At 45.5% G+C, this 70,162-nt stretch overlaps 7 protein-coding genes across 8 annotated transcripts in view; 5 read left to right on the top strand and 2 right to left on the bottom strand.

The window, feature by feature from the left end:
• The window catches only part of stradb (STE20 related adaptor beta), a 9,430-nt gene extending 1,413 nt beyond the window's left edge, over positions 1 to 8,017 (bottom strand). The window contains exons 1-12 of the mRNA XM_084487841.1: positions 7,813 to 8,017; positions 6,913 to 6,980; positions 5,920 to 6,000; positions 4,271 to 4,370; positions 3,800 to 3,921; positions 3,359 to 3,467; positions 2,754 to 2,877; positions 2,111 to 2,282; positions 1,527 to 1,631; positions 829 to 1,139; positions 522 to 564; positions 1 to 44 (exon numbers count right to left, since the gene is read on the bottom strand). The exon at positions 1 to 44 is cut by the window's left edge and continues 1,413 nt beyond it. Of these exons, the coding sequence (XP_084343967.1) occupies positions 1 to 44; positions 522 to 564; positions 829 to 1,139; positions 1,527 to 1,631; positions 2,111 to 2,282; positions 2,754 to 2,877; positions 3,359 to 3,467; positions 3,800 to 3,921; positions 4,271 to 4,370; positions 5,920 to 6,000; positions 6,913 to 6,924 (1,223 nt within the window). The 5' untranslated portion in view covers positions 6,925 to 6,980; positions 7,813 to 8,017. The remainder of the gene's footprint in view (positions 45 to 521; positions 565 to 828; positions 1,140 to 1,526; positions 1,632 to 2,110; positions 2,283 to 2,753; positions 2,878 to 3,358; positions 3,468 to 3,799; positions 3,922 to 4,270; positions 4,371 to 5,919; positions 6,001 to 6,912; positions 6,981 to 7,812) is intronic.
• Positions 8,018 to 12,228: 4,211 nt separating this feature from the next.
• Positions 12,229 to 32,938, top strand: trak2 (trafficking protein, kinesin binding 2). Of its 2 annotated transcripts, XM_084487812.1 has the most exons (16): positions 12,229 to 12,410; positions 12,820 to 12,996; positions 17,108 to 17,167; positions 18,240 to 18,316; positions 18,521 to 18,637; positions 19,547 to 19,783; positions 20,093 to 20,171; positions 20,428 to 20,558; positions 21,190 to 21,264; positions 21,696 to 21,833; positions 22,323 to 22,402; positions 22,901 to 23,035; positions 26,219 to 26,535; positions 27,202 to 27,846; positions 28,736 to 28,832; positions 29,626 to 32,938. In XM_084487812.1, the coding sequence occupies exons 1-16, from the start codon at positions 12,356 to 12,358 to the stop codon at positions 30,470 to 30,472; spliced, it is 3,267 nt and encodes a 1,088-aa protein (XP_084343938.1). In that variant the 5' UTR covers positions 12,229 to 12,355; the 3' UTR covers positions 30,473 to 32,938. The 2 variants fall into 2 exon arrangements, with proteins under 2 accessions (XP_084343938.1, XP_084343939.1); XM_084487813.1 differs by lacking the exons at positions 12,229 to 12,410; positions 12,820 to 12,996 and adding an exon at positions 14,177 to 14,268.
• An 823-nt stretch (positions 32,939 to 33,761) lies between these two features.
• Positions 33,762 to 44,315, bottom strand: trim25l (tripartite motif containing 25, like; the record flags this gene model as incomplete). Its single annotated transcript, XM_084488001.1, has 16 exons — positions 33,762 to 34,342; positions 34,790 to 34,855; positions 35,395 to 35,466; positions 35,720 to 35,755; positions 36,215 to 36,349; positions 36,964 to 37,170; positions 37,565 to 37,621; positions 37,851 to 37,883; positions 38,034 to 38,087; positions 38,230 to 38,274; positions 39,023 to 39,055; positions 39,184 to 39,222; positions 39,620 to 39,779; positions 40,887 to 41,120; positions 41,655 to 41,750; positions 43,641 to 44,315. The coding sequence occupies 16 exons, from the start codon at positions 44,313 to 44,315 to the stop codon at positions 33,762 to 33,764; spliced, it is 2,523 nt and encodes an 840-aa protein (XP_084344127.1).
• Positions 44,316 to 47,141: 2,826 nt separating this feature from the next.
• LOC311369714 (uncharacterized protein) lies at positions 47,142 to 49,167 on the top strand (the record flags this gene model as incomplete). The annotated part of the gene is made up of 5 exons (XM_084487931.1): positions 47,142 to 47,172; positions 47,439 to 47,735; positions 48,193 to 48,534; positions 48,735 to 48,814; positions 49,039 to 49,167. The coding sequence occupies 5 exons, from the start codon at positions 47,142 to 47,144 to the stop codon at positions 49,165 to 49,167; spliced, it is 879 nt and encodes a 292-aa protein (XP_084344057.1).
• Positions 49,168 to 55,340: 6,173 nt separating this feature from the next.
• On the top strand, positions 55,341 to 59,934 carry LOC311369713 (putative C-type lectin domain family 20 member A; the record flags this gene model as incomplete). Its single annotated transcript, XM_084487930.1, has 5 exons — positions 55,341 to 55,371; positions 55,574 to 55,942; positions 56,316 to 56,651; positions 58,314 to 58,405; positions 59,800 to 59,934. 5 exons carry the CDS (start codon positions 55,341 to 55,343, stop codon positions 59,932 to 59,934), a joined length of 963 nt encoding a protein of 320 aa, XP_084344056.1.
• A 4,610-nt stretch (positions 59,935 to 64,544) lies between these two features.
• LOC311369712 (putative C-type lectin domain family 20 member A) lies at positions 64,545 to 66,828 on the top strand (the record flags this gene model as incomplete). Its single annotated transcript, XM_084487929.1, has 5 exons — positions 64,545 to 64,575; positions 64,685 to 65,059; positions 65,615 to 65,953; positions 66,118 to 66,209; positions 66,718 to 66,828. The coding sequence occupies 5 exons, from the start codon at positions 64,545 to 64,547 to the stop codon at positions 66,826 to 66,828; spliced, it is 948 nt and encodes a 315-aa protein (XP_084344055.1).
• Positions 66,829 to 67,713: 885 nt separating this feature from the next.
• Positions 67,714 to 70,162, top strand: part of LOC311369635 (vesicle transport protein SFT2B-like) — a 5,961-nt gene continuing 3,512 nt past the window's right edge. The window contains exons 1-3 of the mRNA XM_084487859.1: positions 67,714 to 67,892; positions 69,421 to 69,510; positions 69,707 to 69,792. Of these exons, the coding sequence (XP_084343985.1) occupies positions 67,827 to 67,892; positions 69,421 to 69,510; positions 69,707 to 69,792 (242 nt within the window). The 5' untranslated portion in view covers positions 67,714 to 67,826. The remainder of the gene's footprint in view (positions 67,893 to 69,420; positions 69,511 to 69,706; positions 69,793 to 70,162) is intronic.

The raw sequence follows: 70,162 nt of genomic DNA, 5'->3' as shown, positions 1-70,162 counted from the left end.
GGGTACATGAGGTTGAGGAAGGTGTCCCTGGTGTGTCTCTTCACCTGTTGTCGCCCCCCGCCCGCAAACGACACACAAGAAACACACGGCCGAGTCAACGCACAGATAAAAACCTTGAGCTTTGTCAGTCTTTCCACTGGTGCAACCGTAGTTACCCTTGTAATCTTTGGCTTCGTGACCTGGGTTCTCCACAGCTGGTATTCTATTGTCAATACTAAAATCAATACTTTAATCAAGAAACTAATCAGCTTCTTTTTCTCTCTTTCTCTTTCTGTGGTGTGCACATTAGTTATCTTTTAAGTACTGGCCCTTGGATTTGTGTCATTGGGATAAAGGGTTGTGTGTGTGAATTAGTGAACAGCTAGCATTTAGTACTGCAGTATCTGTGATCCATGAAGAACTAGGTTGTAGAATTCAAATAAATGGCACGTGAATAAACAAAAACAAAGCCTCTGGTAAATACATTCTAGCAAACAGGCAACACTAGTTAGTTTGATATTTGGTGTCATGGAGCAACCCACCTGCTTGAAGAAGGCATGGGTCAGCAACGTGGATGCAGACGGTCTGTAAAACACACAAGGGGCAAACAGAGGTTTATAGACACCATGGTGAAATATTGTTCTGCTCATAATAGTTGAATCCAGTGGGGCCCAATGAGGAGAATCATTTCATACAGCGCCGAGCAATTGTTTATAAATCACATTTGAAATCCCGGTTCTTTAACCACAGGTCTGTGTTTTTAAAAGTGCTGTTACTGTCAGAAGGTCCGTGATTGGTCGTGCTCATGTGTCAATCAAGTTCTTGAACCATGTCAGCTCAGCTCCCTACCTCTGTTCGGGCTGCTGCTGCAGACACTGCTGCACCAGGCTGTGCAGGGTGGCCGAGTGGTTCTTTGGGCCGGGGCTCTGGGGCCGGTCGGTGGTTGGCGTGGTGACGGTGAGGGGGGTGTGGCCAGTGGCAGGGGCGGTGCCGGGGCCCGGGGCGGAGGCGCTGTGCTTGAGGCTTCCCGTGGCCACGCTCTCGCCGATGCCCGAGTCCATCCCGGAGCGGGACACCGTCAGCCCGCCCAGCTTGCCCAGGGGGAAGGGGGCCACGTCCAGCAGGCAGCAGTGGGAGCCATGCAGCTTCTGGAGCAGCATCTGGAGCAAGGGCAACACCACTGGATCATACCACCATCACCACTGGATCATACCATCACCACCACCACCACTGGATCACAACACCACCACCACTGGATCATACCACCACCACCACTGGATCATACCACCACCACCACTGGATCATACCACCAACGGCTCAGAACAATAACAAATAAACCAGGCCAGCTCCTCCACTCCATTTTAACTTGCGACCGACTCTTTCAAAATTGAAAAGTTGCAGGATAGCATGATGGTGTTCAAAAGGTACTGGGTTTGACTCCAAATGTCCAAAGCCCACCTGTAGGCAACTTTGAGCAAGAGGCCCCCCAAACCCTCCCTGGTCCCATCCCTGATTAGTTGGGTGGACGGACGGGTATAGTGGGGTACCTGTGTGGGAGGCATGTCCTGGAAGGGCACCCTGCCACTGACCAGCTCACAGGCCACGATGCCCAGGCTGTAGATGTCTGACTTCACCCCGTAGCCGTGGAGGTCCTGGCAGAACCATGGAGGTATGGAGGGGGGGGGGGGGGGGACAGAGAGAGTGAGTGAGTGAGAGTGTGATTTCTGTAATTTTATTTGAGCACTTAATTACATTTCATACAAGCAACAATCTTGTTATGTGCAATGTAGCACTGTGGAGGTTTCTTAACCTTCTGTTGTTGCCATGTTTGACACGCAACATATACACTTGACTAGCGTCCAGCCAAGCGTTGGACGCTAGGCCGGGCGTTCAGAATATAGCCCGCCAACAGCACATTATTTAACTCATTCAACATGTATCATGCATTTTAAATGTCCTTATGTTCTGTATTATTCACGTAACAAGCAATACATCATTCTATACTGTAGTATGACCAACACAACATTGGAAGCAGTCAACATATAAACTGCTCTGTCCTGTAGGCCGGGCCTATGTGTTGAGATGAATTGATATTATAACGGAGGGAGGAGGCCGCTGAAGCGGCTCTGACCTGTCGCAGGAGCTCGGGGCTCAGCCAGGGCAGCAGGGCGGGGCTGTGGTGCGGCATGTCGAAGACGGCCCGGGCCCTCCGGCCGTCCCGCATCATGCTGTACACGCTGTGCAGCCCCGACAGGTAGACGCGGCCGTCCCCCGACAGGAGGATGTGGCTGGCCTTCAGCCCCCTGGGGGTGAGGAGAGAGAGAGAGAGAGAGAGAGAGAGAGAGAGAGGTGGGGAGAGGTGTAGAGAGAGAAAGAGAGGAAGAGAGAGAGAGAGAGAGAGAGAGAGAGAGAGAGAGAGAGAGAGCGAGAGAGAGAGAGATGTAGAGAGAGAGAGAGAGATGTAGAGAGAGAGAAAGAGAGAGAGAGAGAGATGTAGAGAGAGAGAGAGAGATCGAAAAGAGAGGAGTGTTCAAGGTAAGGAGATTGAAAACAGAAGAGAGGATTGACAGCTAACATGTTCTCACTTTAAAGTTTATACCAAGATATAGGTATAAAGTATATGGTAGATATAAACAAACCATCGCGTAATCCCTCAAAAATGTAAAATCAGATGTTTGGTGATCAGATTATTGACACTAGAAAGGTCCAACTGTCGGCCAGTTGTGCAGCGCCGCACTTCCTCCATCTCCACCCAGCCCCTCCGGCCCGCCCACCTGTGGACGTATCCCATCTGGTGGAGGTACTCCAGGGCCTTCAGCACGCCGTGCAGCAGGTACGCCATCAGGGACTCGCTCATGCCGTCCGGGAAGTAGGACCTCAGCAAGGCGTCCGCCGAGCCTAGGAGAGAGAGAGAGAGGGAGGGACAGAGAGAAACAGGCGGAGAATGGTGACCATGGTCACACAGCGCACACAGAGCATTCTCCCAGATGGGGAAAATATAACATGAATAATTAAATGAATCAACTAATCAATTAATTAATTAATAAATGATGGAACAACGTCAAACTAACAAAGACTTCAAGAACATCAAGAACATTGATAGGTACCAATGTTCAAGGGAAACTTCACCGTTTATAAACACTAATTTGAGCTACAACAAAATATCTTCGCCACAATGGGGCAGTAAAGATAATTCTAGGAGATGAAAACATGGAAAATTGGGTGACTACCTCTGACCCTGAAGGGTGTTAGTGTGTAAGGCAGAACGCGGATGCTCATTGCTGTGGTTTTATTTGGTGGTGGTGGTGATGGAGGGGTGGGCCTGAGAGAGGGGGAGAGGGGGTGAATGTGAGAGAGGGGGGGGGGGGGGGTGTCTGACCGTAGGACATGAGCGGTGTTAGGATCCAGAGCTGGCAGCAGGAGCTGAAGACCAGGCGCGAGGTGAGCAGGTTGGGGTGACGGAACAGCCGGGACAGCAGCACCTCATTCTGACGACACAAAGACGTTACGGAGACGGTACTGAGTGGCAGTGGAGCGTCCTCGCACATGCTGCTGCTAAACACGCTGACGAGGACAATCGTTGCCATTGACGATGAAAATCGCAGGTCTGGAATTCAGGGTTTCAAAGTTATTTTAACCACAATCTTTGTGGCCAAGAATGGTATGTTTTATGCCACGTTAAAGTGGCATTCATTTATTTCGCACCACTAGGGGGCAGAACAAAATTAATCCAACCCAAACCCATAGCGCTTCTCTTGTGAATGGAGTAACAGAGGTCGGCAAAGCAGCGCCAATGAGGAAGGAATGACATCGCACTCACTGACAGCTGCAGGAGCTCCTCCTCGGTACACTCGTCTAGGTTGGTGTGCTTGATCGCCACCAGCTGGCCGGAGGGCGTATGGCGCGCCATGTTCACCTGGCTCATGTTATTGAAGCCTCTGCCTTGGGGGACAAAAAATACCAGGAAATCTATGAATCCATATTATTCAGAATATTATATATTCAATATATTTTTTATATATATTCAAATATATTGACACATACTGTATCTAATGATTAAAACAAAGTACAGCCCATTAATGTGATTATTATTTGTATTATAGTTTATTTGATATAGTTTATTGTGTGTTTAGTCTGACAAGATATACTTGTGCGTCCAAAAAATCACGCAATATTTACAGTATATATAAAAATATATCAAGAAATATATATACATATAAAAATAAAAAGAATAATAATAATTCTTGGCTAGCAACAAGCGTTGATACTTTAATTCCAGGTTGACGCTCACCCAGCTCTGCCAGTAGCTGGTAGTGGCCCGGTTCTGGCGACAGCCCTGTGATGTCATCACCAAGCGTCCCTGGCAGAGTGCAGTCGGAGACGGCAGAGCTCTGGCGTGGCCGTAAGGAACAGCGACACAGAAAAAATGTCAGTTGAGGTTTCCAACTTTACATGTGATCAACCGTGTGAAACGTGCACATTTTGTACACTGCAGGCACAGTGACCACACGAGTAAGAGACGCAATAAGACTGGAGTAGTTGATATATGTAGTAGATGATTTATGACATGGTTAATAATTGATTACATGATTGATTGTGTATGCACGTGTACACAAACACATTGACACACATAAACACGCACACAGAAGTCTTGTCAACTCCCATCAAAATCGGTAAAACATTTTTCTTCCTGTATATCTACTTGCTCTAGAAGTGCTATGGGAACTCCCAGCTGAAAGGAACCGGGTTCAATCACCCCCCCCCCACGTACGCAGCCGCACCAGTAGACATCCACGAGCAAGAGGCCCTGACCCCTAACCTGCTGCTTAATAGCCTGTATCTGAATCCACTGGAAGTCGCTTTTGAAGCGTCTGCTGCTACAACCTCATAGCATCGCCATTGTTGTGAGGAGCAGCAGGCATGAATGGAAAGAGTCGAAGCGGGTGACAAGGACAGTGACTGCCACCGGGTGGCACTGTGACTCTGAGCTGAGGTAGAGGTGGTGGAGGGATGAATGTTTTCAGGCGGAGTATAGTAGAAAGGGGGGTGTGATGGGTGATGATCATAGATATATATATTGACAGTCTATATATCTATGGGTCATGATGAGAAGTTCTCATTGAAAGCTTTTTTATTTTTTTAAACCGGTCTATGCTTGATTGATTGGCATGGCCTGGCATGCTGATAATGTATGCACTCACACAGCATCCACCAATGATATTTAATGTATTTATTTATGTATTGTATTTATAAACATGTAGGCTATAGATGTATTTATAATTATAAGTCATATAATGAATTATGAATATAACTTATGTGTTGGTATGTAACTTATATAACGTAGGCCTATATATAACTCTTCTTTTTTCATCTTATCATTTCATGGATAGGTAACACTTTAAAATAAGGATACATTAATTAGCTATGAATTAGCTAATTTAGCTAATGACAAGTAACTAACAGTTACTTAACAGTAAAAATGTAATAATGTATTTCATGTTAACTATAGTGTTCATGCTAGCTATGGTATCAATTAATATATTATTTAATATTCATCCAACACCAATCCCAACCTTAAGCCTTACCCCTATGCTAATGTGATTAAAAAAATGCCTATTACATAGGCATACATTTACAAATTTGAATTAATTGCTGATTAATGTAAACCTTTTTGTAAAGTGTTCCCATTAAATTTAAATAAAATCCACCTATTCTTCCCCTGAAAGGTTTCTGCTCCACTTAGCAATATTTAATTATAGAAAATATCTCTGCTTCAAATGACTGGAAGCTGAATTAAAAAGGCTAGAGAAGCAGAAGAAAGCACATGGGAGAAAAAAATAAAACATAAAATAAAAGCCCCCCCGGCTTTTATTTTATGTAGCCATAAAAAACAAAAGCCCCCGTTAAGTACCAACACAGGACGCCGGTGGCTTTACTGACCAGGAACTGGTGGCTGGAGTCCTCATAGCGTTCCTCTATGGATACAGACTGGACCGCAGTGTGGGAGATACAGGAACAGTCCTGAGGGAGGGGTGAGGGAGGAGGGAGGAGGGAAGGAGGAAGGAGATGTCAGACATGCTCCCAAGGTAGAGGGACATGAGATGGGGCTGAGCTGGATAGGGTGAGGGGGGGGTGGTGAGGTGAAAGGAGGAGGAAGGGAGACCACTGGTTGGGCGATACAACCATCAGCCAAGTCCAATATAAAAAGGGTTGTTTTAGAGATTAAGTGTGTCTGTTGATATTGTGACGATATTGCTGTTGCAGTGTGATGATCTTTCAGAAAAAAAGGTTTGTCAATGAATGAAATGCCTAGGCTTTTATGAATGGATTGGTTGATGACTTTTGAAGTACATTTATGAATGAATGAATGAATGAATGAATGCAGCCGCTAAAGAAAGACACAATTTGAGCTAAACCCTGTGATGCAAATACAAGATTGTTTCTTGTTTAATATTATAGATAGTAGATAGTAACAACAAATATGACCCAACAACAAAACAAAAAATTTGATCTGATTTTTTTTTAAGGAATTGGAAAACATGGACCATGAGCACAGAGACTGGACCCCTCCTAAGTACACAGCGTGTTATAGCTGACAGAGTGGACACTAAAAAGGCGCAATTATGACACACATAAACAAAACATGGTCCTACTGGGTGTCCTCTTATCGACTATAGCCCCATGCAGAGACGGGCTCATGATCGACCATCGATCCTTTATGAATATATTAAAATAAAAATACAACATAGACTAGAATAGGAATGGAGACATAATATTATGCAACAGCAGGCATATCGTGACATTGATGATCCGCCGCTGGCTACACCACCCATACTACGTATTATTGTTGATATCAGCTTTTAAGGCAACGGACCACAACAACACACGCACACACACATACACACTAAACACGTGCGGATTATTTGTCCTTACCAAGAAAGACATGGAGTCCCTTCGGCGATGGAAATACGGGACGAGGTGGGCATATATTCGCTCATCGGCTGCAAGAGGATGGAGACAGAGAGAGTGAGCAGTGTGTACGGTCGATGTAATATGAGACCTCGCGGGTGTGGGTGTGTGTGTGTGTGTGTGTGTGTGTGTGTGTGTGTGTGTGTGTGTGTGTGTGTGCATCCCCCCACCACAGCATCAGCACCACCTCACGAGGAGCTGCGTCCCACCCAGCCTGTTATACCCTGGAGCGGGCTTTGCCCTCTGCCCGTCTCGCAGCGCGCCAACAGCAGCCCACCTGCCTGCAGCGCCGTCCCACGTCATCGGCACCCAAAAGCGCCTTATTTCAGTGACGACATGACAACGTCATAGGTCTTATACCAAAGTGTCCCTTCTTCCATGTTTGAATACATATGTGAGTTGATGGCGGTCCACAATTAAATAATTTGTATATATATAATTTGTATATATATATATATGTTGTTGTTTTTGTATAGCATCTAGTGTTATACATTGATGTCCAACGTCCAATGTCCAGCTGTTCAGTATTTTTTCAGCCAACATGTCTTTGAAATCATTAGATTCAGAAAAAGGACACAGTGTTACGTTCAGTGGACAGAGACCACATCTGCCCTTCTAAACGATCCAATCTGTATCCATGTATGTCTCTTTAATGAGACGTAGCGAGTGCACGTTAATGTTTACCTGGACCCGAAAGTGATAGAATAGACTTCAAGAGCCCATCAAACAGGTTAATCGTCCATGTGTTTATTAATAGATTACCCAATGGTAATTCCCCAAGTTCATGCGACGCCACAGACCAGCAAAACATATGTGTTAGTGTTTCAAAACTCATGTTCCTAATATCGCCCACTACATTCGTACCTTGCTCTGCTCGGTGACGCCTCAAACGCAACCAGAAAAGCCCTCAGTACAACGTCGTCTCGTTTAAATCCCACATTCTACCTCATCTGAGCGAATAACAAAGTGTCATGTTCAACTCATACATTTGTTTAGCAAGACACCCCGAGAAAGTCAAGAGGGCAAAGCGCAAAAGGCTAGCGAGACTTTTAATTTGATAGACTACAGGCGCACCATACGCACGTCACGGGGTTTTGTGTGCTACGTCGATGACTGGCGTTGCCAGATTGGGTCGTATTTCCCGCCCATTCCGGCAACAATGGCTGCAGCGAAATCTGGCCCTATCTGGCAACACTGTCGACGACGCGGAGACCTCATTAGCATAGCCCTCACTGTGTGAGAGTACGGTCCCGCCGCGGTCCTCTATTGTTTGAGCTACGGAATGGGCAGGAGCCGCATGCACCGTTAACATTGGGTGTTTAATCAGAAAGGGTAAGCGTCTTAATCCATGTCTCCCCCGGGGTTATGAACCATTCTCGAGTCTGGGAATAAGGGTGGATACCACCAGCCATGTAACGTGTTGATGCGAGCTAGCGATGCTCGTCCGTAGCTAACTGGACAGGGCAGAGCTGTCACCACCCTAGACGTATAGTCATAGATATATAGACGTAGAGCAGTGGGGTCACTGGTACGATACGTCATCGTCAAGAATGGCCTGTCAACAAATACAAGGCAGAAGTGGGAGCTGCGTTTTTATATAAAAACACTAACGTTTACATTTCTCGTCGGAGTCGTTTCTATATTCATATGAAACAATTTTGTATATATATATATATTGTGTCATTTATTTTACTTTTTTATACAGCGTAGATCCTAGACCCTTAGATATAAATGACTCCTTGATTTTTTTTTTAGAGAAGGGATCTTTATAGTGCACTGGAGAAAAACCGCAGCTGCGATTTGTATTTATTTACAGCCCTTGGCCTCTCCAATATGGCGGCGAGGTTGACGTATGACTTAAAGGCCAATGCGGTGTCTATGTATATATGTCTATGGTCAGGACTGCTCCGTTACATCCCCAGCAGAGATATCCTTATGAAACATATATCTCATACTGACAATTCATTGGACGTTTTTGAGGCCAGTTAAATCGCATTACATCTCCAATAATTTTTGACAGCTACCCCAACAATAATCGATACATGAATGTCATATTTTTATTTTAATGCATGGTTGTAAAGCAAGTAAATCGGATATAGGGAAGTTGTTATTATTAAAATGTTTCCGACAAATTACACGCACTTTGCGTTGCTGCCTTCCTCCCTAAGATTCCTATGCTGCAACCCGTGACCTTTTGTTATTGACCCACATCCTGATGCGGTAGGACTGTGTCATGGTCAGATTATGAAGAATACTATCAATTATTCATCATCAATAAAGCATACAAGAGATCGCTTCTCTTCTCTGGACTGCTTCCGCAAGCATTTGTCTTTTCTATAACGTTAGGTCTCTAACATGACATACTGTAGCTTTGGTCTATTTATAGTCTATGTTCTTTGCTTGTGTGCATGTCCTTCACTGGCATTGTGCTTTTCCCTCTATGACCTCTTGACCTCTCTAATAAGCCGGCGGTGTGCTGCGATGTTATCAGCCAGAGAGAGTCAGAGAGATGATGAAGCAGTCTGTTAGACTCGATAAGGATGGTGGTCCCCACCTTCCGTATCCTCCTGTTTCTCCTGTCGTGTAGGCGTTTGAAGTGTCTGTCTTTGTCTGTGTCTGTGTCTGTGACTGTTGAGCTGGTATCTGTTGTCTCCACGTACATTATATATAGGCTTAGGCTTGAGTGATATGACCTCTGGAAATATAAAGCCCAGTCTTGAGAGATCAGTTCATAGACCTGCTTCACCATGCACCGTGTAAAATGATGTGTGCAAGGTTAGACTATGGGAAACCGGAGGCCTGATTTGGGACATGATTAGTCATCAGGTGATAAGGCGATTGAGCCTGACAGACATTAACAATCAAGCGGAACTCCAGTATTGGATCTGAAACCAGAGCTAGATGCATAAGTCAATCCACAGTGTGGTCGATAAGTGCTGTAGATATCCACATATTCTGTACAGAATAATGTGCATATGGTTCACGTTTTCTGACCTTCAGCTTTAAGTTGAGGGCACTGGCATTGTTATCAGTGCAGCAAAGATAATTTTGCTGGCCCTCTATCAATCAGTACCTCTCTCTTTGTGATGGTTTATCCGAGGTAGCACATGGATGCTGGCACTTGGCATCGATCTGATGTGTAATGGAATGGAATGGAACACAACATGACTCTGATGTCAAACCCAAGGCATCATGGCCTTGTCTCGGGGAAAAACATGACGACGGATCAAATCACAGACAAACCACAGTTCATTAGACCCTAAACCTTTACTCAAAGACGCCATTAAAGACAATTATTACCTGCCGGAATGCTCATGTCCTTCAAGAGATTATTCTATCATTAGCACAATTCCACCATTTGAACTATACTGATTTACACACTTGAGTTGTATTCTGACTCTCAGCACTGGCATATTAACATCTTCTTCAAGGGTCGTGCTGCCCAAGTCTGCTGTTTTACTTTGAAACATGGTGTCTTCTCATCCTAAGCCAGTCGCACTTGCTGTCCATTGGGTCTTGGGGTATACATGTTGTAACCGCATGTGAATGCACACAATTGTGTTTCACAGTACTATCATGGATGTAGGTCTGTCGTGTTAAAGGTAATGGATTGGACGGGGTAATAAGTGTATCCACACAGGCAGAGGTTGGACTGAATGAGTACCCGATATCTACAAAGTAATCGTTGGCGAAGGCAAGATTTGTGTTCTTTCCAAATCCATTAACATCACGTTCAGCGATTTCCAAAGTGGATTGTTTCTGATAGCTGCTCCACCAGGTCTGTGTCTCCCTTGCACCTCCTTGATTAGACCGATTTGGGTGGTGTGGCATGTCATATTCCCTAATCTGCTTCCCAAGCCAAATTGAACCACATTCATCTTAATCAAGTCTGATCCCTGTCAAAGGGTGATCATGATAAATACACAATACAAGTTAGTAGGCCTATAGTATAAAAATGAACAGGTGAAACAATATATATATATAAAATAAACAGAGCAAACAAAATGAAACAAAATTGGAATGACAGACCATAGTTAACGTGCACAGATGTTGCTATACAAAAAACAGTATTGAATGTACAGTGCAGTACGTAGCAGGCAGCAAATGGTTAAAGAGACAGTGTGCAGTGTTCCACTGAGTTAGAGTCTGCCGTGATAGTCTATTGGTCATGTGAGCATTACCCTCTGTCAACAGGGCCCAGCTGTCCGAATGGTTGACCCAGATGTGCGAGATCTCAACTGTCTCTCCCTTTCTCAATCTCACTCTACCCCTTCGATTAAATGGCGCTCTGTCTCTTTAAGAAGACACATCCTGTTGTCACCATCCTTAGAGACGATGCTGAAGAAAACAGGAAACGTGTTTATCCTCATCATTCTGAACACTCATATAGAGACTATTTGAAAATGAAATGCAAGTATAGATTGTAAATTTTTTGGGGGGAGTTTAACATGGCAATGTTAAAAAAACTAATATTCTATTAGCATCTGCTAATATTGAAGGTATTTCAAATTTGAAAAATAATTTAATGATTATTGTTGTGTAACCCATTCAGCCCCATTACCGTTGTTCCATCTTTGCTGGGGCTAGATGAGGCAGTGGATCAGTGAAGAAGGCTGAATATAATATGTCTGGTCTCACCAAAGCCAGCACCGAACCAGTTGCTCGGCAGGCAGGGAGGATGAATCATCCCAGTGGAACAGTGCCGTGGGCGGGCAGTGTTTACGTGAATCTGGCTCATCAGATGTCACAGGGAGCAGGGGAGGAGAGGGGGAAAGAGAGGAGAGGAGAGAGGGGGAAAGAGAGGAGAGGAGAGAGGGGGGAGAGAGAGAGGAGAGGAGAGAGGGGAGAAAGGGCAACCGAGAGGAAGAGGATGGTATTTGACGGCAGCCCGGAGGAAAGATGTTCAGATTCTCGCTGTATGCCGATCACAGCTAGAAAAACTGACGTGCATTTCCTTTCAGAAGTGTAGCGTTTTCAAGGGATTTGTCTGCGTCATCCCTCAAAGTGTGTGTGTGTGTGTGTGTGTGGTTACAGAAGCCTCCTGATCAACAGACTGTGTGTAGTTGTGTACTACAGTTTAGCAGCTGATTTACCAGACCAGATTCCATTCGTCAAAATATTTGATAAAGATGTACACGATACAAATAACCAGACTCGTCTGGTCTCGCTTTTATTAAACTGTTATACATCTCTCTCATACTACAAATGAATCGACTGCAATCCAAAAAAACACCTCTATAATACTTATGTCTTTACTATTTTTCTGGTTTCAGGTGGAGAAGCCCAGCACCCCACCCCCACCTCCCATTGGCCATCAACAGAATGTGATGTCACTGACAACGCCACGGCCATTTCCTGTCCAGCCGTGCACGTGTGAGGGCTGACCCGCCCTCTCTGCGTACAGGACATGTTTGAGGTCAAACCCCATCCCGTGGAGAAGAAGGAGTCGAGCACGGAGACAGGTTGGTTTGTGCGTGTGCACTCCAAAACTCCGCCCACGATGGCTCCCACCGTTTTCAAGCATGCAACTAAATGACTCTGTACTTTCTTTGCTCCCTACACCACCATCCACATCCACCTCTGCCACACCCTCATCTCCTCCTCCACCTCAACGCCCCCCCCCCCCCCCCGTCTTCCACACCCCACCTACTCCACCCCCATATACTCCACCATACTCCACCTGCTCCACCCCACCCCTACTCCTCCTCCAACCACCACCTCCACCTCCTCCTCCACCCCATCTACCTACACACACCACCATCTACTCTGTCCTCGTACTCCTGCATCCCCCCCCCACCTCCTCCTCCACACACCAACACCTACTCCACCACCACCTCCCCCTCCACCGCCTCCTCCCCCTCCACCCACCAGATGAGGGCCTGGGCAGCAGTGGGAAGCGGTATGGCTCGGGCTCCCAGGGCTCCGGGTCGCTGTACCTGTCGGACAGCCAGGACTGGGCCCTCTCCCCGGGCTGCTCCCCAGACGAGCCGCCCGGCCAGCACACCGCCATCTCCCCCAGCCTGGCCGACGAGACCTTCCGCTACATGTGTAAGTGGGCTGCTGCTGGTGGTGGTGGTGGTGGTGGTGGTGATCCTATATTGTCCCTTTTTGGAGGAAATTCTTTCTCTGCTTTTGACCCATCCGGGTTAGGGTTAGGGTTGGTACTCTCTGAATCGTAGTTCATAGTTTTCATAGTTTTTCGTAATCATAGTTTTGGATCCAACAGTCCTGCTATCTTATAGCACAACTTCTGGGGGGGGGGGAGACGGCACAGAGCCTGGGCAGGAAACCAGAAACTGAAAGGGGAGGAGTTACGCCTTGTTTCCTGTTTTGTTATGGAGATATTCTATCGAAGAAAGCTCATTTTGCGTGAGTGGACGAAGCTTTCAGAAGCTTTCTACACTTTGAATTGAAAACCTTGAGGTCGTCTGCCATCAGACTTTAGATTGGGAAGAGAAGTCTGTGGAATTGACAATGCATTGATTTAATCCATTTAATCCTGTCAAGAGATTGTTTTTGCCGTATAATAGCTTTTGGCGGGAGCTGTTTAGCATCTTATAGCAATGTTTGCTAGCAAGACCACTCCATTCTTGTTGTCCTAAAAAACATCAAAGCATATCCACATTCACACAGGCTGTGGTCTACCACACAAGCATTGGCGTGTGTCTAATGGTTGTCACTGTTGTCTGTGGGTGGGTCTACGGACAGGAGGCAGATTTATATTGTTTTATATGGTTACCACAAACTCTGTTAACGAGAACCGTAAATACATAACTGCCCAAGGAATGTGTGTATTGTGCTGTGTAGGGCACAGTCTACCACTTACTGATCATACACACACACACACACACACACACAGAATTAGAAGAGGAACAAAGTGTGTGTGTGAGTTCATGTGTGTTTCTATCCTGGCACAGGGATGGAAAATGAAGCGATCTGGTATGTGGAGAGGGTCAGCTGAGGGGGAGAGAGAGAGGGAGGGATGGACTTAAAGAGTGAGAGAGAGAGAGAGAGAGAGAGGAAGAGCAAGCGAGGGACAGAGAGGGCGAGAGAGGGAGGGGAAGAGCAAGCGAAGGACAGAGAGGGCGGGAGAAGGAGGGAGGGAGGGTGAGAGAGACAGGGAGGGGGAGAGGGCTAGCGAGGGACGGGGGGCGGGGGCGGCGGGTGAGGGATGGAGTGAGAGCACGTGAGGGAGAGAGCTGAGAACTGGGAGTCAGAGCGGGACGAGAGAAGGGCGACGGAGTGCAAGAAAGCAAGTGGCTGCAGCTCATGGCTCAAACATGTACAATGACGAAGTGTTTCACAATATCTCCATGGAGGGTGAGTGTGTGTGTGTGTGTGTGTGTGTGTCTCTCTCTCTCTCTCTCTCTCTCTCTCTCTCTCTCTCTCTCTCTCTCTCTCTCTCTCTCTCTCTCTCTCTCTCTCTCTCTCTCTCTCTCTCTCTCTCTCTCTCTCTCTCTCTCTCTCTCTCTCTCTCTCTCTCTCCATTTGGGGAAGTGCCAAACCCTGGCTTGTGTGTGTGTATGACAGGAAGTGAGACCTCCCTTAGTGACTGCTGAATGTTTAGATGCAGAGAGGAAGTCAGTGGGTCTTCACTCAGAGCATATAATATGCACCTGGTTTCTCTTTCTGTTCTTCGGAACCAGGAATCTCAGCTCTGGTTCATTCTTGTCAGGTTTTGATTGACAGCTCTTCGTGTTAGGGTTACTCATGCCAACCTCCATGTAATTCCCAAAAATACATGTCCTGAGGTTGTTTTAACACTATTCAACTGTTATAGCTCCTAAAACTATATTCAGTTTGTTTACTATGTTGGTTACTATATGTTGTTGAATCAAGGCAGATAAAACAATCCTATCAGCACTATTTCTTTACAGCTGCAGAGTCAGCATTGTAATTTTGGGTTGTAGTGGATGGACCAAACTTTTATCAGATGGGCTCTCCCTGGGAGGGCTCTACCTACGTCATTGTTCTGTTTTTAAGTTGTGCACAGGAAATTGCGTGTGTGTGTGTGTGTGTGATGTCCTCAATTTGCACCCATTTGTCTTGTACAGTACGTGTGTGTGTTTGTGAACTGTACACAATATCTCCCTGGAGTGTGTGTGTCCCCGTGTGTCCGTGTGTGTGTGTGTGTGTGTCCATGTACATTTGGGGCAGTGCCAGACCCTGGCAGCCTGGCTCACTCACATGGAGTGCGTGTGTGTGTGTGTGTGCGTCCGAGGATGCCCAGACTCGCCGCCCTCAGACTGATTTGAGGGTCCTTGCCAGCTTGCACACAGACCCGTGGCCCACTTTACCCCGCGATTATGGAGGCGTCCTATTAATAGCTCCGTCCTGGCTCTCCAACAGAGGCACGCACACAGCTGATGTACTAATGACCACCCTACTCACCGCCGCCCTATGACGATGGTGCGGGTGACCCCTACCACCAGGCTGTACGACCCTGGCACTCATTTGGTGTCAACTGTTGTCCGACTGTCCCTCTTAATACTTCTCAAGAAACAGTGCTCATTTTTGGTTGATTTGTTCTGTTTATTTAATTGAATTAAATTGATATTATTATTATTATTATTATTATATACTTTTTTTTGTATTTATATATTCTTTTCAATATTATGTTGCTATGGGAATGCCTGAAATAAAATCATTCCACTGCACTATGTTGCATTGGCCCAATAAACGTTCCATCTTGAGTTTGGATTTAGCTTTACAGGGTTTTTATTATTATATTATTGTTTTTTTATTTGGCATTGTATTGCTTATTGCGTATTTTTTTATTGGTAGACTAAGCAATTGTAGGCCATCTTCCTCGTTATGAGGATGTTTGATTGGTGCCAAAGGTAAGATACACATGAATGTTTTATTATTCTGTAGTCTGCGTGGGTGTTTTTTTGTGTTTTTGTGTGTGTGTAATGTATGTGTGTATGAGTGTGTGTGTCTGCGCGTGTGTCTGTGTGCATGCGTGTGCATGGGTATGTGCGTGGGTGTCTGCGCCTGTGTGTAGGTGCGCGCCGATGTGTCTCACGGGCGTGTGTGTATGTGTGACAGTTTATTCAGCTGTCTTGACGTAATTTGCATGTATTTCCAGTTTCACACAGAGACTTAACGGGTCAGTCTAGTTCTCTGTGTTAACCATTTGGACCGGTTGAGTAACCGCTGAGGGCCATCAACCAGAAAGGAGCAGGACATCCCATACCTGAGCAGGCTGTGTGGGGGGGGGGGGCGGGAGTGTATGTCCAGAGAATGAACCTCTTGTTTATCGCTGAGCTGGAGTTCGGTGGTTGCAATTCGTTACCGTGACCACGTTTTTAACTGCGTTAGGTCCTGGCTAGGTCCTGGTATTGTCTTTATTGAGTTTGTATGTGTCATGTGAACGTGGGTGTGCATGACGGAGGAGAGGAGGAAACTTTGCGTGTGTGTGCGCGCGCATGTGTGCGTGCATGTGTGCGGGCGTACTAATGTTTTAGCTATTAATAAACAGCCAGTCTTTCCATGGGCAGAGGTCACTCGGCGCTGGTTTCTGGTTACTAGTGGACCCTGGTCCAGGCTTGGTTCTGCTCAGAAGCTCACGGGTCATGTATGGGTGGCGGGTGCATGGGACTGCTGTCAAACACAATACTGTAGAACGAGACCTCATAAATACAGAGGAAGCAATTAGATTGGCCGTGAGTTTGAAATGAGTGTTGGTATTGGCAAGCTGTTGCATAGGAACAGTCCACACATTTAGTTTTCCCCCTCACATGTAATTCTATTTAAACAAGCAGGAACATAACTCATTTGGCTGTAGACAGGTCCCCATTTCCACTAGAGAGTAACTGATTTCTTAATCAGTTACGATACTCCAAAATGGGAAGTGTCTCACAATGGGGAAGAATGGGAATGTTCACTGCCCCTTTCCTTTCTGCGTGTTGTTAGCGTTAATGGGAAAACTGCACCCACTGCGAACTGGATTGTATTTTCTGTCTCTTTCTTTTGGATGACTGCTGGAATCAAGGTGATTTCTTGTACAACTATTGATTGATTTCTGATCTCTTCCTCTGTCTCTTTCTCTGTCTCTGTCCCTTGCTGTCTATGTCTCTCTATATCTCTCTCTGTCTCTGTGTGTCTCTCTCTGTCTGGGTGTTTCTCTCTGTCTCTGTGTTTCTCTCTGGCTCTGTAGCGTACCTGGCTTTGGAGCCCACCTCCTATCCCCTCCCCAACTCTGGAAGCCTCTCCAAAGGTAGTATCTTCCATCCCCCTGCTCTTCATCTGCCTCATCCTGCCTAGAAAGGGAGTCTTGTGTGTCAAAAGCCCACTACCTGTATGTTTACCAGCGTGTTTCAAAATGCTTCAAATCCATATTCCAACGGTTTGCTCTGATGTCTGCTTCACGTAGCTATTATTACACCTCATCGTTTTCAGAAGTGTTGCGAGGCTTTGCGCAACAACAAACTTGCTTATCGACTCAACTCTCAACCTTGTTTTCACTGTATAGCCAAATTCACTGCCATCGCACCATACCAGTAAGCACATTACTACAAAGTATTAGTTTAGTTCATTTGTACAATAAGGTTTTTCAGTCACAGTCCCAGCGCAGGTACATGTACTTGTATGCATATTACACATACTTAGTACGTGTAATATCTAGCAAGTAATTATAACAGGGATAACAACCGCTGTATCACCCACACTGTATCAGTTACCTGGTATTTGTGTGTTAGAAACTTAGTTAGAAGTTCTAATGCAGTTTGTCTTTTTGCATGTTGGTTCTGGGTAAATTTGATAATATTACAGTAATGGATCCGTAATGCAGTAATGCTCTGTTGTTTTGTCCGGCTGGGCTATCCGTTTAGTGGATGCATGTGTGTTTGATTGGCATGATCCACTAGGCTAGCAGGTGTGCTACGAACCGAGGCTGGGTGGTGGGACATCTGAGGATCGGATTCAGATTACACTTTATCGATCCTCTGAGGAAGAGTAGAGTCTCGTTTTAAACGGAAGCCAGACGTACGCGCAAAAATGGACACCGGAGATGATATCGATTTGGAATGTATTTGAAACGCGTGCAGAATAAACGTGGACACAACCAGAATAGGAAACATAATGTTTAAAGATAGAACAGAAATGGCAGACCTAGTATATACCTAGACCTATCATGTAATGCATTTTCTCTGTAAATCATCAGTCCAGCACACGCAGTAAACAAAACGCTAGGTTAACTCAGTACACACGCACGCACACGCACACACACTGTCCCACTTCCTGCTCTCCCTGTTTGTGTACGCTTATGTTTCTGCTGCTGTGTGTTCCAGTTCTCAGTGCCGATCGCGTTGAGCAGATGACCAGAACCTACAATGACATCGAAGTGGTCACGCATCTGCTGTCCGAGGTAAGACCACCGCCCATAAGTGCGTTTTACCTGAAAGTTTTAAGTGAACACATTTAATTAATTATTGTCGAGTAACTATATATATAATAACATATTTTTAGTTTATTTCTCCTAAAGATATCTTTTGTGTAGTTCACTACTTAACTGTCTCCGTCAAGACGTTGCCTTCCCTTAAACGGTATATACTGTGTTGTGATTGGCCAGCGGGACAGGGACCTGGAGCTGGCGGCTCGGATTGGTCAGTCGCTGCTGCAGCGGAACAACCTGCTGCAGGAGCGCAATGAGGCCGTGGAGGAGCAGCTCAACCAGGCCATCGACCAGGTACCCAGCGCACCCACGATGAATAAAAAAATGTAATGCATATGCATGGGTCTTAAACAGTGACACAGTCACACGACCATAGAGCAGGGCATCAACCGTGCAGGTATATTCCATTATATATATACAGTAGATGAAAGTGTCCACCAAACAACATACGTTAAACAGAGTTATCATCGTAGGACCACCACAGCTCATAACACTAATTATGGCTCTGCTCCTTGCAGACGAAACAAGTGAAGATTTACATTTAAAGGTGCCATGACATGCCACCGGGTGTGGTGTGATTAGCCGTTACAAGCCTTTTGGAAATCTGCCCCTTATGACATCATAAGGGGCAGAAAGTGGGCGTGTCCACCTAGATGTGTGCTGGATAGATCAGTCTACCGGCCTACCCGGTGGACTGTAGCAAATGTTGCTCATCTAATCCGTCACACGTCTAGGTGGACACGCCCACCTGTGATGTCTTAAGGGGCGGATTTCCAAAACGGCTTGTAACGGCTAATCACACCACACCTGGTGGCGTGTCATGGCACCTTTAAGGCATTTAGCAGATGCTTTCGTCAGAAGCGAACTACAACCATTTATATACACACATCCACACCTCAACGGCGGCGGAGTCAACCACGCAAGGTGACAGCCAGCTCATCAGGAGCAGTCGGGGCGAGGCGTCTCGCTCGGGGACAGCCCGACACTAGGAGCCAGGAGGAGCCGGGGATCGAACTAGCAACCTTTCGGTTACAAGTCAACCCGCTCAAAGTCATGCAACGAGCAGCCTCATAATCAGGGTTACGAGCGGCGCCTGTGTTGGCCCCTACGACGAACGCCACCTCAAGCGGCTCCGTCGTTGGGCAAACGTCGCGAGTCAGAGTACTCAAGCGTACGCCCCCCCCACCCTCCGCTGCGCTCCAGGTGCACCAGCTGCAGCACGAGCTGGCCAAGAAGGACGAGCTGCTGCGCATGGTGGCCAGCGCCTCCGAGGAGAGCGAGAGCGACTCCAGCTGCTCCACGCCCCACCCGCTGCTGCAGCGGACGCCGGGGGGCGGCGTCTCGGCCGCCACCGCCGCCGCCGCCGCCCTGGGCCAGCTGGAGGCGCTGCAGGGCAAGCTGGAGGAGCTGGAGGAGGAGAACCAGGCACTGCGGTCGGAGGTACGCCGCGCCGCGCCGCGGGGACGGAGATGTGGTCTTTAAGGGGGAGAGGGAGATGTAGTCTTTAGGGGAAAGGGGGGTTGTACCTGGGAGATGTAGTCTTTAGGGGGAGAGGGAGATGTAGTCTTTAGGGGGAGAGGGAGGTGTACCTGGGAGATGTAGTCTTTAGGGGGAGAGGGAGATGTAGTCTTTGTTATGCTGTACCGCCTGTGGGCACACGATGGACAATAAACTTCCCAAGCCCTCTGATTGGGGAGGAAAGGCCATATATGGACGTCTATATCACGGTTGGTGTTTCCCGCCCTGCAGGCGAGTCACTTGAAGACGGAGACGGTCTGCTATGAGGAGAAGGAGCAGAGGCTGGTCAACGACTGTGTGAAGGAGCTCCGTGAGTCACTCACTCACTCACACACACACACACACACAGTCACTCACTCTGTGTGACTCTCTCTGTCTCTATCTCTGTCTCTGTCTCTCTCTCTCACTCTCTGTCTGTCTGACTCACTCACTCACTCACTCACTCACTCACTCACTCACTCTGTCTCTCTCACTCTCTGTCTGTCTGTCTCACACACACACACACACACACACACACACTACATTAACATGTGTGTGTGTGTGTGTGTGTGTGTCTCTCTCTCCAGGTGAGTCCAACAGCCAGATGGTGTCCCTGGCTGACGAGCTGTCCCACAAGGGGGAGGAGGTGCTCCGGCACCAGGAGGAGATCGCCCAGCTCCTCTCCCAGATCGTCGAGCTGCAGCACCGCGTCAAGGAGGTGAGGAGAGAGAGGGAGAGAGAGACAGGCTGGAGGAGAGAGAGAGAGAGAGGCTAGGATAGAGAGAGGTAGAGAATATAGAAGAGAGACAGACTGGAGGAGAGAGAGAGAGAGAGACAGACTGTAGGAGAGAGAGAGGTAGAAAATGTAAGAGAGAGAGAGACAGACTGGAGGATAGAGAGAGACAGACTGTAGGAGAGAGAGAGGCTAGGGTAGAGAGAGGTAGAGAATATAGGAGAGAGACTAACTAGGATAGAGAGAGGCTAGGGTAGAGAGAGGTAGAGAATATGAGAGAGAGGTAAATTATATAAGAGAGAGACAGACTGCAAGAGAGAGAGAGGTAGAGAATATAGAAGAGAGACAGACTGGAGGATAGAGAGAGAGACAGACTGTAGGAGAGAGAGAGGTAGAAAATGTAAGAGAGAGAAGACTGTAGGATAGTTCAGCCTACCAGTTGCTATTGTCCACTGGGTAGGCTGGTATGCTGATCTATATCCAGTGGACTCTCCCACTTGTAAAGTCACAGGGCGGGGCAGATTGTGAACCGGCGAATCGCACTCACACCTGGTGGTAAAGCAGGGGCCCTTTTAAATTCCCTAATGGCCGCTCCTGTGTCCTGGGCCCTCTGCAGCTGGCCCTGGAGAAGGAGGAGCTGAGGATCCACCTGCAGGCGTCCAAGGAGGCCCAGAGGCAGCTGACCGCAGAGGTAACCCGCACCGCAACACAACCTCCATAGCACTGTCAACAGCATCAGCTGGAGTCAGTTAACACTGACTCCACACACCACACACAGTCTCATACAGCTACTATAGCAATGGTGCATTCGTGGCTGGTGGATCATAGGTGCTAGATTGTCTTGTTACTTTCAATGTCACGCCGTTGTCCACTGATACAGACGGTGCTGTTTCGTTTGTTTTCTATTGTAAAGAATATTCAACGATTAACGAATTTAGAGTTTATGGAATTTATGATGTCATGCAAATGTTGTCTATCGATTATCCATTGAATAACAATACTGTGTGTGTGTGTGTGTGTGTGTGTGTGTGTGTGTGTGTGTGTGTGTGTGTGTGTGTGTGTGTGTGTGTGTGTGTGTGTGTGTGTGTGTGTGTGTGTGTGTGTGTGTGTGTGTCTTGGCAGCTGAACGAGCTGACGGAGCGAAACGCAGAGTGTGTGGGGATGCTCCACGAGTCCCAGGAGGAGATCAAGGACCTGCGCAGCAAGAGCAACACCACGGGCGGCCTCCGCAGACACCTCTCCTACGGCCTCTACCCCATGGTTAGTGAACCCTCTGACCTCTAACCTTTAACCTCTCCTACGGCCTCTACCCCATGGTTAGTCTGACCTCTGACCTCTAACCTCTGACCTCTCCTACGGCCTCTACCCCATGGTTAGTGAACCCTCTGACCTCTGACCTCTCCTACGGCCTCTACCCCATGGTTAGTGAACCCTCTGACCTCTAACCTTTAACCTCTCCTACGGCCTCTACCCCATGGTTAGTGAACCCTCTGACCTCTGACCTCTCCTACGGCCTCTACCCCATGGTTAGTGAACCCTCTGACCTCTAACCTCTGACCTTTAACCTCTCCTACGGCCTCTACCCCATGGTGAATGAACCCTCTGACCTCTAACCTTTAACCTCTCCTACGGCCTCTACCCCATGGTTAGTGAACCCTCTGACCTCTAACCTTTAACCTCTCCTACGGCCTCTACCCCATGGTTAGTGAACCCTCTGACCTCTGACCTCTGACCTCTCCTGTGTGGCAGGACTCCCTGGCGGCGGAGATCGAGGGCACCATGAGGAAGGAGCTGAGCGTGGACGAGGAGGCCGTCTTCCAGGACCAGAGGTCAGCCGCGCTGCGTTCGTCAGCGGCCTAGCTCGCCGTGCCTCCTTCAATAGGTTCAGGGTGGAGGTTTTTGGATAAGCATTATACGTTACTAAAAACTTTAAAAAAAAAAAAAGCGTAAGTGGTAAAAAAAAATCTATGAACAGCAAGTTGAAAAAACATTTAACAGTAAGTTAAAAAGAACATTTAACAGTAAGTTAATAAAAACATTTAACAGTAAGTAAAAAAATCATTGAACAGCAAGTTGAAAAAACATTTAACAGTAAGTTAAAAAGAACATCTAACAGTAAGTTAATAAAAACATTTAACAGTAATTTAAAAAAAACACATTTATTAAAGTGTAGCAAATGTATGTATTCATCCCTTCAAAAGTCTATCTGGAAGATATAATAGTGTTATTTACCTATCATTTATCAGTCACTTCATTCAATGTGTTCAATGCACCAAATCGCTGGTGGCTGACCTTTGACCTCTTGACCCCTGACCCCGGGGCTCCAGGACCTCCCAGAGGCGGGTGTTCCAGACGGTGCGCTCGGTCAACACGCTGACGGCGCGGGCCTCCTCGTCCCCCATCCCCGGGTCGGGTTTCAGCCCCCTGGTGATGACGGCCCAGCCCTTCCAGTCGGCCCAGGGGTACGTACCAAGACCCTCACGCCCACCCACCCCCATCCCCTCCAGTCGGCCCAGGGGTACGTACCAAGACCCACCCCCATCCCCTCCAGTCGGCCCAGGGGTACGTACCAATACCCACCCCCACCCACCCCCATCCCCTCCAGTCGGCCCAGGGGTACGTACCAAGACCCACCCCCCACCCCCACCCCTTCCACTCCGCCCAGGGGTACGTACCAAGACCCTCACCCCCACCCACCCCCATCCCCTCCAGTCCGCCCAGGGGTAAGTACCAAGACCCTCACCCCCACCCACCCCCATCCACTCCAGTCGGCCCAGGGGTACGTACCAAGACCCTCACCCCCACCCACCCCCATCCCCTCCAGTCGGCCCAGGGGTACGTACCAAGACCCTCACCCCCACCTCCATCCCCTCCACTCCGCCCAGGGGTACGTACCAAGACCCTCACCCCCACCCACCCCCATCCCCTCCACTCCGCCCAGGGGTACGTACCAAGACCCCCACCTCCACCCCCATCCCCTCCAGTCCGCCCAGGGGTACGTACCAATACCCACCCCCATCCCCATCCACTTCAGGGAGGGAAAGTAAAAACATTTGCCTTCTAATAGGCTACTAGCTTAGCGAGTAACGCCTCAACTTACCGTTGAAGTGTACTCGCTCAGGCCCGGTTCCAGAACAGAATGCCTTGGGGTGCATCTGAGATTATAGGGGGTGCACCAGTACTATAGTAAAACCAGCTACCCAGCTTCAGTTCAGACTTCGCTTTTTACACTACGCCTTTCTACCAGTAGATAGACAAGCACTTCTGGGTAGTTGTACTGACATGTTGGGACAAAAACATTTACTGTGCTTAAAAGATGGTATCACATCATGTCTTGTGATGTGGAGAACATTTCAGCTGCAACGTTAGCTTATTGATATCCAAGCTTTGGATATGAGAATGAATTAATAATGGTTAAATTAAATCAAATTTGAAAAGGCTCAAGAGGTTCACATACTTTCAAGCAGCACTGTAGCCTTGTGAGACCAAATAATTTAACAACATAAACATAAAACATAAAACATGCTCTGTATTTATATAAGTGAACCACTAAATGTCACAAAATAATTTTACATTATCATTCACAAGATAATGCTTGAAATATATCACTTCATGTCTAATACATCTAGATTATATGGAACCTTTTGAATTAAATTACAAAAAAATAGCTTTTCCCTGATATTCTAATATTATGAGATGCACCTTTATGTGAACCACTTAATGTCAATAAGTGCTTATTCTGCTGCCCAAAACTTTTAATGCTGACAGATAAAACCCAATTAGGAATGTTATTTTCACAAAAAGTAATCAGTAATACATAGTGCCTTTCTTAAAGTTCACAAGATTGTAAATAAATACAATCAAAACACAATTGGCAAATATGGGTTCTTATGAACAACACAGTGGCGCCGGCAAAGGCTGCGAGTCGGGCAGGATTGAGCTAGCGTTGCTAGTGCTAGTGTTCACAACGGTTATACTGTCTGATGTATTGGATTCTTTTGAGGTGTTCCTTTTTTATTTTCGGATATCCATTGTAAATGCCTAATTGTTGCTGCCGAAGAAGTTTAATGTCACTGACGTGCGCGCCGCCGGACGGGGCGCAGTTCACGCGCACCTGTAATAATAATAATAACGTTCTTATCGGTTTAGTGAACAAAATAAATGCAGCAAACAACGGTATTTAATGGAACAATTCGTTTTGTGAGCAAGTGTTTTATTTTTTTTATCATATTTATAAAAAAAATAATAATAATTCACTCCCTCCTTTTTTCAATTGAGGGTGCAAACAATTTTTTTGGGGGTGCAATGCATGCTTATGCACCCCCGTAGAACCGGGCCTGTACTCGCTTCAACGGTAAATTGAAAAACGGACCGTTTTTTTGAAGGAAATTAACAGTTTAAAGGGTATGTCAACCTCTTGAGTTTCAAAGAACACGATCAGAGCAGTCGTGACAGTGGTAAAGGTTTTAGCAAAAGACGAACACATTGGGTTCCATAGGAGCAGGTGCGAGGGGCGTGGTCAAACGTTGTCAAAACCAACGTCACACTCTGCTTGAGCTAAGGTGAGCAGCCAATAGAAAACAACCGTTCTGGAAAAGCGTTTCTAGCCGGAAGTAGAAGATGTATTGTATTTACCGAGACTTTCCCCCTTGGAATAATGTTAGACGTTAAAAATTGAACAGAAACGTTCAGAATCACTTCTTGAGACCCAAACAGTTTTCAACTGAAAAAATTGATTTGGGGTTTACTTTTGACCTTTAATTCTGAAATGCATTACGACATTGTTGACCCAATTCATACATGAATAAGCTATGAGCTAACAGTAAAGGTAAAGGTTCAACGTGTTTTACGGGGATGTCATCGATCACCTCTATATATATCCATTTAACCATACATAGGAAGGCTGACTCTCCCATACAGCCGATCATGTCCTATTCTTATAACGTCTCCAGGGGGGAAATCAATGCATTTCACCGAGCGTTTGAACACCACCACCAGAGGGAGCTGTTTGACCTTCCCTCCCTCTGGATGTGAGGCTGTGTTCTCATGACCCATTTGTAAAGATGAATCCCGGACTGGGAATGTGGGCGTCACAGCATCCATAGCAAGTTTGGCGCAGTAGCTACCGGTAATAAAAAAGCAATACAAATTTAGATCCACAATAGTGGATCTATAATTAGTGTTATGAGTGTTATGAGTAGTTATGATTAAGGATGGGCATTTCAAGAAATGTCCTTGATTGATCATCGATAAAATGAACGATAAATTACCGGTGTAATCGTTATTTTTCTATAGACTGTATAAAAAAATTCTGTTGGTAGAAAATACAAAATACAGCATGTTTTTTCTCAATGGGGGCCTATGTGGCGCTTGTAAAAGCCGAACAATGCGCTCTTAAACACGGGAAACAATTCAAACGGACCAAATCTGTATTCCAATTCCACTAAGAACCGAGGAGCAGCCAAGAGACGGCTCGGCTCTTCCGTCCTCCCGCTATGCAACACAACCTCCAACAAAAATATCACGTGATCGACAAAGTTCTTAACGATCAATGATCGATCATCCATTAATCATGCCCATCCCTAATTATGAGTGTATAACGTGTGTGACGTCCCCCCCCCGCCGCCGCCGCCGCCGCGTTCCAGGGACGACACGCCGCCGCCGCCGCCGCTGCGCCCGGGCCAGCCGGGCTCGCCGGGCGGCGACCACCTCAGCGACGCCATCCACCGGCTCTCGCTGCGGCGCCACAACTTCCTGTGCGAGCGCAAGTTCTTCCAGGCGGAGCGCCAGCGGAAGATGGAGGCCCTGCGGGGGGCGGGGGCCGAGGAGGGGGAGTGGGGGGGGGGCTCGCCGGCGGGCAGCGGGCGCTCCTCGTGCTCCAACCTGTCGGAGCTGTCGGTGGTGTCGGGCGTCTTCAAGACCTTCCTGCCCGAGAGGCTGCAGATCGTCAAGCCGATGGAGGGTGAGTGGCGACGGGGGTGTGGGTGGGTGGGCTGGGGGTGGGGGGTCTCACTGGGGCGGTAACAGAGAAGCACGCGTCAGCCCGTCGCCTCTCATGTGTTGAGTTAGGATTGGAAGTACGTGCGTGAAAGGAGTATGTGTCACGCTTTATTTATTGAGTTATTTTGTGATACGCGTAGTGTACAAGCCGTTACAAGCCGTTTTTTGGAAATCTGCCCCTTACGACATCATGAGTGGGCGTGTCCACCTAGACGTGCGCTGGATAGATCAGTCCCACCGGCCTACCCGGTGGACTGTAGCAAACGTTGCTCATCTAATCCATCACATGTCTAAGGGGCAGATTTCCAAAACGGCTTGTAACGGCTAATCACACCACACCTGGTGGCATGTCATGGGACCTTTTAAGGTGACCGACATGGCCTCAGGGGTGTGGGTGTGTGCGATGGTGCCGGTCGATTGGCGATGCTGGCTGTTTACCATTTGACTTCATGACTCCAATCAATACAGGGATGATTATTATACAAGGGTTTTTGTTGCAGGCTAGTTTGTTTTTGAAGCAGCACTGTTGAGTCAACCAAAGGCACGTGGCAGGACTTTGACTCCCTAACCCTGGGGTCCCCCTCTCCCCCCCCCGTTGACTCCCTAACTCTCCCCCCCCCCCCCCCAGGCTCCCTGACGCTGCACCACTGGCAGCAGCTGGCCCAGCCCCACCTGGCCACGCTGCTGGACCCCCGGCCCGGGGTGGTGACCAAGGGCTTCCGCCCGCTGTCCCACGACCGGGACCCCGCCGACGACGACGCCGCCTCCTCCTCCTCCTCCTACCGCCTGGACGACCCGGAGGAGGACGAGGAGGAGCGGGACCGCGCCCACGCCGGGCCGGCGGCGGCGGCGGAGGAGAAGGGCTCCACCGAGCGGGGCAAGCCAGACAAGGAGGAGGAGCAGGAGGAGGAGGAGGAGGAGGAAGGGGGCATCGTGTTCAAGGTGCGCGTCTCGTCCACGCCCGAGGACCGCCGGGAGCGGCCCAGGCTGCCGGGCTCGCCGTTGCCCTCGGCGACGGAGCCGTGCTCGCCGCTGTTCCGGCCCCTGGCGGCCGTGGGCGCCGTGTCCTACGCCTCCGCCGTCCGGGCCGACCTCCCGACCGGCGCCGGCCCCGACCCCGCCCCCGCCCCTACCCCCGGCCCCGCCCCCTCTCCCGGCCTGGTGCAGCCCGTCGCCGCGGGAACCGCCCCGCCGAGCGACGCCGCGCCCGGTCCCGTCCGGTCGGAGGGCGCGCCGGTCGTCTCCGCGGCCGCGCCGGTCGTCTCGTCGTCAGGTAAAGGACGCCGTTTCTTTGTTGTTGCCAGGGGCGACGGAGTTAGCCGTTACGCGGACGAATCGCGTATCATTAGCCTCATAGCGGATAAAGTGCCTCGGTCAAACACGGGAGATGACTCAGGCTCATAGTGATTATGGAATGTAAAAAGCACTCTGATTGGCTTAGGATATAGCCAATGAGGCACAGTGACTCGGAGAGTAGAGTTAGGTTAGATGTAACATTTTGGCCAAAATATGACTTAGGAAATGATGCTATGAGGCTAACGATATGTCGTTTTTGTTTTCATTTTGTGACGTGACTTGTGTAAGGGACATCAAACATCCACACGACACGATTGTTGTCTATTTTTCTTTTACTTTCCTCTCTTTTTGTAAGACTTTGTGACAGTTCTGATCAGTTCCGGGGGGGATTATTAATCAAAAATTAAATGCCCAAAAATCGATCCCAGTAATTCTTGAGTTTCCGCTTCCTCGAGTAAAAGCATCTCGCCGTGCAGAGCCCTGGGACTCTGGGACTCATCAAAGTTCAAGTTCAAAGTCAGCTTTATTGTCAATGCCAAAACAAGTGCCAGACAAAGAGAATTTCTTTGTCGAAAGGAGGAGAAAAGGATAAAATTAGGTTAAATGAAATAAATGAAAATGAATGATTAAATGAAATAAAATGAGTCATATTTACAATAAGTAAACACTTTTTTTCTAAAAAGTGCAAAATAATTCTGAATAGTTCAAAGGTAGGCAAAACAAAGAGGTAAAACAAAACGGTATATATACAATAAACTCCTAGGAGACTTTGTCGAACTAGAAGTCTAACGTACTAGGAGTCTAACGTTCTGTTGTTGTTGTGCTTGTTCCAATGACATCATCATCGTGGCTCTGAACGTCTGCAGTGCAACACCCCGGCAAGTGCCAGAGCACCTTCTCCACCTACACCGTCACCACCTGCCGCATCCTCCACCCCAACGACATCACCCAGGTCACCTCCAGGTAACCTTGCCTGCCTCTATCTCTTCCCCCCCCCCTGCGCTATCTCTCTGGTTCTTTTTCTCCACTGCCGTGTATCCGATGCTTGGAAATAAATCTAAATCTTTCCTCTGTATTATTATTATTATATCTTGTTTCCTCTGTATTATTTGGTTTGTGGGCTGACCTTGGATTGTGTCTGAACCTTGTAAGTTACGTGTTTCATACACGATGAATACACGCTGCATTACAAGTTGTAATTCTGCGTGTATTCATTGTGTATTAAACGTGTATTGGAAGGTGCTGGGGCATCTCTTCCCTGATTGGTTCTGGGGATAGATCTTGACTGTTAATCACAGGTGTGACATGCAACTCTTCTAAATGGCGGAGAAACGTAGGGAGGGAGGTAGCAGAGAGAGAGGTTTTTTTGGGTGGTTATTCTAAATCTCTCTCTTCCGCTCTGGTAGGGGCAAACGATGCTTCTTTGCTGCTAGCGCATTCGAACCAGGACTACATATCCCGATGTCCCTGGTGGTTTTTTTAAAATCAGACCTTTCATCGAAAATCGAGTCATTGTCTTTCAGGACGGGAGCATATGACCTGAAAAAAAAAATAATAATAATTCTGACAAAATATGTTTTTGAGGACACAACTCCACCTTGGTTGTTGCGTTTATAAATCTCTTTCTTTCTTTCTCTCTCTCTCTCTCTCTCTCTCTCTCTCTCTCTCTCTCTCTCTCTCTCACCTGTGCATGTATCCCCCTCATGCGTATCCATCCTGACCGTACCTCCCCCTCTCTGTGCCTCCCTCCCCCCAGCTCCCAGCCCATGTGGTCGGTGGCGGCCCCCAACACGCCCAGCTCCCTGCGGACGGGCCCCAGCACCCCGGTGACGCCCTGCCGCCTCAGCCTGGGCGGCGACGCCTCCTGCTTCCCCCCCCGCCGCCCGTCTGCCACCGCCGCCCCCGCCGCCGGCGGCCTCGCCAAGCTGGTCCTGGAGCGCGGGATCTCCGCCTCGCCGCGCCCCGCCCCCTCCCTCCGACCCCGCCTCCACCACCACCACCACCGCCGCCCGGACACGCCCCCCAACTCCCCTTCCGGCGGCGGCGGCGGCCCCCCCGCCCCCGAGCAGCGGCCCGCGCTCGCCCTGGACAACTTCCTGGCGTCGCGGCCCGCCGAGCTCTTCCTGCAGGACGTCTACGGGCTGAACCTGGGCCGGGCGCCGCCACACCCCGACCTGCCCAGCCCCTGCCCCGACACGCAGCCCCCCAAGACGGCCAAGGCCCGCGGCGGCGGCGGCGATGGCATCGGCGGCGCCGTACCGCCCGACCCCGTCAGCGTGGGCCTGGTGGAGCGGCTGTGTCGCCTCGGGTTCGGCCGCGTGCTCCAGGGCGCCCCGCCCGACTCCTCCCCCACCTTCGTGGCGGCGGGCGGGGGCAGCCTGCTGGACGGCCTGAGACGCAACCAGAGCCTCCCCGTCATGATGGGGGCGCTGGCGGGGGCGGGGGCACCGGCGGCGGCGGCCCGGCCCCGTCCCCTGGCCCACCCCACCTCGCTGGCTCTGCCCCCGCCGCCGTGGGGGGACCCCAAGGGGCAGCAGCGCAGGGGGAGGCTGGCCTCCTTCACCCAGCCCTCGTCCTCCCAGTACGGAGCCGGGAAGCACTGAGTGAGGGGGTGATCCCCCCCCGCCCATCCCCATGGTAACTCTCCCCCTCCCACCCGCGTACCTCCTCCTCTTGCCCCCCCCCCCCCCCCGCTTGTATTTTTAAACAGGAAGTGCGACAGTGCCCACGGAAACGATTCGGTCCCCTCGTCTTTTCTTAAATAGTGATTATCGACGTGATTCTTTTAAAAGCACAATGGACGGCGCGACGTTGAGCTGTGACTTTGTACGCGCGGCGATGCCTGCTGATGCCTTAATTCGCCTGTATGAGTCGGGAGGGGGTGGGGGGGGGGGTGGTCTGAGGTTTGGGTTCTGAGGAAGAAATCTGAACCAAACGGAAAATAATTCCTGTGAAATGCATCTGATTTTGACCGGTCGCGTCTGCAAGACTCCGGATGTTGGCGTGCAAGAGGTGGAAGGTTTGAGGAAGTGAAGGAAGGGTTCTGAAAGTGGCGAGCGAGGTGAGGGTTTTTGGGGGAAAAACGGCGGAGAAGTTTGGTCTTAGCAAGTGGTGTGGGGGTTCTCGGTTATATTCGAAACCCAGCAGGAGAGGAGGTGGATAGGTTGAATAAGAGGGTCATCCGGGGTCTTGTGGAGTGTCTCTTCCAGGGCTCGTCCCTGGGCTGTAAAGCTCAAGAAACTAGGGTCGGGGTCAGGGCCTAACGCTGCTTCTTTGCTGCTCGCGCGAACGAGGACTACATATCCCAATGTCACCGGCGGTTTTTAAATCAAACCTTTTATTGAAAATTGAAATATTGTCTTGAAGGATGGGACGGAAAAAATAAAAAATAAAAAATGAAATGAAATGAAATTCTGACAAAAGATGTTTTGTCGACACAACTCGGTAACGGACCTCCCTGTACGTTCTTGCGTCAACCGACATTTTTGTCCGCCGTCGCAAGGAGCTAGGTGGGAATGTGTCGTCTGATCAGCCATAACCTTGTGCCACAGACCGGGGTCAGTATGACGGTTATAACCTTGAATAAATAACAGTTTTTTTAAACTAGTTTACCGTGGCAACGCTAGTGCCCGTACGCGTCCACTACGTCGCATATTTTACCAGCATGCACTGATGCGCTAGGGGCTTGTTTTTGGAAGGAAAAAAAGTTGAATTATTATATATTTTTTGCGGCTGTTCTTTTTTTTTTTATGTCTGACGCTTCTTAAAGAGAAGCATCGGGACAATTTCGCCACAGGTTCGATTTTAAGCCATGGTTTTATGATTATCGGAATGCACTTATTACTTTTGTTTAGAGTTCAGGAATTTTTATTTTTCTCAAACGAGGTGCACGGGTTCGGTTACAAAACGTTCACCAATGAGAATTGGGGTCGTAGGTTATGGGGTTAGGAATGGGGTGGGGAATCCGATTCTCAGGCTCACGTCGTGTTGGAGACTCCGTACTGAGGGGGGGGAGGGGGCACTCTGGCACATGCTATTTAGTTGTGGTTCACCTTATTGATTGTTGTATTTATTCTTCAGTGGTTAGTTGCTTTGGTCACTCAGCGTCATCCCGGGGTTCAGTACAAGGTCATGGACTTTCTTTTATTGATAACAGGGGGCACAGTTCATATCGATTCAGATTTTTAAGTTCAAATATGGCGCAACATCTCCAAACAACCACCGCAACGCCGTCCCTTATGCTGAATTTCATAGTTTTACAATTCTCGATCTCTTCTGTTATATTAATGCTCAAAATAATTGAATTGTGGCCTGTTTGATACGGTGGCAGTTTGGGAATTGTGCGTCTGGGCTATTTCTTAACCCAACGTGTCCCTTGTGAGTCCTTACTGAAGCTAGCTTTCCTTGCAGTCCAAACCGTCTTTCTGCCCAACCAAACCTGTACCAATGTAATAATGCACTTCATTTTTGTTCTCTCCCAAATGTACATTTTTATTTTTCATTTACCGACAACCCTGTAAGCAATATAGAATAACACTGTACAGGATATATAAATGTGTGATTTAACATGGCTAACTTAGCAGGCATTAACGCAGTCGTCAAAAGATATTGCGAACATTGCATTATCCCGAACGTTTCTCATTTGTTTTGTTTTAAAAAATGTAAATCAACGGCACAAAGGTTTGCAAACCAAAAACTTTTTTGTAACGAGTATCGACATTGACCGATGTAGAAATCCAGTAAGCTAACGTGTGTGTGTGTGTGTGTGTGTGTGTGTGTGCGCATAATAACTAGATAACGCTTCAAGTAACACTAGAGATGCCGTGTTTGCTTCGGAATTTCAGGGCGTTAATCGGGCGACGGTAAACTTCGGGTTCCGTTCTGACGGTTCATCCCACAGCTTTGTTTTTTTCCCTCGCAGAATCTTCGTGATCCGATCCACACACGGACCTCTGTCTTCTGTTTTTGTTTTTGTTTGTTTGTTGTGGTGGTATGAACCGCCTGGTGACGTCACCCTGCCTACGTCCTATCGTTCAGTTGCCTCCTTTTTTTTATAAATAAATCCATGGAAATGAACGGCAGTGACTCGTTCGTTTGTTCTGACGGGTGGAGCTCCTCGCATGTGAAGATTAAGAATGTGACGGTCAGAAGGTGTTAAAGGGGACATATTATACCATCAGGTGTGAGTGTGATTAGCAGTTAAAAGCCATTTTGAAAATCTGCCTCTTCTGACATCACAAGTGGGCGCGTCCACCTAGATGTACGCTGGATAGATCCGTCTACCAGCCTACCCGGTGGACTGTAGCAAACGTTGCTCATCTCTCCGTCACACGTCTAGGTGGACACGCCCACTTGTGATGTCAGAAGAGGCCGATTTTCAAAACGGCTTGTAACGGCTAATCACACTCACACCTGGTGGTATAATATGTTATGTTTTCAGAAAGTGAGAATCGGAGAAGGGCTCCGTCAAATGTCATTCGCTTTAGAAGAAGAGGTTTTAAAGATATGTTATTGGATTAATTATTGAACAAAAAGCTGCCTGCTTTAAATCTGTTGCCCAATCAGAAAATAAACAATTTTCGCCCAAGTGGCAGGGCATAAAGGCTCAAATATGGTTCCACGTCGACGCAACCGCAAGGGCCTGACGCGCGCCTCCCAAAAAGTGTAACCTTGCGTCGAGGCGATGCAGCAGCTAGGGCTGCGATTGGTTCCGCTCACTAAAACCCGACGCAGAACCCAAACCGGTCTGCGTGGTCCTTGCGTTGCGTCGACGTGGAACCCTAACTGAGCCTTAACTCAACCTTCACCCCACACGTCCCGCTGCTCCAGACCCTCCCGGCGTGCATCTCCCCACGGACGCACAGACCCCCCCCCCTCCTCCTCCCCCCGTCCTCACATGGGACAGAGCTTGACGCTGTCCGCGCTGCTGCTGAACTGTCCCAGGGCAAAGTCCATGCCCACGCCCACGCCCACGCCCACCCCGAACGCCGCGTACAGCGGGCGGGTGAAGTTGGCGCGGAAGGTGTGCAGGTGGCTCATGCCGTCCGCCACGCTGTAGAAGCCCAGCGTGCCCGCCACCGGGTCCAGGAAGACGCCGACGCGCGGCGAGTATCCCACGGCGATGTCCCGCCTCTCGTTGTCGTGCATGGCCACGCAGCGCGTGTCCGACAGCTCCAGGCTCCAGGACCGGGCGTTGTAGCCCAGGCCGGCTTGGCCGTCGCCGCCCTTGCGGGCCAGCGAGCCGTAGGCCACGCCCACCGAGGAGCCCCGCCCCCGCCACTCCACCTCCCAGTAGCTGCGGCCGGCGCCGGCCAGCGGGCCGCGGCTCAGCGCCTGGGTCCAGCCGTCGAAGCGCTGCGGCGAGTCGGCGGCGCCGGGCGCGGCGGCCACCTGCAGGGTGGCCTTGGTGTCGCCGTCGGAGAGCGCCAGCCGCCGGTGCGCCGTGTCGGGGTCGAGGGTCAGCTGGACGGCGTCTAAAGGGAGGAGTGGGCAATCGTCAGGAATGTCTTCTCTCTGTGCTTTTTTAAAGTGACTGGGTTTTTATAGAGGGACCACCCCCCCCCCCCCCCCCCCGCCCACTATCAAAATGTAAACAATGTGCTCTTGCCGACTTTTGGCAGAGCTTTTTATTCATTTCGGGGAGGGGCTATGATGCTGCTCAGGGTTTCGCTCACTGGCACAAGCCACTCGCTATAATCAGGTTTGAAAGGGCTGTACCCAGATTACCTGGTGACCCAAATCAGCCAATATCAGGTAATTCATGCAGTAGCATGCGTTTTACCCAAGTTTTTAGAATTATGGACCATGATCAACCCGCAGCCCTACTAAGTAACCTACTACATGACTTTCCATCTACATGTTGCTTTAGGACTTGGTTCCCTTTTGTGTGTGTGTGTGTGTGTGTGTGCGGGCGCTCTTACACTGAAGGAACTCCTCCCTGCCTCTGGGTTCAGGCGCCTGGATGCTGTCCAGGTTGATCTCCCTCACTGTCGTGGAGAGGAGCAACAAGATGTCCGTTACCATGGGAACAACATCCCCCCCACACCCCAGGTGATTCGTATTTGTGTTCAAGACGCATTGGATAGCGAATGTGGGGAAAATAAATGTATCTCGATCTACCGTGTACATTTCATGATCACACACGCATGCACGCACGCACGCACGCACGCACACACACACACACACACACACACACACACACACACACACACACACACACACACACACACACTAGGGTGTCCATCTCATCTAACCTGTTTGTCGTTGCTAGAAAAAGGAGCACCCTGTCTAAACCTTATTATAAGACATCCATGCCATTTAGTTAACCACATGAACACATTGACATCTCAAACGCTGCTTCCTGGAGATGAAACACAGCAGCGGCGCCCCCGTGTGGCCGGGAAGGAGAATTGCAACACATTTCCTTTAACTGCCTTAACTGCCTAGGATGGGGTGTCCAATTGAGTCCCTCCATTTTGGGTGAAATGATAAGAGCACATTAGAATGAAGGAAAATGAAGGCTTACATGCTGGGAACACTGAGCCGTCATTCGGCATGAAGTCTGGGGACGGTGAATCCAAGAACAGTGCGGGGTTAACTGAGAACGGGAAGAGAGAAGGAAAACTTGAACAACTTTTCATTATGTCTTTGTCATGAAATAAGAACCAGACACTAGCTGACAAAAATATATTTTTTTTTTACATGATACATTTCTAAAATAACCTTTTGAGTGGTACATTAACTCATCTTTTAACCACTTGTATACTGATAACAGGGAACACATCACCCAGACCTCGGGTGGCGTTAAAAATCACATGGAATACTTAAAATCTTAAAATCGGTTGCTTCACCTTCTGTTGGCGTTTCAGACAGAGTGCCGATTCCCCCTGTGAAGAAGATCAAGGTGCCAACAGTTAAGCACAGCAACAAATATCCATACTGTCATACGATGCCATTTAAAACAGACTCCACGGAATTGTCGGCCAAATAAAAAGGGATTTGTGTCATGTTGCGTTATGCTCAAACCATCTCTGAATAAAACCGATAACATCTAGTAGCCGGTCAAACGGAAAACATACCTAAAACCACATGAGTTCTGATTCTGCCGGTGTGGTTGAGATGCCTCAGAGACAGGCCTTGGGTCATTTGAACTAAATACCACTAATTATGGCTGTCAATTCTAAAAATAGAACAGACAGCCAATTGGCTGCTGGCTACTGAACACATGTCATTTGTATGTTCTTTCTCTACCAGAACTTTTCAGATGGCTGACATCAAATGAGAACACGTTTTCAATTGAGCTCGGTGTCCTCGTATACTGAGGTAGTTTGAGGTCCAGGTCTCACATGGGTTTCCTCCTCTGATTGATGGGCCGCTGCGACCGGGGGCCGGAGGGGTCGCGTCCTGCACAGGTGTGGCCTGAGCGGTACCACGGCGAGCGGAGCGGAAGAGGCTGCTGATGGAGGACATCCGGCTGAAGGCTGAGAAGAAGAAGAGGAGGCGAGGCAAGAACGGGACAGAATATTACGTATTTTTATATATTCCACCTTCGGCGCGATTAGACCATACTTAACCTTCTGACCACGACTAGAAGCAGAGGAGACCATGTTTGAAAAGCACTGAATTACCTTTTCAGACTAATGTCATAAATCAGTGAGCTAACATTGTAAACCACTGTGCTCACGTCGAGGAATCACTGAACTAACAAAGAAACAAAATGATAATAAACAATTTACAATTGGTAAACTTACATAAATAGTCAATGAACTGTCTTAACCATCAGTGAACTATCAGAAGAAATCTCTGAATTTTCCATCAAAATGTCAAAGGACCACCATCAGAAAGCATTGAATAAGCATACAGAAATCACTGAACTGCCATCAGAAATCACTGAATTGATATGAATAATCACTGAATTGACCATCATCACTGAACTAACATTGAGACAAAAAAAAAGACACAGAGCTACCATCGAGAAAGCACTGACTGATCAGCCAGAATAACACTGAACTGAACATTGAAAAATCATCTCGCTGAACATCGAAACAACGCCAATAAACGAACGAATCAACCAGTGAACGACTTGACACCGTACATCCAGTGATGGCCTGGGCCGGGGTGGGTGCCCGGGTGGGTGCCTGGGTGGGTGCCGCCGGGGTGGGTGCTGGGGCGACGGCGGCGGCCTGGCGTGGGGGGTCCACCTGGGCCGGGGACGTGGATTGGTTCTGACGGGAGGCGTTCCACTGGGACTCGGACCCGCGGCGGCTCAGGGTGGGGCTGGACCTGCCGTTGTTCTCCCTCGCTGGGGGGGGGGGGGGGGGGGTTGGGGGGGATGACATGGTTTGTTACAAGACACAGGATGAGGTCTGGGTAGTGGCTCGGGTGTTTGAGTCCCTAGTCGAAAGGTACTGGGTTTGATTCCCCTGTTGTCCGCTGCCTGACCATGTGGCGGCCTTGAGCACGACATCCTGACGTGTCTGGTAACTGACTGTGGCTCCAGGTACTTCTGGAACAGAGTCATGCACGGTACGAAGATATCGCTGAGCACCGCTGAAGAGCGCTTTCTGACCGATTCTGGTTTGTGGTTTCTGATCAAAGCCGAGTTAAGAGGTGTTCTGACCAATGGGGCGACGTCGAGGCGGGGCTTGTCATTCCAGACGGGAATTCATTGGCTGTGTGTGTGTGTCTATTTTTACCTGCTTCTAATCCCCGGTTCTCTCTCCTCGGTCCGTCCTGGGGTCTGGGGGAGCTTCCTGGAGGGAAACACACAGGGGAGTGAGTGAGTGAAGTTGATAGTGAGAGACTGAATGAGTCAGGGACTTTTTTAGTGAATTCATTTTTGAGTCAATAAATGTTTGTGTGAATAATGAGTGAAGATATATGTGAGTACATTTGCATGGTTAATTGTTCAGAGGTCACAGACAAACAGACAGACAGACACAAAGACAGACAGACAGACAGACAGACAGACAGATGCGTTACCTCGTGGTGGGTCCCTACCCCTCACATCTAATCCTAGGATGCAAAAAAAATTCATAAAAGGATATGTAAACACATGCAAAGTAAATACAACTATTAATTGAAAAACTCTCATGATATTGAGACACAACATTCAGCTCGGCAGCTAACTCAAGTGTCATTTGGGAGTTCAAAATGTCCGCCCACCTAGTCCTCTCCTGTCGGGCGTCCGGACCCCCACTGACACGCTCGGGGTGGTCGCTGAGAGACGAGCGGCGGGAAACACGTGGAAGAACGGGTTTAACGTTTAGTACGAGATAAACAATTAGCAGCGAAGCTAATGCAGAGCGTCACAATAGTGCAGCAGTAGTGGTGTACTTCTAGAAATCGATAGTAATCAAACCTGTTGGACGACTGGTTGCACTGCGGGCGCCCAGACCTGAGAACACTGGGGAGGAGACACGGGAAGAGTTGGTGAATGGATGAATGGATGAATGTGAGACTTCATTTCCTGGGCCTGGGGCCACAGCACTTTGGCCCTTCCCCCAGGGCCAGGAAATGGATGCTCACACAGAAATCACAACAACCAAACCAACAACCAAAAAAATTTAAATGAACAGTAACCATTGAATTCACAATTGGTGAACTTACATAAATAGTCAATGAACTATCCACACCAACAGTGAACTATCAGAAAAAATATCTAAACTTTCCATTAAAATGTCAAAGGACCATCATTAGAAAGCATTGAATAAGCATAAAGAAATCACTAAACTGCCATACACAATCACTGAATTTAACGTTAAGAAAATCAATCACTGAACTAACATTGATGAATCAATGCAAAAAATATAACTGAGCTACCATTGAGAAAGCATTGCCAAAATCGATCACAGAACTGGCATTCACACAGAACCACAGCTTTGAACCGCAGAAAGTGGTCAAAGGGCTTTCAGCACTCATAGTGGTTAGAAAATGTTACTTTATAAATACAGTTAATGAAGGGGTTACGTTTAACCATGGAGGGGTAAGAAAAGTGTTGGCTGCGTGCCAGCTGACCTCACATAGCACTCATTTAAACTGATCAAACACAACGATAACCCGTGTTATGTTTTGTGTGCGGTCATTTCAAATGTGTGTGTGTGTGTGTGTTTTTTTGCTTGAACTCTTTAATGTATGTGAAACCAAATACTCACATCTCAGAAAGCCTCCTTTTGCACCGCGGTTAGCTAGGGGACAAAGGGACAAGGGGTTGGACATCAGACACAACAACTTTGTCCCACACAGAAACAGCAATGCAACCAACATGAAGATGTGTTATTCTATTTCTTGAGTCAAATAATCCTCAGGTACTCACAGTTGCTTCCCTCCAGCGTGAACAGGCTTGTGTCGTTCACTGAAAGGAAGAATATATACGATACATGTTAGGCTACAATTAAGACCGCACAAGATCAGAAAACTAACTAATAATGTGTCACCTGAGACGGATCCGTTCAATATAATGGATATGGTTTATTGCGTGAATTGTGTGTGTGTGTGTGTGTGTGTGTGTGTGTGTGTGTGTGTGTGTGTGTGTGTGTGTGTGTGTGTGTGTGTGTGTGTGTGTGTGTGTGTGTGTGTGTGTGTGTGTGTGTGTGTGTGTGTGTGTGCGCATGTGTGTATCTGAGTGTGTGTGGTGTTTTTTATAATTGATAAGGTTTATTGTGTGTGTGTGCATGCCTGTGTGCCTGCGTGCCTGCATGGTTTGTGTGTGTGTGTGTGTGTGTGTGTGTGTGTGTGTGTGTGTTCCCCACCTTTCTTGGTGATCTTCCCCAGCTCCGCGTTGCACAGGTCCTCCACGTTCTCCTTGAGGTCCAGGATGGCCTCTCGCGCCGGGTCGAGGGAGGCCTCCAGGTTCACCAGCACGCCCGGCAGCTCCTCCAGCTCCAGGGGGCTGGCCAGCTCATCACACGTCTGGGGGGGGGAAACGTGGACCAACGTTACACACATCATGGAAGAGTAGAGTACTGTAGAGTATGGGGAGAGCGAGAGAGAGAAGCCTGGCCGTTCTCCTGTCAAACAGAACAGAACTGGAGGCCATTTAATGAGGTCCCCATAACACAACATCCCTCTACCTGGAGGTAGTGCATGAGGTCCCCATAAATCACCCTAACCCACTGAGCACATTCCCTCTACCTGGGGGTAGTGGATGTGGTCCCCATAAAGCACATTCCCTCTACCTGGGGGTAGTGGATGTGGTCCCCATAAAGCACATTCCCTCTACCTGGAGGTAGTGGATGTGGTCCCCATAAAGCACATTCCCTCTACCTGGGGGTAGTGGATGAGGTCCCCATAAAGCACATTCCCTCTACCTGGAGGTAGTGGATGAGGTCCCCATAAAGCACATTTTCCTTACCTGGAGGTAGTGGATGTGGTCCCCATAAAGCACATTCCCTCTACCTGGGGGTAGTGCATGTGGTCCCCATAAAGCACATTCCCTCTACCTGGGGGTAGTGGATGTGGTCCCCATAAAGCACATTCCCTCTACCTGGAGGTAGTGGATGTGGTCCCCATAAAGCACATTCCCTCTACCTAGAGGTAGTGGATGAAGTCCCCATTAAAGCACATTCCCTCTACCTAGAGGTAGTGGATGAGGTCCCCATAAAGCACATTCCCTTTACCTGGAGGTAGTGGATGAAGTCCCCATTAAAGCACATTCCCTTTACCTGGAGGTAGTGGATGAAGTCCCCATTAAAGCACACTCCCTTTACCTGGGGGTAGTGGATGTGGTCCCCATAAAGCACACTCCCTTTACCTGGAGGTAGTGGATGTGGTCCCCATAAAGCACATTCCCTTTACCTGGAGGTAGTGGATGAAGTCCCCATTAAAGCTCACTCCCTTTACCTGGAGGTAGTGGATGTGGTCCCCATAAAGCACACTCCCTTTACCTGGAGGTAGTGGATGTGGTCCCCATAAAGCACATTCCCTTTACCTGGAGGTAGTGGATGAAGTCCCCATTAAAGCTCACTCCCTTTACCTGGAGGTAGTGGATGTGGTCCCCATAAAGCACACTCCCTTTACCTGGAGGTAGTGGATGTGGTCCTCGCAGCGCACCAGATCCTTCATCTCCTCGGCGCGCCTCTTCCGCACCTTGACCTCCGCCGCCAGGCTGTCGGCCACCTCGCGGGCCTCCGCCATCTTGTCCAGCTCCGCCCGCTCCAGCATGGCCTCCACCAGCGTCTGCAGCCGCTCCACCGAGCAGCGCAGCTCCGAGAGCACCAGCTCCGCGTCGGTGCGCACCCGCTCCGCCGAATGCTACAGGGGAGGAGGTGGGGGTTTATCGAAGTGTTTGCGAGTTACCATTACTTTGATAAACTTAATTATTTTAAATGTTTTGCCTGTATGTATGTATGTATGTATGTATGTATGTATGTATGTATGTATGTATGTATTTATGGCAATTATGGCCCCCACTGCACTCCTGACCATCCCTGGAAGGAGGGATCCCCCACTCTGCATTCCTTCTCTAGATTTCTTCCTTTTGCTGATTAAGGGAGTTTTTTTTCTTGCCCGTGTGGGGGCTATGGTCAGGGGGGGGGGTCATAAATATACGGCCTGTTAAGCCCTTTGAGACTGTAATGGTGATTAAGGGCTATGAATTGAATTGTATTCGCATATTGTTATTGTTTGCATACCTTTATTACACTGCACTTTATTATTGTGAGCTGAATGCCTCATATACAATAATAAACAATTTGATGCTATGCATTTCCATAATAAACTAGATTGTGCTATACCATGACAAACCATATGCTATGCAATACCATAATAAACAGTATTATGCTATACCTTCATGATCTCCATCATTCTGGTTATCTCTTTCAGCTCCCTCTCTCGCTCCTGAAGTCTCTGCTGGTTCTCAGCCTGCAGCCCCGTCAGAACTTTCTGGAAAGGCACACAGGTACACAGTTCAATGTCAACAGTTGTCATGGTTCCATGTGAACAAATATATAAAAAGAAGGAGATGATATTCCCCACAATTTAAACCAAAACAGCAAACAAGGAAATGATAAGATCAATAAGGAATACAATTCCGTACAGTATGCCTAGAAAATAAATAATATGATGATGCTACTATTGTTACCATCCCCAACCTAATTCATATTTCAACCCTGGCCAATCAGGAGTGAGGTCCATCAATAAATGGAGCACACCTGTGCAACTCTCTCTCTGATCTTGCATGCAGGTTGCTGCCGCAGCCCCATTCCTTTGAGTTTTATAAGAGCCTTAGTTAAAATTGTAAACGGTAAGTGTTGGGAAGTAGGTTGCTAGGTAAGTTAGGTACCCTTGTCATTTTCCCAAATCGCCCTTTTTTTAGATAAGCAGAGTAGGCCTTTTGTTTGGTTTTCTGTTGAAGAGTTAGTGAATAGTTAGGCCTAGTTTTGTTATACTTGTTTCATTTGTTTGGCAACTTCCTTTCGGTCCCTTGTTCCCCCACAGGTTTGTTTTGAAGGCTCTGATATAAGTTTGTCTTTAGTTGTGTAAATAAAACTTGGTTTTGCAACCTTTACTTTGACTCCAGCAATAATACCCTGGATCCACCAAAGGGGACGTAACACACGCATGCACTATATTATATAGTAACTGGAGTGCACTGGAATTGAACGTTGTTGTTTTTTTGTTATAATCAAACTGAGGACCAATATGGGACATTCACTGAGTCTGTCAGCCCCATACATACATACACTGTACACAGATAAAACTAGTCGAAGGCGAGGTGGAGGAAGTGACGGGTGAAAACCAGTGGAATGCAGTCTGGAGTGGGGTTTTTTTTTTACACCGGGCGCTGCCCGCATGTCGGGGAAACACAATGGGAGCAGCACCTAGCACCAATGGGTGACTGATGACCCAGTGAAACCCATCAGAGGGCAGTATCAGCAGCAGACGGATTACAGCGCTGAGGCTGACGACTTTCTGAAGGTTGTTAGCATTCTAACCATGGGCTAGAAATAGAATAAAGATGGGTGTGTCAATATAGATGCGTAACTTCTGCTATGTGTGTGTGTGTGTGTGTGTGTGTGATACGTGCACAGCCACTTTCTGTGTTTGATAATGCTAGAATAAAACACTCATGGAGTTTGTGGCCTTTCCTTCAGCCCCAACTTGAAGGGTTATCGTTGAACACACACAAACAGGGAGAGTTTATAAAGGTTCATAATCACAGTCTCAAAAAACAGGTTCTGCCCATTTGACAGAGCACCGTCCGTCCCTTATTCTTTAAACAGAACAAGGAAGGGCAGGAACAGGAAATACTCTACTGACCAGGGACAGTAGTGTTGCAGCCTACTTGTCCCAGAAGCGCAAGAATATAATAAATATCAATGAGGTAGAGAGTATTCAATCATTGAAAAGCAAAAGCCAAGATTAAAAACATTTACCATCAGGTTACAATAACCAAATCCCACGACAGACATTGAAGTCACAAGTAGAAAAAAACAGCCATACAACCAATATACAAAATCTGGCGAACATGCCAAACCCTCAAAAAGATTGCAGGACAAACGCCTTCATTATTGTATATATAACACATTGCACTTTATTCTTAACTTTCCCTGTGCTTTCTTTTACTTATCTATTTTATTAGTTCATTTTTAGCGTACGACTATGTTTCAACGTGAAGCACTTTGAGTCTGCAGTCGTGCATGAAAAGTGCTTTACAAATCAAGTTGCCTTGCCTTGCTTTCCATCCCTTCAAACCCCCAGCTTCCCCCCTCCGCATTACAACATAACCCTCCCACTTCACAGTGCCCCCCCCCCCCCTTCCCCCCCTTTTACCTGCTTCTCCAGCCGCTCCACCTTGGTCGAGACGCACTCGTGGCCCTTGTGCAGGTTGCTGGTGCACAGCCAGCACACAAAGTGCAAGCAGGTCCGGCAGTAGAACTCCTGCAGGTACTTGTGCTCCGTGCAGATCTTCTGCGCCAGCTGGCCCGTGGGGCAGATCAGCTCGTGCTCCCGCATGGCCTTCTGGCTCTGGTGGTGCTTGAGGTGGCTCTCGCAGTACGAGCTCATGCACACCAGGCAGCTCTTCACCGCCGCGCGCTGCTTCTGCCCGGTGCACATGTCGCACGGCACGGCCGACGACGACAACACCCGCGGCCGGCGTCCCTTGGCCTTGCCGGCGTCGCCGGCGGCGGAGGAGGAGGAGGAGGTGGAGGAGGTGGAGCGGGTGCTGCGGATGGACGCCCGCTGCTCGGGTCCGAGCGCGACGCCCTTGCGCAGCTGCTCCACCGCCTCGGCCAGCATGGTGTTGCGCGAGAGGTGGGGCTTGGGGCTGAAGGCCTGCCGGCACTGCGGGCAGCTGTAGGTGCCCGCGGCGTCGGCCTTGCTCCAGTAGTCCGCGATGCAGCCCATGCAGTAGCTGTGGCCGCAGGGGATGGTGGCCGGGTCGTTGGGCAGCTCCAGGCAAACGGGGCAGTTGAACTGCTCCTCGGTCCATAGCTTGCCGCTCATGACTCCTGGGGGGCCGGGGGGGGGGGGGGGCGCGGGTGGGTGGGGGTGGGGGGGCGGTTTGGCGATTGGGGGGTGAGGGGTCGTCAAACTGGGGTCCGCGCGGAGGGCTGGAACGGTAGCTACAGAACTTCTACGTTAAAGATATTGGAAGAAGTTTTGTCCGAGCAGTAGGACATAGAGAGAGAGTCCTCCAGGGAGAGAGAGAGAGAGAGAGAGCGAGGGAGTGATTGGGACTCAGGTGAGGGCATGATGTCCTACTCACCTGAGAGCAGCAGGGGGCGGAGCCAGAGCCACCGGGCAGGTTAGGCGAGGATGACGGGTGTTTCCAAACAGAGACACTGCCGCATGCCAGATGAGTGAGTATGCAGTCGTTAACGTGAGGCGAGGCGTGTGACGCGCGCACGCGCGCGAACACACACACACACATGCACATATAAACACACACACACATACACACACACACACAAATGCAAGCAAGCGTATACAAACACACACCAGGCACATAAGTACACATACACAGATATACACAGACACGTACAAACACACGCACAGATACACTTGTATCCATACAGCCATTTGTGTATGTATGGGTCACACATTTCAGATTATTATTATGAAACATGTGTTGAAATATGTAAAATGTGTGTTTGTAGGTTATTGTGCAGGTGCAATCAAACTATTTTCGTGGTTATTTTCATTGTTTGTATATTATAAAGAAAGCTGTACCAAGCAGACTATGTGTACATAAAAGCCGAGTTTAGCCGAGGTAATGCCGCGAGTGACTGGTCGGGCTTCACATTTGTTTTGACCAATCAAGGTGCTGGAGGCGGGGCTCTGTCAGCACGTAATTGTCTGGGTCTGTTGAAGGTGGCAGTGCTGTTTTTAGGCTGTGATAGCCATAGGATAGGATAGGTACTAGGTAGAGGTAGGGCTCTGTAAATGCATATATTTTCTTACGCAAACTGGCTAGTAGCAGTTAGACCCTGTAGGCAGGCCACTGTAGGAACACAGTCCACTTCTGAAAGCTTCATCCACTCGTCTTAATGAGGGTAGGTTCCCAATGAATGCTAGCTTTGTGCTCTGACTATTCCCCTCGTCCTAATCCACGTCAATAATCCACACAATCACTCTGTGAAGTTGACCTGTTTATTGCAAAACAAGAAGAAATTCGTACAACACAATGATCCATTTCCAAGTCATCAAATTACACAAGCGAGAATCGTTCCTGAGATAGAGAGGTCAAAATGCTCCCGACTCACTGACCTCCGTGTTCCCCCGCATTAAGCAAGTTTATCCAAAATATATAATAAAAACAAAATTAAAGTGCAGTTACTAGGAATGATTCTCAGCCTGACTTGTAAGTGGCTTTGAATAAAAGCACTGAAAAGTTAAATGACAATGATGTAAATGACACTTATGGAAAACAATTTGCAGACCTTATTTACATACATGCGTTGCTGCCAGACCTTCTCAGCTCTGTCTATTTTGTAGGCTAATCAGCTTTAGAAATTCAAATGTCGGCTATTTGTAATGGCTCACTATCCTCCATGGAGACAAAATGATTTCCATTTTGCAAGCAACCTCTATATATATCTTTAATACTGCAGAAATTAAATGTGACAATGTATATTTATTTGGATGTGTGTTATAAATCAGTCTGGAATCACAGGCAGGCAAGGAGTCAAATCTGGTATTAATCAGGATAGATCAGCATTGTTTTGCATTTCAAATTTGAGAGCTAGAGATATATATCTTGGGCATATGTTGGGATAAAAACAGACAGGAGGAAGGTACTGAGCTCGCTAGTAATTAAAAATAATCATTGTCCACAGACTAATCGAAGGTGAGTCTGTTTGTCTTATTTAATGTATGATTATGGTACCACTTTGTAGTAACATACATTAAGTTTAACATTAAAATAAACCTAATTAAATCATTACATCAACAACTGCCTTAAATTGCTTTATAATTGCTGAAAGAGAGAACCTTCCTTCAGCATATCTGTTTAAATTTACCCCAACGCTGTTAAAGGGAAACTTTTTTCTGTTTTTATCAATTTGCAGTGCAGAAAGATTTGGAGATTATTCCAGTATTGACAGATCACACTGCAGCTCTAATCAGTGAAAGGGCTGCAATGTAATCCTTTTTGGCAATAGCGCCCATCAATGTACGGCCTCTTTAAGTGCTTGTTTTTTCTACTGACATGCTCAGATTGTTATAAGTGTCTGACAACATTAAGATGACCCTTTACAGTGAATTAAAACGTTTTTATTTTTCCCTTTGCCGGTCTGTTTTTTGCCAAGTCTTGCTCAAGGAATACTCTGAAGTCTCGTTGTTGCAGGTCATTTTGTTATGGTCTCAACTCTCCTTCACCCAAATCTTTAATACAACACTAAGCTACACTTTCTGTAGTCCAACAAAACAAACTCTCTTCTCTCCATCTCTCACATACGTTTCCACCGTTCTCGTCCTTAACTCTCGCAATACTTCTCCTTGAGCGAGACTTGTTTGGACACAATAACAAACAGACCGGATCAGGCTGAAAGGTAAAGAAAAAAAAGCGGTATTTGTCTGTATGAATTATATCCATGATGCTAGAAGTCGGACATTGACGGGGACTATTACCCAAAGGTAAAAGGCTGTTTAGCTGATTACGGCTGCAGCATTCTTGCATATCTCAGAAATGATTGTCCAAATTATTCCCGTAGACCCAAAATGATCACAAAATTGGGTCCAGGTTGAACAATCCTGCAGTTATCCTGTACAGTTAAAGTTATTGAAGTGTACTATTTTAAAGTCCATTTCTATTATGTAGACATGAATGCTATGGAATGGATACAAACTCTTCTAATCTCAGGTTGGTGATTTTTTTTTCCATTATTGATTACTTAGGTGTGTGCATCAAAAGTGAATGTCTTAGAAATATGCATTGTTAGCCACCTTTATGCTAGTCAATCTGCTTTATTTAGCTGCTCATGTTTGTCAGCCTTTCGTAACAATTACACCAGCAGACGGGCCATGTTTACGTCGTACTTTCCTATATTTTACTACTTTCCTGTTAAATTTAAAAAATATTTATTATAAAATTTCAACAGTAAGTCATGTGATTATCTCCCCTACCAGGACTGTGTATCCCGTCCTTCTGTGCCGACTACCGCCAACACTGTTTGATTGAAACCCCCAAATCCTGGTTTGATGCCCAGAGCTACTGCAGAGAGAGAGGCTACGACCTGGCCACCATAGACGACATGGGGGCAATGAAGTCACTGCTGGCCTTGAATGCAGACAAAGCTCATGATGAGCTGTGGATCGGTCTTCATTATGGGGGTCCTGAAGAGTGGCATTGGTCGCTGGCAGACAAAGACTTCTACCAAGAGGGAGAGAGAAATTATCGTAAAATCCACGAAGGGAAATCTGATCGTAGGTTTGCTGTTCAAGAAGAAAAACAGTGGTACCATGAGAGAGCTAAAGTCCCACACTGGTTCATGTGTTATGATGGTAAGGAAACATACACGCATGAATATTGATACACTTAACGATGTATATATAAAAGTATATATATATTTTAGAATATATAAAATTGAAGGTGGTGTAGGTAAGACCTTAGCTGACCTTACTGTCAGCTATTAGTGCACTGTGATAATATCAGTTTCTAGTTTAGATTTTTAAAACGCTCCCGGGGCATTCCTGACCAATCAGGGCATCTCTTCCCTGATTGGTTCAGGGAATACATCTTTTATCTTAAAGAGAAACATATGGAGGGAGCGCAAGGGGATGTCTCACCTACAGCACCTTAAAACCCGTAACGTTTATACATTTTTAAATGTATAATTGAAAATGCGTTCAATGCAACCGAAGGAATCATTTCATTTTTCAGGTAACAGACAAGGTGGAGACCGATATGTCTTAGTTGAAGAGTTGATGACCTGGACCGAGGCACAGGTGTACTGCAGGAGTCACCACACGGACCTGGTCAGCATCAGGAACTCAACAGAGAACCAGGCAGTCGCAAGGGCAAGTGTTGGACATCGTGTCTGGATCGGCCTCTTCAAAGATGCGTGGTACTGGTCGGACGGGCGATACTCCTCCTTACGACACTGGGATGAAAAGTCAAGCCGTGGGAAAGTCGATCCTCAAAGTTGCGCTGTGATGACGCGCCACATTTCTGGAAGATGGAGCCAACGATCATGTGATGAGTTGCATCCGTTTCTCTGTACATGTAAGCAACCGCTGAGTGTTTTGGAGTTGTATAAGTTATACAAATATTCAAGGGAAACATTTGAATTATATTTTCATTCCTTACACCAAACATTGTAAAATCCAGCTCTATTCTATCACTTTTTTGTCTGTGTGCGTGTGTGTGTGTCTGTGTGCGTGTGTGTCTGTGTGTGGGTGTGGTTATGTGTGTGTGAGACTCAGGTACTAGGAAATGGATTCTGAGTGTGAAGGTGCGTTCAGAGGGCATCCAGGAACTGAATGACCCTGCCATCCTCAGACAAGTGAGTCATAACAACACACTTCTGGGGACAGCTCCAGCCGGCCACAGGCCACCAGAAATGGGAACTGTCCTTGGAAAACGGGATTGTCTGGTCACCTGCTGTGGATTCCTAGCCCTGATAGTTTCTATTCTTTCTGAATAAAAACAATTATATTCAAAATGGTTTCATGAGGCATTGCCTGCTTTAGAGCAAACCACTTTTTGTTTTGTTTTCAGGCCCAACAGTTGCTGAACGAAGCAACTTTGAGCAACCACCATAAGATAGCGTGGAAAACCAATTCTGATGGACAGGTCTTCACCAAGGAGCAGTGTCAGGACCAGGAGCAAGAGCAAGGCTTGTGTGATACCGTGTAGTCTCACAAATCAGCAGATTCATAATAGTCAGTCTGCAGATGACATCAAGTCTGGATGAAAGGAAATCCCTCTAATTTTGGCCAGATTTTCCTATAGTCAAACATACATCCCTAGTGTGATAAATAGTCACATTATTAGAATAAGGTTTGCATTGTGTTACATTTCCATTGATAAACCAAGTAACTTTTATGTAAGGATGAACAGCATATATATAAGGGGACTAAAGATTTTTATCTGTAGGGATCATGAATGCCAATTGGGTCAAATGTCTCATACCTGCAAAACGTGATAATCTAGGTTTTCTGGATGCATAGGGGCCTGTGTTTTAGGGTAACAACAATATAAAAGAGTAATACTGTTTCTTGAATGGGGTAATCATGTGTTTGCTATATATGACCAATACTTCAGTTTGAGTAGCTGTATGATGTAACCAAAGAAGGGTTAGTCTGAAAGAGTATATGAGGCTCAGCTTCTGAGCAGAATGTTGGCGCTTCAGAAACTGCTGAGGGACACATGTCCACTCCACATCCAGGTTCAGAGCTGAGGATTGACTTTGCATGCTTTTACTTTGTTTAGTTTTGATTTTGACTGGAATGTATCTGACTATCTGCTAAGAGTTCATTCAATAGTTCTTATTTTTAAATATTATATGCAAAATATATGCGAGTATATTACATATAGTCACATAAAAGTCCAGAAATATGCCAAGACTAGCAAAAACATGCGTAATAAAAAATGTATTAATCATCTTATGTGTGGTATTTTGAAGCATACAACCCTATTTTACATAAGGACGATGTTGGCTGTGTTTGGCGTCAGTCATGTGTGAACAGGGTGTTCATAAGGGGACTGAGTATGCATCCCTGTTGTTTGCCCTGCTGCATTTTGAGGTTCTTCACAGATCATAACCCGCTCTCTCCAGGATGTATGACCACAATCGGCGGCTTATGCGCTGGGCATTAATAGTTCAGGGGCCGTATTCACAAAGCTTTTTATCTTACTGCTAGGAGTGCTCCTATCTCGTGCTAAAAGTTTTTTCTTTTTTCTTTTGCTAGGAGTTTTGAGACCTACTCATACTAAGGATACATCACTAAGAGTGAACTAAGAGTAACGCCCCCTAACGCCCCCTTATGTTGATTCTCGTGCACAAGTTTAGAAGCGGTCATTACGGTGATTGGCTGTTGAGTGCCGGCGGTCTCGTTGAAACTCATTCGTAACTTCTCACAAACGAGCCCATTAAATCAATGAAAAATAAGGAAATAGCCTAGGCTACAAATGAAGTCCTATCAAATAGTTATGGACAGTGCAGTTAGCAGAATACATGCATGATGACAAGTTTGTGCAGACCACAATAATGACATTGTATGCACGTTAAAAAGAGAGAGAAAGCAAACAATACAAATAAGTAAATTGCATTATATGAAGGAGGTAATTAAAAGCACCCTGCAAACTTTATCCAATGATAATATTTCCAGCACTTAAAGTTTGGGCGTAGACAGAAATTATAATTAAGGTGCGCCTGTGAGATTTTGGGTGGCCTCAAGTTCACGGTGATTTACCGGAACGCTGTTAGAATAACTGCTGCAAGTGTCCGGTGGAAGCCAGGGTCCGGAGCGATTGATACGTGCTGCAATAACCAGAGCACTGATTAAAATAGGCTTGGCCAACTTTTATCAAATGTGGTTTTTCGAGACCTTACACTTCGCAGTCCTAGTGCAACGTGCACCACTCACCGCGCTCTCTGTCACATTTTACTTTAAATTAAAATAAATCGTTGTAATGATTTAATTCAGAAAATAATTAGGTGTGCCAGGACAACGCTTGGGTGTCCCAGGCACACCCGTGGCTACGCCACTAAACATATCAGCCCATACCACCGTTCAAGTCCTCCTATCATGATGAATGAAAGCGAAGACAACGTGAAACGCAAGCGAAAGCCCCACTGGTCCGACTCCCAGGACCAATTGCTACTGAGCTGATTATAAACTCAATACATAAATCATCTTACAATAAATGACTAGATAGTAATCATAAGTAAGAGTAGTTATATTATTTTTTACTTCAAACCATTTATTCCTATTATTATTTGAAATAAATAATGATGATTAAAGTGTTCTACTTTAGTAAAAAAGTAAAAAAAAATAGGAGTCCTAAATTTAGAACTGACACGCCTAATTAGGACCTACTTTTAGCCTTAAGATTCTTTGTGAATACGGCCCCAGGACTATAATCTGGAGCCATAAGAAGGGGTCGGATAATGTTCTTGCTGATGCTCTGTCACGTGCTTGGTAGAGAATTGGAGGAGGTTATTGTATGTAGTAGGTTTGGACTCATGAGGGTTGGGGTGTTAAGGCCCCTACACACCAACCACATTATCGGTCGTCGGACAGTCTGGCGAGCTCGGTGCCCTGAGTCTGTTTAATGTGTGCTGTGCGATCGACCGCCGTCAACGCCGTCGGTGATTGTTTCAAGCCGCCTGTGTTTTTCTTTTCCGCCGATTGCACATATTGTACCGGCCATGACCAAATTGTTTAGTCGGGCCAAACTGATTGGTGGAGTGCTAGCCCTTGACTAGCGAATCAGTGAATGAGAGGAAGTGATGATGGTGTGCTCTGTGTTTTGGTCTAGATAGATGTTCCGTCGTTTCCTTTTTTTGGGCTTTCCTTTCGGTTTTTTGGGCCTCAATACAGATTAGCGCCGCCTGCTGTTATGGAGACATTATGTCTCGCGCAAGCGCAGAACGTGCGCTCAAGTTGGTAGTCGGCCCTGTGTGTGATGCACACTTTTTTGACGGTGTCGGGGAGTAAGGAGTCAACTGATCTTGTTCCCTATTCCCTCACTCACTATTCCCTATATAGTGTTTATGATATAGTGAACTATATAGGGAACAAACAAACGAGAATTCGGACACTACGCTGAACATTTCTAAACGTAATTTGTGTCAGTAAATGCGCCCGCATTGCATTGTGGTATATGGGAGTAACATGTAGGGAACATTGTATGTTCACTCAAATTTTGGTGTATTTTATAGTCCACTATATAGTGAATGAAATTAACCACTGAGAATTCAAACACCACTACAAAATGGCGAGCACCCTATATAGTGCACTATATCCTTGATAGGGAACGATTTCGAACACTGCTACTGTGTGCCTGTTTTTCTGCTCCTGTCTGTTTCCCCCTCCCCCTTTCTTCTCCACAGGTGAGCTGGAGTGGTTTTCCCTCAACCCTTGCTGTGGCCAATCAGAAGTGAGGCCCATCAATAAATGGAGGTCACCTGTGCAACTCACGGGGCTCTCTCTCTGATCTCCGCTGGCATGCTGGTTGCTGCCTCAGCCCCTTCCTGTGTGGTTCATTAGAGCCTTAGTTAAACTTGTAAAAGGTGAGTGGTGCGAAGTGGGAGGCTGGTTGGGTAGGTTACACATGCATTCATGTAGGTACTTCTTTGTTAAACACACTAGGTCAGTTGGTTGTTGCCACCCTTGTGTTTTTCCTGAATCACCCTTTTTTAGGTAAGCAGAGTAGGCCTTTTGTTTGGTTTTGGTTGCAGAGTTAGTGAATAGTTAGGCCTAGTTTTGTTATACTAGTGTGTTACAAGTTAAGTGGCGTCGCGTCTTCACTTTTTATTCCGTGTTTAGACAAGCGTTTTCTGGAGGAAATCTGCGTGCATACGGTGACGCAAAAGTGTGTGGAATTCGATTGGGTATGCATGCCAGGCGGCTAGGTGGTGCTGTGATACACTATCACACAACACCGCCATGTCTGAGCGCATTACAGATCCCTCTGTTCAGTAATACTATCTGTACATATCCTGTACATTTTGTGGAAAGACTCCTGTAAGTTTATTACAGCTGCCAGAGCAGCTTGAAGGTCCGACGCATGGAAATAATCCGACATGTTTGTTTATTTCCCTGTACTGGCGCATGTATGTGACGTAAACGTGTACGAGATGTGAGCAGATCTGAGCAGAGTTTTGCGTTTGTGTTTTGTCCTTATTTACCCCTGGATCCACCAAAGGGGATGTAGTACAGGCTCCATTGCAAAGGGTCAGAAGAGGAGGCGCCTAACAATCATTTAACGTAGTAAATCTGAAATAAAAATGACTATTGTACTGCTTAAGTGGTCTAATTGAAATGGCACAATGTTTATTTAATTGGATATGTGTTTCCTCAACCAACCTGGGATTGCATGCAGCTCAAGAATTCAAATGGGAATTCAACACATTGTTTTGCATTTCAAATGTGAGAGCTGGATGGAAATTGATTGGGTGAGTCGATCCATGTAAATGTGATGAACCTCTCGAGTCCACTTCTACAAGATGACGTCTGTTTCGGTCATGATTTTGTTATAGTACATGACTGTTCACACACAAATAAAGACATGCATACAAACTCAAATGTAGACCTTCAAATTATATTGAAAGAGTAAATCATTTATATGCATAACGTGAGTTAAACTATAGATGTTAAAAAATAAGTCTGAACTTAAGGATGCTTCAAAATCTGTAGAACTCACCGTTGATTAAGTTTTCTACCTTGGTATATGGCATATAAAGTTGCACTTTACGGTAACTCTTCAAGAATTTATTGTTTTTGTAAAACCAAAGCTCTGTGCCATCTCCCCCCTTTGGTGTATTAGGAGGGGGGAATGTGACCACATGTAAATGGTCCTGATGTAAAAACCTTTGCAGAAATCATTTGCATGCACGCCATGGCATTGCCGCCAAATTAGCTTCAGCTCTGCCTATTTTGTAGTCTAATCAGCTTTAGAAATACAAATATTTGCTCAAGTAATGGCTCACTATCCTACAATGAGACAAAATTATTTCCATCTTGCAAGCAACCACTATATTTATTTAATACTGTGTAAATGAAATAGAACAATGTTTATTTGTTTGGATGTGTGTTTTAATTCTCTTATCAGTCTGAACCCACTGGCAGGCAAGGAGTCAAATCTGGTATTAAAGGGCAGGATGCATTTACTGTTTGACTCATTGTTTTGCATTTCAAATTTGAGAGCTAAACATATATATCTTGGGCAAGCGATGACCTCGCTAGTAACTAAAACGACTCATTGTCCGCTCAACGAGGAAAACCGAAGGTGAGTGTTGTCTTATTTGCTGTATGATTATGGTACCACTTAGTAGTAACCTGCATTAATTGAACACTCAATTTAACATGATTAAATCATTCCTACCAAGTTTTTTACTTTAACGAAAAGAAAAATTGTATCTGAATTTTTTAAACTTTTTAAATTGCTTTATAATCGTTGCGAGAATGAACCTTTTTTCAACATATCTGTTATACTAACCCTTATCCTGTTAAAGGAAAACATGTTAAAGGAGATTTTTCTACCTGGACACAATTTTATGATCATTTGGGTGTTGTAGTGCAGAAAACTATTTGGCGATTGTTCCAGTATTGAGAGAGAACGCTGTAGCTGTAATCAGTGAAAGGGCTGCAATGTAATCCTTGGGGGCAATAGCGCCCGTCAATGTACGGCCTCTTAAAGGCTGTTTTTCTCTACTGACATGCTCAGATTGTTATTCGTGTCTGACAACATTAAAATTATCCTTTTACAGTGAATTAAAAAGTTTTTATTTTCCTTTTGCTTGATCCGGTCTGTTTGTGATTGTGTCCAACCAAGGAATACTCTTGCTCTGAAGTCTCGTTGTTGCAGGTCATTTCGTTATGGTCTTTAATATCTCAATTGTCCTTCACCCAAATCTTTTATATAACACTGACCTACGCTTTCTGTAGTCCAACTCAGTCAAGCTCTTACTCACGTTTCCTACGTTGTCTTCCTCAACATCAAAAAGACTTCTCCTTGAGTGAGACTTGGTTGGACAAAATAACTAAAAGCCCAGATCAAGGTGAAAGGTTATGGAAAAGGTTGTATTTCTTTGTAGGGATCCCTTCAATGTTAGACGACGTAAATCGACAGGTACCTTTGCCCCATAGTATAATATTGCAGCCTGTTTCACTTACGGCTGCAGCGTTCTGGCCATACTGGACCGATCGAAAAAATGGTTGTCCAAATTAGTCCATTAGAACGAAGATTATAGCAAAACTGGGTCCAGGTGGAAAAATCGAGTTATTCTTTAAACTAAAAGTAATGGGTAATAAGTGTAAACAAATTTTAAACTCCTTTTCTATTATGTAGACATGAATGCTATGGAATGGATACAAACTCTTCTAATCTCAGGTTGGTGATTTGATTTTATGTTAGTTACAGGTTTGTGAATGTCTTGTATGTATAATGCTATATTTAGCTTCTCATGTTTTCAGCCATTCTTAACAATAATACCGGCAGACCGGCCATGTTTGTGTCTTTTCTTACCTATTCTATTCTTTACTGTTTTAAGAACATATTAAGCAGTAAATCATGTGATTATCTCCCCTACCAGGACTGTTTATCCCGTCCTTTTGTGCCGACTACCGCCAACACTGTTTAATTGAAACTCCCAAATCCTGGTCTGATGCCCAGAGCTACTGCAGAGAGAGAGGCTACGACCTGGCCACCATAGACAACATGGGGGCAATGAAGTCACTGCTGGCCTTAAATCCAGAGAGAGCTCGTGATTGGTGGATCGGTCTTCATATGGGGAGTCTTTTAGAGTGGCATTGGTCGCTGGTAGATGAAGAATTCTACCAGGAGGGAGAGAGAAATTACCGTAATTTCCAAAGAGATGATGGTACTAGTCGTTTTGTTAGTCACCAAGGTGGCAAATGGCACACTGTTGACAAACCAGGACTCTGGTTCATGTGTTATGATGGTAAGGAAAACATACACTCATGGGTATGGACAATACACTTTCAATAATAAAGTATTTGTATATTTATAATATATACAATTGAAGGTGCTGTAGGTAAGATAAGATATAACTACAATTTAGAAATGGCCTAGCCATCTGTCAGCTATTAGTGTGCTGTGAGAATCTGTCTCTAGTTGACCGCGCCTTCCTCTGTATGAGATCATTTCGATTTTTTTAAACGCTCCCGGGACTCTCTTCCCTGATTAGTTCAGGGAATATATCTTGTCTGTCAATCAAAGGTGCAACTCTTATCTCACCTACGGCAGCTCAAAACCCATAAAGTTTATATATTTTAAATCTATCATCTATAAAAAGAATGAATGATTTTTTTCAGGTAACAGACAAGGTGGAGACCGATATGTCTTAGTGAAAGAGGTGAAGGTCTTTAGCGAGGCACAGGCGTACTGCAGGAAGCATCACACAGACCTGGTCAGCATCAGGAACCCAGAGGAGAACCAGGCGGTCACGAAGGCACTTGATAGTTATAATGTCTTGATTGGCCTCTTCAAAGATGGGTGGCACTGGTCGGACAAGCGCAACTCCTCCTTCAGACACTGGCTAAAAGTTGTATCTTTTGGGCACCCTCAAAATTGCGCTGTGATGACTAAAAAAAGTCATGGAAGATGGAGCACACGACCATGTGATGAGTTGCATCCGTTTCTCTGTACATGTAAGCAACCGTTGAGTATTTAAGTTGTATTAGTCATTTTTCATTAGGAAAACAAATGCATTCAATAGAGCGCAAAAGTGTGGTTCCGAAAGTAAAAAATCCCATTCATTTCCTCCATAGAGGTTTTGATTAAAAGCCATAATGTCGTAACCATCCCAATACTTACCAAGCGTCGTTATATTGTGAAACAATGGTATATGCTCCTTTAGTATATGCTACACGTGAACCTCCTAAGATGGCACAATTTGATTGGTTCGCTATCTCGGGATATTTGGTTTCATCGTGCGTGACGGTCGTCTCGTCACGCTAATAAAAACAACCCGCTAATAAAAAATAAAAAATAAAAAAATCCTGGCAAAAAGTGTTATCTTGTATATTTTTGGCGTGTTCACGTGTAGTAGGCTAGCCTGGTTCCGCCCGCCTCCGTACTTCCGCTCAATTTTCATTTCACTTCAGTACTAGGTCTGGGAGTGCTGTATGTTCGAACAATTTCTTTTCCCTCCTCCGTTTGTCCCTCCAATCAGCGAATAGGAGGCGCGGCCTGAGAACAGTGACGTACAGGTCGTGCACGAGTTTCAGTTGTAGTCAAACAAATACCAGGAAGCAGCAGGAAGACCATGGAGAAAGCTATTCGGTCTGTTGTGGAAACTCTGCCGAATATAGATAAATTAAAGCCAGATTTTCTTTTTGTTGGTGGTCAAGATGTTGTGGCACTTCTTCCCATGGGATTCGGGAAAAGTTAAATTTTCCAACTGGCTCCGTTAGTGGTGAAGGAGTTTGCTAAGCATGAAATACGTCACGACCAAACGTTAGTGATTGGTTAAGGCAGATCCAGAGTGGCACTGGGCAGAGCCAATAGGTTTTAAACTTCAACAGCACCCGCCTTCAAGTGAGAAATCAGTTTGTCTCTATAGCAGTTCTAGACCATCGGTATGAATGAAATGAGTACGAAGGTCTAGTTAGGACTAGGCTAGTAGTAGCCCTATATACTAAAACAATTATTCACCTCAGGCTCCGTGAATAGTGGGGAATAGCCCCCGAGACCGAATAATTAATAATGTTTAAGAAGTTAAAGAAGTCGATCGCTTACCACAGCAACCATGATTTCCCTAAACGATTGGAAAGTTAGAGTTGTTGTTAGAGTTGTAGAGGAAATGAGCTGTACATGTATGTTGATATAGAATATATGATACAAATCATAAAAATATATGATATAGCACTAGCAGTAATATTTGGGTAGTATACAAGCTAGGAAAACATAATAAGTTTGCAATGCTTCATGGTATGAGAAGTTCCTTCAATATTTCACAAAAAAGAATGTACACAGTCTCTTTGCTTTTTCTTCCGTTGACCAAATTCTTCTTGATGGTCACGACTAGCTTGACGAATGAACACCTTGGTTCCAGGCTTAAAGATTTTACGAAAACTCAATGGAAAAAATGAATGGAAAATTTACTCCGGAACCAGAGCTGTTCAAAAAGGGGGACGGTCACTGTTGCACTCTATAGAAACATTTAAATCATTTCTTGGTATGGTCATTCTTTGCATCAAACTGTGGGAAACTCCATATACATTCTGTGTGTGTGTGTGTGTGTGTGTGTGTGTGTGTGTGTGTGTGTGTGTGTGTGTGTGTGTGTGTGTGTGTGTGTGTGTGTGTGTCAGGTACTAGGAAATGGGTTCTCAAGGTGAAGGTGCAATCAGAGGACATCCAGGAACTGAATGACCCTGCCATGAAAACTGCCATCTTAAAACAAGTGAGTCTTAGTTTGCAGTAGTTGGGTGATGACCCATCAGGCTTCACCGTCATTCAACTCCGTCATTAAATGTTATTCAGGGTTTATTTAGGGGTCTTACGAAAGTGATAAATTCATAGCAATAAGGCCAAAGATGGCAGAGATATACATTTTAAAGTGAAATATATGCATATCTCCGATTTTTAAACAAGTATAACGTTGATGGCTACAAGGAGATTTCATAGTATATCCATGCTAAATTTCAAGTCTATAGCTGAAAATTAAAAATGGATACATTTGTTTGAAGTTGCCTTTCTGAACCGTGGCCTCTGTCCAACGCAGGCTGGGCCTTGAGCGGTACACACGTTACGTTTTGAAAACGAAAATGTCAGTTTTGACAGTGGGTCTTGACACAGTATGCTTTAGAAACATTGTTGGTGGTTGTTTTGATATGCCTACTTCCAGTAATCAATTTCTTAGGCATACCAATACAATTTTACCATACCTATCAAGCTCACAAAACCTCCACGTACGAAACTTATATTTCTCAGAATATAGTCTAATCTGCCCTTCTTTGTCTACATGTCCACATAGTGAAGTGGTATTGTGTTGGCCTCTTGACAATGGGGTCGCTTGTTCAAGTCCAACCTGTCCAATCGTTCTGTGAGACATGACATCAAATAATGTTTACGTTCCTGTAATCATTAGGCCACCATACTCGTCATATTGTAGGACCCTGTCATAGTTGCATGCAAATATATTCTTTATTAAATTTAGATCAAGAGAGATTGGACCAAATTTATTGCAGAAGCTTTGTTAAGTCGCATGCTTAACTTGTACGGGGCTTGTCGTCAATAAATAGAAAGCAAAGGGGAAAGGAGACCAGATTTCTGAAATGCAAAATGGGGAAATATGTAGTTTGGCGGACCATATCAACAAAATATTTTTTTTTTTCTGAAATGAAAAACAAAATGACATATTGAATGTTTGCCCATTCATATCCTGCCAAATGTAATAGACTAGCGTAGCAATCAAATTGGGTGGAACATGCCCTTTGTGTTACTGTAATGTGTTTTTGAGCTTTGGTGAAGCACCAAAAACAAGCCATATTAGAGTATTCTAATAAGGAATCGTTCAATATGAATTGGTTTCCCATTGTCTATGATAAGTCATACATAAGGTACAAGCAGCACAGCCTATTAGATAAAACTGTCCCTAAGTGTAAACTGGAAAGAGGCTGCATGTTGTGCCTTTTAGAGAGTTTTGGTATCTAGAGACTATTTATCTCATATATACAGGGTCTCAGATATTGTTATTATTCAGAAAGAATATAAACTATTATATTCATAATGGTTTCATGAGGAATTGCCTGCTCTAGAGCAAACAACTTTTTGTTTTGTTTTCAGACCCAACAGTTGCTGAACAAAGCGACTTTGAGCAACCACCATAAGATAGCGTGGAAAACCAATTCTGATGGACAGGTCTTCACCAAGGAGCAGTGTCAGGACCAGGAGCAGGAGCAAGAGCAAGGCTTGTGTGATACTGTATAGTCTCATAAATCAGCAGATTCATATCAAATGTCTGTCTGCCGATAACATCATCACTGGGTGAAAGGAAATCCCTCTACTTTTGTCCTTTTGGCCAGATTTTCCTGTAGTCAAAGATACATCCCGAGAGTGATAAATAGTCACATTTCTAGAATAAGTTTTACATTTTGTTACATTTCCATTGATAAAACAGTAACCTATATGTAAGGATGAAAAGCATATATATATATATATATACACTTTGTTTTGTCTGTAGGGATGCATAGGATCTTGTGTTTTAGGGTAACAACAATATAAAAGAGTGATACTGTTTCTTGAATGTATAATCCTGTGTTTGCTATATATGACCAATACTTCAGTTTGAGTAGGTGTGTGATGTAACCAAAGAAGGGTTAGCCTTAAAGAGTTTATGAGGATCAGCTTCTGAGCAGAATGTGAGACTGCTGAGGTACACATGTCTGAGGGACACATGTCCATCCACATTCAGGTTCAGGGCTGAGAATTGACATTGCATGCTTTTACGTTACGGCTAACAGATATTTCTATCTGTTCCTAGTTTGCACCTTTTTAGCAAATGTTTTATGGAAAATTGTTAATGTGATACATTTGATTGATTACCCTGAATTTAATTTTGATTATAGCTCTATATGAGAATAATGGGTTTGCATTGTTTCAGTTTTTATCCATGTTTAATCAATGGTTGGGTTGATAATACATCAGAATTAAAATGTATTGGTGTTTCCTGGTCTGTCTTTGAGGTGTTTAGGTCTTGTTCTTTCTCAATCCTCCTCTATACTTGATGTCCCACCTTTTTAGCTTGTCAGATCTCCAATTTAGATATTTAATGGGAAGGAATTTTCCAGCTTGATTACTTTTCCTTGAGTAAAAAATATTTTATGATGGCTGGATTGTCCAGATATCAGTTTAGAAAAGTTTATCCCTGATTTCATATATCTCGTCATATATCTCATGTCATATATCTCATATCATCATGAAACTGTTTGAAAGAGTGCATTAACTGAAATACAATTTCTGTACTTTTTGTGTGACTTTACGAAAGAAAGTGAGTATCAGTGTGTGGAAGTTCGCCTTCCTGACATGAATGCCTATATGAATCTGTATGCTAATAAAGATTCAAAGTTATATCACGTCTTCTGAATTTAATGACAAGCTGACAACAGGCACGGCGCCAGGATTTTTTCTCTCCCGGTGCTAATGGGGAGCTTGACCGATCGTTGGGGGTGCTAAGAAAATAATTGATTTTCACGACTTCAGTTACTTTATAAAGAGGTTCTGTTTTTTTCAATAAAAGCAGCTATGATACAAAGGGGCTTAACTGGGGCTACACAGATTTTTGACGGGGCTATAGCACCCCCTAGCCCCGGTGTAGCGCCGTCCCTGGCAACCTTCAAATAAGAGTTCCATACTTCCCTCTTTGCTAGCAGGTGACAGCTCATCTAATTGTGAAATAAATTATCAATTTTCGAATAAAATATATTTTTAAAATAAAATGTAAAAGAAAAAGATCGGTTTATCCTGGCCATTGACAGTGTAAACAGAAATAAATTACATAGGCCTACCATTAAAAAAAAAAAAATACTCACAAAACTAACCAGCAGGTGTCGCCCTGTGTCTGCACTATTACTCCATAGGGCTGTGGGCCTGTGGGCATCAATCGAGGTGTGCAACCGATAGAGCGCAACTGTCTGTTTCTGGAAGTGAAAACCCCTTTCATATTCTGCCTGGAAGTGTTGATTATAAGCCATAATGTCAGAACCATCCAAGGTATAGTAACCCCAAGCCAGAATATTGTAAATCTACAGTATATGGTCCCTTAGTTAGAACTTAGAAGCCACAAGTTAAAGAAAACTCTTCAGAAAAACCTGTCAATGCTACACGACGCCTCTGATTGGTGGAGCTTGCTGTTATCGTAGATAACTGCTACCGCTGAGCTCTATGATAGTTTACCACAGAGACACCATGATTTCCTTTTCTGACTTGATGCAGATTTTTAGAGATGGGGACGATGAGTGTACAAAGGGAGGAAAATCACTACAAGTCAGGCCATGTACTGGGGCGTGGTGTTTGTGAGGGCCGGCCTGTGGGTTCTGTCAGGGCCCGTATGAAGGAGAAGACATACTGGGTTGAGGTGAATTTTGCATGCTGGCTGCTAGTGAGGTAGCAGACTTGAGCTGTACTAATCATGTTATCATTCTGCAGTGAATATTGAAAAAATACAATAACATAAAGAAGCAAATTACATGTCTGGCTACCAAGTTAATGTTGATAACAACACTTTTGGAAAGTTAGAGAAATGTAACAAAGTTATTTGTAGATAAAATGGTTTAAGAGAAGATGGATAACATAGCTAATTTAGGGGTTTAAAAAGTGAGTGAATGATATTAAGAAAAGTGTAAATGAAGTAAACTAAAATAACTTTAAGGTAATGGAATTACAGTGGAAATGGCACATTTGAAAGTCAAAAACAAATCCGGTAAGTAGGCCTGTATATTCCTATGTAAAGTTATTGGAGACTGATTGAGGACCTTGTGCATGGCTTGAGGATCTCCAGTGCCCAAGGGCTGCCCCTGTTTTGGCTCTGACCTCAACCTCAAAGCAACCTCAAAGCCTACTAATATATAGGCCTAGAAAAAATATTTTCTGATATACTCAGAATCAATACAATTCATCATACAATATTTGAACAGTCGGTTATGGGTAGGGTTCAGTCAGAGGAGATTTATAAATTGAGTAGTTAAAGGGGTTCAGAGGGAGATCTGGAAATTCAGACTTTTGGAAGTACCAAGGGTCCGAACACAAAAAATATATAGTTACATTTTTTGAACAATCAAAATCGAGTATTCAACAAAGATGTGCCATTAATCAAAACATTGAATGGGAAATAAGTACATGGTTTTAATTGTGCACCCAGGGTGCGAGTTATCAAAAAACCAGGGGGGGGTTTTTTATCATGAAAAATGACAATCAACAGGCCTTTATCTTTTTTAAAGTTAATGGTAGGCCCTATTAGCCATGAAACATTTAATTTTCCTAAAAATTTTTCCTCCCATCCCCCGCAACAAATTACACCCTGGTTACACCACGTTTTCAAGTCATCAAGAAAATGCAAATTGGAAGGAAGGTGGATATTTGCTAACTTTATTTGTATACACTAACGCCTGGGCGAGGCATCACACTCCTCATTGACTTTGAGACATGTCAACATGTTGCATGAATGATGTTGCACGGGACATCTCTCTGTGTGTTATATGTTGGGAACTCAGTGTGACGGGGTTTCCCCTTATTGGAAATAATGTTTGACTAACCCTTGCCTAACCCTAACCCTATCTTCAATTGACATTTTTGTCTGGAAAGGGTCACTTGAGAGCCACCTCTGGATCATTGGGTAGTCAGCCTTTTGTTAATGGTCCTTTGTTTTATTGTCTTGATCCAGCTCTGAGACTATAGCAAGTGAGGGAAACACTTGTACATAACCTAACATGACCCTAACAATACTCAAAATGTAACAGAAAGACCATCCTAAAATTTGTTTTATTGTAATGATCCAGCTCTGTGACCATAGAAATCAAGGGAAACACTTGTGATATAAAATACCTTTATGTAAATCCGACAGCCTCTCCTGATCCCATAATGAACCAGCTCCACCCAAGCAGGAACCAGGACAATGAAAGACAACACACACAGACCCTGGGCCATTAAATATTGAAAAAAGCTTCTGCCTCACAGAATAAATCAAAAGTATTTGGGGCGGCCCTAAATATCAGGGCAGGGACATTCAGAAGTCATGTGTGCTTGTAAACACTTTCATACCAACGCATCTTTATTGTAATGGGTTGAAAATATTTAAACAGATTAGCCGAAAATCTTTGATTTCACCTATCTTGTGGCCTGAGCTCACATTTGATGAAACAGATTCACATAATGTAACGTTGCTGTGGACATCCATTTTCATTGTTTTAAAAAGCTCTATCTGTGTAACAAAGTGATTCTCTAGATCTTTGTTTCACTACGAAGGAGAGTGGGGGGAGATCTCCTGAGTGTGTGGTGATGGCTGGTTTTACCTTAGTCTGAATAAGTCAGTGTGACTTGGGCCGGGTGTGGCTCCTGAAACCAGCCAAGCAGTCAAATTTGGATTGAGCGGGGCATGAGGGACTTTCTGGCTAATACGTTTATTTTGCCTATTCAATTAGAGAGCTGGAATATACATCTTGGGTGGAGGTTAAAATGAAGACAGACAGACAGAGTTGTACACCTTGCTAGTAATAAAACGACTCATTGACCGCTACACAAGGGATACCAAAGGTAAGTGCCTTAAATACTGCATGATCATAATGTTATCAGAGGAGAATGGCACCACTAGTAGCAGCCTGCATTCATTAATTGTTAATGAAAATATACAAAATGATACCACCTGAATGATAATGATATCATATAATAAATTGTTATCCAACAACAAAAATATCACTGCCTTTGTCAACTGCTTTATTAATATGGAGATGTTTATTAAACTAAAAGTAAGTGACGTGTAAGATGTAACGCTAGAAATGAGAGACAATTTTAAGTTCCTTTTCTATTATATAGACATGAATGCAATGGAATGGATACAAACTCTTCTAATCTCAGGTTGGTGTATTTGTGTTTACGTTACCTATGGGTATATGTATTAAAATCATTCATGTTTATGAATATGAAAATATTCAACAGTAAGTCTTATGATTATTTACCCTACCAGGACTGTGTATCCCGTCCTTCTGTGCCGACTACCGCCAACACTGTTTAATTGAAACCCCCAAATCCTGGTTTGATGCCCAGAGCTACTGCAGAGAGAGAGGCTACGACCTGGCCACCATAGACGACATGGGGGCAATAAAGTCGCTGCTGGCCTTGAATGCAGACAAAGCTCATGATGAGCTGTGGATCGGTCTTCATTATGGGGGTCCTGAAGAGTGGCATTGGTCGCTGGCAGACAAAGACTTCTACCAAGAGGGAGAGAGAAATTACCGTAATATCCAAGGAGGGTATCTTAATGCTAGGTTTGCTCTGCAATATAACAGCAAGTGGTACCAACATGGAAATCCCCAAAAACACTTATTTGTGTGTTATGATGGTAAGGAAACATAGATAACATAACATCCATGGATATGGATAATATACAATTACAATTTATTTTTATTTATATATTTATTATGTGTCAAATTGAAGGTGCTGTAGGTAAGATCTAACTACAATTTGAGCTATTTGAGTGTAATTAGTTAGAAATGGCCTAGCCATCTGTCAGCTATTAGTGAGTGAAGTGAGCTGTGGGAATCTGTTTCTAGTTGATCACGCCTTCCTCTGTATGGAAGCGTCAATTTTAAAATGCTTCCGAGGACACATATTGTGGCGACTGTAGGCGTGCACTGATGCCAGTCGCATGTGTGTTAAACTCTCGCAGTCGTGCGGTGTATGGGGCGTGAGAGTTGTATAACTGCTTAACCTGGGCTCCCGTCTCGTCCTTCCCGTGCTGCTCGCCACAATATGGAGACAGCAGAGATATTTTCCGCTCCCTCTTTGCAACTCTTCTCTCGCCTACAGCAGTTTAAAAGCCATGACGTTTGTATATTTGTATGTGTTACTTATGAAATGCATTCAATGCAAACAAAGGATTAAATTCATTTTTCAGGTAACAGAAAAGGTGGAGACCGATATGTCTTAGTGAGAGAGGCGAGGAGCTGGACCGAGGCACAGGTGTACTGCAGGAGTCACCACACGGACCTGGTCAGCATCAGGAACTCAACAGAGAACCAGGCAGTCGCGGAGGCAAGTGTTGGACATCGTGTCTGGATCGGCCTCTCCAAAGATAAGTGGCACTGGTCAGACGGGCGCTTCTCCTCCCTTCGACACTGGGATAAATATGCAGTTGAAGGGAAATTCCCTCAAAGTTGCGCTGTGATGACGAGCCACATATCTGGAAGATGGAGCCAACGATCATGTGATGAGTTGCATCCGTTTCTCTGCACCTGTAAGCAACCGCTGAGTGTTTTGGAGTTGTATAAGTCGTCTCTTATGCTGAAATCAAATACATTCAATGGAAACATTTGAAAGTCCAGTTACATTGTGTGTGTGTGTGTGTGTGTGTGTGTGTGTGTGTGTGTGTGTGTCTGTGTGTGTGTGTGTGTGTGTCAGGTACTAGGAAATGGGTTCTCAAGGTGAAGGTGCGTTCAGAGGACACCCAGGAACTGAATGACCCTGCCATGAAAACTGCCATCTTAAAACAAGTGAGTCATACCAGCCTTAAGGTGGTTTGCAGTAGTTGGATGGTGACCCATCAACCTTCACCATCTTCACCAACAATGTCATTAATGTTTGCCCATTCATATCATGCCAAATTTAGTAGACTAGTGTAGCAACGGTACATGCCCATTGTGTTACTGGGATGTATTTTAAATTTTGGTAACGCAGCAAGAACCATTCAAGGAGATTGTGAATACCATGGCTGTGGTTCAAACCTTAAACCTGTGAGTGTGTGTACCTTTAACTGTCCCTTCGTATAAACTGTAAAGAGGCTGAGACAGTTGAGAGCCGTTGTGCCATTTAAAAGGTGAGTCTATGACTAATCAAAATTCAAAAGAAGTGTGACGAATCTAGTTATTTATCTCATGTAAACAGGGCCATATGTCATTGTTTTCATTCAGAAAGACTGAAACTATTATATTCATAATGGTTTCATGAGGTATTGCCTGCTCTAGAGCAAACAACTTTTGGTTTTGTTTTCAGACCCAAAAAATGCTGGACGAAGCGACTTTGAGCAACCACCATGTGATAGCGTGGAAAACCAATTCTGATGGACAGGTCTTCACCAAGGAGCAGTGTCAGGAAGAAGACGGCAACGATTAAACTGATCCACTGAACAAGAGCTATGCCAAGACCTCTGTACTATTGAATAGTCTCACAAATCAGTAGATTATAGATATCTAAAGTTTTAGGTTTTCTGGATGCAGAGGATCCTGTGTTTTAGGGTAACAAAAAAAGAGTAATACTGTTTCTTGAATGTATAATCATGTGTTTGCTATATAAGACCAAGACTTCAGTTTGTGTGATAACCAAAGAAGGGTTAGCCTGAAAGAGTATATGTATATGATATATCAGCTTCTGAGCAGAATATTGGAGCTTCAGAGACTGCTGAGGGACACATGTCCACTACATATTCAGGTTCAGGGCTTAGAATTGACTCTGAATTCTTTTACATTAATGCGATATCTTTCTAGTTTGGATTGTCTTTGACAGTCATTAAATGTTATTTTGATTTTAAACATGCACATATCTAATTATTTATATTTTATTTATATATATATATATATATATATATATATATATATATATATATATATATATATATATATATATATATATATATATATTTATGTATGTGGTTTATACATGGTATATGAATGGTATATTGTGTTTGTAGTTCAGTGAATAAAGCAGAAAGCGGATTGTTTGTCTTCTTGGATGTGAACCCAGCAGTGCCCCCAGCCTGCGGCGGCTGATCGCGGTACTGCAGCCTGTGCTCAACAGCGCTCTCTGCCCATGGTGGCTCGGCGCGGTACTGCAGCATGTGCTCAGCAGCGCCCCCTGTCCGCGGTGGTTGGTCACGGTACTGCAGCAAGAGCTCAGCAGCGCTCTCTGCCCACGGTGGCTGGTCACGGTACTGCAGCATGTTCTCAGCAGCGCCCCCTGCTCGCGGTGGTTCGTCCCGGTACTGCAGCCTGAAGGCGGAAGTCTGTTCCACCTGTTAACGAACATCACGTCATGTCTTCCTTTTGAACTATTATGATTAATAAAACTCATTACATTAGCACATCTAGATGTAGGTAGTCGGTCACAAGAGGATCATGGATAAATTAAAGAAAGTTTTGAGCGGTCAAGATGGAAACAATGATAAGGTGGACATACTGGAGGTGAGGTCATCCGTTATTCACTTAGAACAGGATGGTTAGGGTTAGTTAGGTAGATCAGGATTAGTTAGAGTTAGTTAGTTAGATCAGTATTCACTAGATCAGCATGTCGAAAGTAGGCCTAGGCGATATGGCTCAGAGACATATCACGATATCGATAATTATTGATAATTTTAATGACCTAAAAAGACGAGTAATTACCATGCTGGATTTAAACACTTCTGTTTAACACTTAATATGCCCTTCCACTGTTCTTCATTGATAAATACTCCAATGTCGATACAACAATGAAAAGCTCTCAAATATTGTAAATAAGTATGGAACCGTGTTTGTGTAACAAACCCAGCTGCTAGATTCGGTGGTCCAGTCTCTTATCGATACATTGAACATGTTTTGTATTGATATTGATCAAAAGTCTATCACGATACGATAATTTATTGTTTTATTGCCCAGGCCTAGTCGAAAGACTGCGATATCAAACTGAACATCACCGTGCTTGGTTTTCACCCAAACTAGATTTTACCATAGATTACTTATTCGTTTTTTTATCTAAACTAAACTACCGGTACATTATATCATAGAGATGTTATAGGCCTATTAGTTTTTTTTTTTATATATCTAAACTAAACTACATTATATCATATAGATGATCTATTAGTTATTTATATCTAGACTAAACTACATTCTATCATAGAGATGTTATAGGCCTATTAGTTATTTACATCGTCCATATGGTTATTACGTTCCGCTCAATTCAACATCACTTTAGTGAGGTGTGTCACTTTAGTGAGCTGTATCACTATAGTGAGGTGTATCTTTATAGTGAGGTGTATCACTATAGTGAGCTGTATCCCTCTATAGTAATACAGTTCACTTTAGTGAGGTGTTTGTCATTATAGTGAGGGGTATTACTATAGTGCGCTGTATAGTGAGCTGCATCACTATAGTGAGGTGTATCACTGTGTCAAAGCTATAAATTGGATTGAGTTATTTTGTAGGTGTTATGTGTGAGCTTGAATATACTAGTGTGTATTAAAGTTTTGTGTGTATTCAAGTGTTGTGTGCATTCAAGTTTTGTGTGTTAAAGTGTGGTGCATGTGTTAAAGTGTTGTGTGTTGAAATAGTGTGTGTGTGTGTGTGTGTGTGTGTGTGTGTGTGTGTGTGTGTGTGTGTGTGTGTTAAAGTGTTGCATATTAAAGTGTTGTGTGGGTATTGAAGTGTTGTGTATTAAAGTGTTTTGTGTGTGTTAAAGTGTTGTGTGGGTATTGAAGTGTTGTGTGTGTTAAAGTGTTGTGTGGGTATTGAAGTGTTGTGTGTGTGTGTGTGTGTGTTAAAGTGTTGTGTGGGTATTGAAGTGTTGTGTATTAAAGTGTTGTGTGTGTGTTAAAGTGTTGTGTGGGTATTGAAGTGTTGTGTGTGTGTGTTAAAGTGTTGTGTGGGTATTGAAGTGTTGTGTGTGTGTGTGTGTGTTAAAGTGTTGTGTGGGTATTGAAGTGTTGTGTGTGTGTTAAAGTGTTGCGTGTGTTGTCAGGTAGCGAACCAGGCCAGCACCCTGAGCTGGGGCACCAGAGTGAAGGCCTTTGCGGCCTCCTTCCTCCTGGGAGTGGTTTTCTCCATTCTGGTAAGCTCAATGGTTTGCTCCATTCTGGTAATCTATTTATTATTGCTGTATATCCCAATAAGAGGTGTGTGTGTGTGTGTGTGTGTGTGTGTGTGTGTGTGTGTGTGTGTGTGTGTGTGTGTGTGTGTGTGTGTGTGTGTGTGTGTGTGTGTGTGTGTGTGTGTGTGTGTGTGTGTGTGTGTGTGTGTGTGTTTAGGGGAGCTGTCTGCTGTGGGTTCCGACCGTGGGCCTTGCCCTGTTTGCTGTGTTCTACACGCTGGGAAACGTCTGCTCTCTGGCCAGGTCAGGACCCCCCCGACCTTTAACCCCGACTAGGTCGCGACCCCCCCGACCTTTAACCCCCGACCATGTACTTGATATATACTATAGGGTTTGTAATATACTATAGGGTTAGTTAATGTACTTGATATATACTACAGGGTTCGTTAATATACTTGATATATACTATAGGGTTAGTTATGTACTTGATATATACAAAAGGGTTAGTATGCTTGTTCAGTAGGTATCAGTGTCAAGTCACCTTGGAATTTCAGAAATAACTGCTGCATAGGGATTTGTCAAAACTCTTCCGAGCTGCTAACTATCTAAGTCCAAGGAATTTAGCAGACTTTTTTTCATATTAAGTTATTTCAATTTTTCATTTATTATGACA

Source organism: Micromesistius poutassou (assembly GCF_964030765.1).
Source record: "Micromesistius poutassou genome assembly, chromosome: 24".
Taxonomy (NCBI): Eukaryota; Metazoa; Chordata; class Actinopteri; order Gadiformes; family Gadidae; genus Micromesistius; species Micromesistius poutassou.
The sequence above is the reverse complement of the archived record's forward strand: the minus strand, read 5'-3'. Positions and strand labels throughout refer to the sequence as shown.

Coding starts and splice junctions, on each gene's coding strand:
- trak2 (XM_084487812.1), top strand. CDS start 12,356: ATGTTTGAGGTCAAACCCCATCCCGTGGAGAAGAAGGAGTCGAGCACG. Junction 12,997..17,107: donor CGAGACCTTCCGCTACATGT/GTAAGTGGGCTG, acceptor CTGGCTCTGTAG/CGTACCTGGCTTTGGAGCCC. Junction 20,172..20,427: donor CGACTGTGTGAAGGAGCTCC/GTGAGTCACTCA, acceptor CTCTCTCTCCAG/GTGAGTCCAACAGCCAGATG.